Source organism: Pituophis catenifer, unplaced genomic scaffold (assembly GCF_029215685.1).
Source record: "Pituophis catenifer annectens isolate HBS135680 unplaced genomic scaffold, rPitCat1.0.hap2 SCAF_1, whole genome shotgun sequence".
NCBI lineage: Eukaryota > Metazoa > Chordata > Lepidosauria > Squamata > Colubridae > Pituophis > Pituophis catenifer.
In genome coordinates, this window is record NW_027256881.1 from 345,857,100 (window position 1) to 345,929,188 (window position 72,089).

Below are 72,089 nucleotides of genomic sequence, written 5' to 3' on the forward strand. Positions count from 1 at the left end.
CTCCCTGCAACCTCCTGGGAGCCAAAATGGGGAGCGTGGGGACTCCTGGAAGGGGCGGGGTGGGGCCAGCCAGCAATTTAATTACCGGTTCACCCAAACTGGCCCGAACCGGCTGAATCCCACCACTGATCCAACTGAACAGAAATGATCCATGATAATCATTGTTGCTTGCTCTAATTGCATCCTGGGTTTTAAAGCAGAGGGTCTTCTCAATCCACAACCCTTTGTAGATTGACACAAATCAGACCTCACATATGTTACATGCAAAGCAATTTTTTTCACCAAGTGCCTGCCATATTTTTGGACTCAAATCAATCGTTTTCCAAATTGGAAGGATGTTCTGCATTTCCAGGAGAGGATGAATCTTTCCCTGAACTTAACAAGATTTCCTTGCCACTCACCTTTGTGGCCCAGATGATTGCGTCTGAATTAATGGTGAAATCCTGTCCTTGGGAAGCCCCAGGATGTATTTGCCCAACTTTCGTGGAGACAAAAGAGTGATTGGGGAGGAAAATCCAGTTGAGAAGATCAAAGCGAGGAGAACCGAGTCCGTTTTCTGAGAAGGAGATTTCATCTCCAGCGCTGTTGTTAAATTGGACGTTCTTCAAATAGGGAAGAATCTGAAAAAAAAATACACCTTCAGAAATTGGAGCAATTGGCTGAGAGCCACAGATGAGACATCATGGCTTCTACCATTCTTTGTTGGCCATTATCTTAGGATATGGAGGTATGTCTGAGAAACTACCATATTTTTCAGAGTATAAGACACACTCACACCCCCAAAAGAGGGTGAAAATTTGGGTACATCTTATACACCCAAAGTAGCCTTGCCCATCTGCCAGCCCACCCGGAAAATGGGGTGCGCGGAGGCGGCAATAAGCTATGGCAATCCCTGCAGCCTGAAACAGGTGATCTTCGGGAGGCTGATCCAACCGACAATCAGCTGCTTGTGCTAATAAGGATGTGCTGAAGCTGAAGCTGAGGCTGAAGCTGAAACAGGCTGTTTGCTGCAAGGAGGCAAATTGCTGGTAGGCAGAGGCAGATTTTTTTTTCTTGTGCTAATCAGGCTGTGCTGAAAATGAAACTGAAACTGAAACAGGCTGTTTGCTGTTTGCTGCAAGGAGGCAAATTGCTGGGAGGCAGGCAGATTTTTTTTTCTTGTTTTCCTCCCCCAAAAAGGTACGTGCGTCTTATAGTCCGGAGCTTCTTATACTCCGAAAAATACTGTAGACAAGTTCCATTGATGGAATTTTGGTTAATCAGGAGTGACACCACATATTTCATTCTTTCCCCAGAACTACAAAGGTTTCTCTTTTTCATTGGGCGTTTGTATTTAGTTTTACCACAATTATCCTAGAAAGATTTTACTGCCAAACTCTAAATTTCATTATGTGCTTTTGCTCCTGTGATGATTGACCATGTGCATTTTTAAAAATGTTGCCTTTGGCTCCAAGTCTTGTAAATGAGAGACACATTTTCAGAATTGATTTAATAATTTCTATTACGATTATGTAAAATTCCACTGGCATTCTCTAGTTTATAGTCATGCGGAGAGAAGCACCTGTCCTGGTTTACATTTCATTGTCCAGAGAGGTCCAACATTAAGCCTTTCATGAAGAACAGTTTGAGGGACTGCCTCCAATTTCTAAGGGGCTGCCACAAAGAGGAGGGGATCAACCTATTATCTAAAGCCCCTGAAGGCAGAACAAGAAGCAATGGATGGAAACTAACCAAAGAGAGAAGCAACCTGGAACTAAGGAGAAATTTCCTGACGCTGAGGACAATTAAATCAGTGGAACAACTTGCCTCCAGAAGTTGTGGTTCACTGGAGGTTTTCAAGAAGGAATTGGACAGCCATTTGTCTATTGAGCAGGGGGTTGGACTAGAAAACCTCCAAGGTCCCTTCCAACTCTCTTTATGGAGATTCTCAGCCATCCAGGTCATGGTTGTCCCAAAAGTGTTTTTTTTTTTTTTTCCAAAAAGGCAACTGGACTTTCTGGTTTTTCCTTGAAGACATTTTGCTTCTCATCCAAGAAGCTTCTTCAGCTCTGACTGGATGGTGGGGAATGGAAGGATTTATACTCCTTGCAGACAGCTGGTCATTTGCATCCTTTTTAGAGAGTTTTAAGGCAATCTGATGACACAAATAAACCTCCAGGTGGCCTTAACAACTCTCTAAAAGGATGCAGATGACCAACTGCCTGCAAGGAGTATAAATCCTTCCGTTCCCCACCATCCACCACTTCAGACAAATGGTTATCCAAACTCTTCTTAAAAACCTCCAGTGTTGGAGCATTCACAACTTCTGGAGGCAAGTTGTTCCACTGATTGATTGTTCTCATTGTCAGGAAATTTCTCCTTAAGTTGCTTCTCTCCTTGATTAGTTTCTACCCGTTGCTTCTTATCCTGCCTTCAGGTGCTTTGGAGATTAGCTTGGCTCCCTCTTCTTTGTGGAAGCCCCTGAGATACTGGAAGACTACTATCCTGTCTCCCCTGGTCCTTCTTTTCATTAAACTAGACATACCCAGTTCCTGCAACCGTTTTTCATATATTTTTGCCTCCATCCCCTAATCTTCTTTGTTGCTCTTCTCTGCACTCTTTCTAGAGTCTCCACATCTTTTTTACATTGTGGTGACCAAAACTGGATGCCGTATTCCAAGTGTGGCCTTACCAAGGCATTATAAAGTGGTATCAACACTTCACGTGATCTTGATTCTATCCTCTGTTAATGAAGCCTAGAACTGTGTTGGCTTTTTTGTCACCTGCTGCACATGGCTGGCTCATATTTAAGTGATTGTCAACTAGGACTCCAAGATCCCTCTCACAGTTACAACTATTGAGCAAGGTACCATGTATTCTGTACCTGTGCATTTTGTTTTTCAAAACATATTTATATGATAGCATGCTGATATCCTCTATAAGGATCTTTGGACTGGATAAAAAGTCCCAGAGATTACCTGCCATGACTGGACATTTGAGATCCTCCTTCCAAGCCTCATCATTGTTGGTTGCACTCCTGATCCATACATTGCATGTAATGCATGTCCCAGAGCATAAATAGCATTGTAGATATTGTAACTTTCACCTGTCATGATTGTTTCAAAAAAATAAATTGGCAGATTATGTAAATTCTCTTTTCCTGTGCATTGTTTTTCATGCTTTGGAAGGATCTTGCCTGGTTTGTGAATCTTGCAGCCAAAGACCAATTCCCACCATGGAGGGAGAAAGACATCTCCTCGTGGGTTGAATGGGTCTAAAGACAGGATGAAATGGGTGAATTCTGAGATATCCCCGGTGTGGTCCCTAAAATGCAGAGACCCATGGAAGGGATTTATACCTTTCAATATGTCTTCAGATCCCATCATACTAACTTTCCAATGGGAAGTTAAGACCCAGACTTTACAAAATGATGTCTTTGTCAATTGTTTGTGAGTGTTCATTATCGCCATTACATTTGTAATACTACTGGAGTCTCCAAAGAGAACAATCACTTCAGCTTCAGACCAGGTTTTGAAAATATGAGGTAATGTCGACCTTGTCCTGTCAAGAAAATCCAATGTCATCATTTCAGTGAAGGCCAAGCAGATCTCCTTCTCCTTGAGCATTGGTATCAGAGATGAGATGAAACGCTCTCCATTGTCATCTTCAAGGGCCAGAAGACCCACCCAGTTCCACCAGAAATGCAGGAGGAGCTGGACTAAACCCACATACTGAGGAGATTCATTCTGATTAATTTGGAAGAAGGAAGGATAAACCGTTCTGTTTCCTTGAGAGACCTCAAAGCCAACACCAAACTGGAGAAAGTGAGATTCATCTTTCAAAGTCAAAGCAACATTTTGATGGCGACTTTAAGAGTCCCCACAGTGTTGTCTCCTGCCCCACCAGTCATGCTGACTCATTTTGAGTGGAAGGCTTAAACTTCTCCCCTTCTTAGGAAGAGCCGCCAGTTGCATATTTTGCCGTGTTGTGACACGTCAAAAACCCAGTGGACAAAGCCTCAATCTCATACAGACAATAAACGGTACCAAAACTCTGGATACATTTATATGAAGAATAAGTTAGGAAGGAATTTATCTCAGCAAGTGGAACATTTCAGAATTATGTCATTATTTACCTCTTTTGGGTTATTTGAGATATAAAATAATTGCATGCATTCTCTAAATCACACATTCCTGAGACTTCCGGTTGGCGCCGCAGGGACACAGACGGGGAAATGGCGAGCTCTGCTGAGCCCTGCCAAATCCCCTCCATTAAACTGCCGCCGATAGGTCTGCGGACCTCCCCTGTCTTGTAGGGACAGGGGGACAAGAAGGAACACCTTGGACGGCCGAGAGGAACGGGCGGGTTCCTCGGGGCCGGAGGCTTCTCCTTCATGCCGGCGGCAGCGGGACGGCAGCCATAGCGGCTGCCCTGAAACTGCGGCAATCGGGAACAAGGATTGGGCTGGAGGAAGAAGATGAAGAAAGAGCAAAAATCAAGAAGCCGGGTGAGTGACACCAACCCAGGCAAACGTACCTATTTGGAATTATTGGAAAATAAGACCCCAAAATTAAAAGCGGCTGTTGGACTGCGGGGCTTAAAGATTGAAAAGGAAAAAAAAATGGGTAAAAGACCCAAATTGAATTTTGTTGCAGTAAACTTAAACTGGATGATTTGGTATTAATAAATTTCTGAAATTTGACTGTGCCTTTAACTGGAGTGGAGAGGAGAAATGGATATTCCTGAGAATTAATGCCTCTAAAAGAAAATGAAGCTAATGAAGATAGAGATGGATAGCTACAAAATAGCCATGGAGTCTGCAGTGATTAAACAGAGAAGTGGATTAAAGAAATTTCCCTTTCTGGGTGGAAAAGAAACATGTTAATTGGCTTTTTACCTTGGATTACTTGAAATTAATATTGGATATAAGGATTTTGGAGATTCCTACTCTGTCCCAGATGATTTTAAGAAAGAAGAAAGAAGAAAGAAAGAACATTTTGGATTTTAACAATGGAGACTGACAAAACTAGGTGTGGTGTAGTTAACAAAGACAGGAAGCTGATGCACTACGCTTGGATCAGACATTTTAAAAGTTTTAAAGGGACATACAGAAATTCTTTACTTTGAACTGATGAACCTTGAAATAGAGCACTTTGGATAGAGAGGAAAAGGAAGAAAAGGAAGAATTAAAGTGGATAAATTTAAATGTGACTAACTGAAATGTAAAGTTTAAAAGCCTATGTATATATGATAAAGTTTAAAAGCCTAGGTATATATGATTTTTGGATAAAAACAGGAAAGGTTGTGAAATAATAAAAATAGAAAACAAGAGGTGGCTATTAAAATAGTGGATGATATCAAGGGGATAAAAATAATAAAGAAGAATATATTTTGAGGCAGGAAAATTTTAAGAAAATGTACTGTTTGATGTAATACGTTTTAATTTTAATTTGCAAACAAATGTTAAACTGATGAATAAGGATTGATTGAACAAAATACAAGATACACAGATGCTAGTGATTAGTCTTGAATTAAGGTAATACAAGTTGGAAATGATGACTATTATGACATATACTGAGATTTAAATTGAAAGAGCAGGATGGAAAAATGATATAAAACAGATAATTATATTACAGTTAAAATGTGTGGGATGGATACCAACTAGATAAGAGTTTGAGACTCGGTGGAAATACGTTGGAAATTAATTCAAAATGCTGGAAACAGCCAAACAAATAGGAGGAGAGTTGGAGGAGACCATGCTGGAAATCAGCCCATAAAATGCTGGAAACAGCCAAACAAATAGGAGGAGAGTTGGAGGAGACTATGCTGGAAATCAGCCAAACAATGGAGGGAGTTAAGGAGGAGACTATGCTGGAAATCAGCCCACAAAATGCTGGAAACAGTCAAACAAATAGGAGAGTTGGAGGAGATTGAGGAACTATTTTAAAATCAACTAAATAGTTGGTGTTTTGGAGGTATTAAGCTGAGAATTAATCAAATAGAACAAGCTGGAAGATAGTTAAATATTAGAGGGAGATATAGTGGAAAATATATTAGAAATTGGAGTAAATAAAATATGCCTTTGAGAGAAATCTGTGTAATATGTAAACTGGGAGAAAAAAAAAACCTAAGGTAAACTGATTTGGGGATAAGGGTCAAAGGATTAAAATTAGATAAAATGTTGTTTTATAAAATACAATAAAAATGGAGTGGTATTGAATTGAAACTAAGAATAAATGGTGATAAAATTGTAAGGTAAACACTTAACAAGAGGTTAGAATATTGTAAAAATTATTTTGATATGACTTGTATAAGATATAAGGTAAAGAAGAATAAAGATATGTTTAGAATTGTTATGCAGATGTAAAAATGAGTGAAGGTGAATTTGAAACTAATTTTGGATAGATATAATGGATTTATATAGATGAAAATGTGAAATTTGAGGTAAAATTGGTTTTTTCTTAAGTTTTGAATTTCTTTTTTATCTTCTTTTTTTTTCTTTTTTTTGTTTATTTATAAAAGATGTAATGGAAATTGTGAATTGAGCTTGTGAAAGGAATGTAAGCGTGGTAATCATCTATGACCGGATCGAGATTTTTGCTCTTGAAAGTTATGTTTTTATGTTTAAATTTGAAAAAATAAATAAAAAATATTTACCAAAATAAATAAATAAATAAATCACACATTTTGTTTTGTTTGTCTACTCCATAATTGCATCTGAAGGAGCTCCCTTACCTGTGGGACCTTGAAGATGCTGAAGATGGAGGCCATCTCCCTTGAGGATTTGGATTTGAGACCTCCAACAACAGAGAGCAGAGTGTCCTGCCCGTCACACTGATAACCTGGAACCATTTGGCCTTGTGTAGAGAGCAGGGAGAGGCTGATTAAGGAAATCTCCCTCTCAATCTGGTGATTGTCAAAGATGTGGAAGCCAAGGGTGATGTTGGGGAGGAGAACCACATCCTTGTTGACCTCTGTGACTGCAAAGACCAAGGCCAAGATCTGCTGGTATTTCTTGGGCATGACCCTATAGTGAGAAAACCATTGGAGAACATAACAGGAAAACTTTTATCTGCTGGTTGAGTTTGCTTTGTCTTTTTTGTTGTTGTTTGGAGCTGTAATTTCCAAATTTCGTTGGGTTTTTTCCCCCAAAGGTTACTCCTTGATTAAATTTGGATGGCTTTGTGAGAAAGGAGAAAAGCTTCTCCATCTCGTAAACCATTTTATTCTCCTCTATTGTCACGCCAATCTTCACTTTGCTCTTTGCCAGTTTCTCCTCTTTCTCCCTAATCAATCTGGTCCTCTCTTGGAGCATCTTCTTCAGATCTCCTAACCATTACTGAGCACAAGAATGCAGTGTGGGTCACAGCATCAATTTCCTGAAGGGCACACTATTCTTGAGCACTGTTAGAGGAAGATTTGGCTAGTCTAGAGAAAGATTTGGCTAGTCTAGAGAAAGGAAGGACTAGGGGTGACATGATAGCAGTATTCCAGTATTTGAGGGGCTGCCACAAAGATGAGGGGGGGGGTCAACTTATTCTCTAAAGCACCTGAAGGCACCATAAGAAACAATGGATGGAAACTGATCAAGGATAGAAGCAACGTGGAATTAACAGGGAGGACAATTAACCAGTGGAATGATTTGCCTCCAGAGGTTACCGGTGCTCCATCACTGGAAGTTGTCTCAAATTGTATACGGTCTCCTGCTTTAGCAGGGGATTGGACTACAGGACCTCCAAGGTCCCTTCCAGCTCTATTCTGATTGATTGATTGATTGAGTTGTGATGTTTCTACAGTTCCTCACCAGGTGGATTTCACATACTGAAGCTACTGTTTCGCCCAGCACTGGAATTGTGCACGCACACCATCCGCACATATGTGCAACATCAAACACGGCAAGTCGCTCACACGTGCCTACACACATGTGTGCGGTGTCAAAAACACAGCAATTATAGGATGGGATTGCTTCCGGGGTATTACCGGTTCGCCTGATCCGGTCTAAACCACTGAATATCACCTCTGTTCCCCACATTGGAAAAAGATTGAGTTTCTCTTTGAGTTTCCACATTGTACATCAATATCTTACGGAGGTCCGCGCAATTTCTCATGTGTTGTGCATCCTCACTTTTTAGGCTTCATCACTTTCCTTACTTTCATCAGGAAGAATTCGGGAAGATTAAGAATTCTAGCCTTTTCTCATATACTTACTACTAATTTGCATGAATAACCACTAGTCTAAGTTCACTCCTTGTTCTCATATACTCTAAGTATATGAGAGATATTTATTTATTTATTTATTTATTTATTTATTTATTTATTTATTTATTTATTTATTTATTAAATTTATATACCGCCCTATTCCTAAGGGACTCAGGGCGGTGAACAGCGAACGATAAAAATACACTAAAATATACTAAACATTCTGGTCCTAGATAATTCAAGACATCCCAGTTTAAAATAAAATCAAAAAGTAATATAAAGGGAAAGTTAGGCCAGGCCGGCCTGCTGAAACAGGAATGTTTTGAGGGCACGGCGGAAAGTGCGCAGATCCGGAATCTTCTGTATCTCTGGGGGGAGCTCGTTCCAGATGGTGGGTGCCCTCACAGAAAAGGCTCTCCCCCTGGGGGCCGCCAGTCGACAGATAGACAGAGACTCGGGATTAGCCGAGAGGTGCAGACTTTGGATAGGATTTTACTGGGGGTGGATGAAAAGGTGTTAACTAAGTGCTATAAATTCTTTATGGCTATGGAAGTAGCTGAGGAAGGTGCGAAGACTTTGGTTTATGCCTGGGAGAAAAATCTGGGTCATTCAACAGAGCCTGAGAGGTGGAATGAAATCTGGACTAAGAATATTAAACTAACCCGGTCAATAGCATACAAAGAAAACATATATAAAATGGCATATCGATGGCATTTTTCACCGGCCAGACTCGCTAAAATGTTCCTTGGAACACCCTCAGTTTGTTGGAAATGTGGCGTTAAAGAAGGCACATATTTCCACCAATGGTGGACCTGTCAAGAGGCAATGAAATTTTGGAAGAATATTCAGAAATGGCTTAATGAGGTGCTGGGGCAGCGTATACAACTGCGTCCTGAGGTATTTTTATTAGGGATAAGACCCAAAAATGTAAACAAAATGACATGGTACCTGTTGCTACATATAACAACAGCTGCAAGATTGGCATGGGCCCAATACTGGAAGATGGAGGTCAGCCCACCCGAACAAGTAGTAATTCAGAAAATAATGAATTGTGCGAAATCAAATCGGCTTACTATGATATTGAAAGGTCGAGGGGACACAGATTATTATATATCTTGGAGTCAATGGTACAATTGGATGTCAAATTGAGCTGCAAACTGATATATATGATAAACATAACACTTGATATGTAATAGATTTTTCTTGGCTATCCTATATATGTAATGGGACAATTTTACTTCCTTCTCGCGCTGTGATGTAGACCGCTATAGAGTTAATGTTTCTTTGATGTATAAGACAAAATAAATAAATAATAAAAAAAAGAATTCTAGCCTTTTCTATGAATTTGTTGTTTTTTTAATTGAAAAAAGCACAAAGATTTACACCAGGACAGTGGTTCTCAACCTGTGGTCCGTAGATCCTGGGGCAGCCGTGATACCACTACAGGGGATCTGCAAAGGTAAATCTTGGAGGGGGGATGTCGGTGGCCATAGTCCATGGCCACAAAAGATATTTAAAAGGATTGAGTGATAAAGAAAAGAATGAGAAAATCTACACTTGGACAATGCAAACCTCACAAGGACCAGTCTTTCTAAGAGAATCGCTGAATCCAAAAAACCCCAAATATTTATCTACATTTCCCCCCTCCAGCCAGGTAAAACTTACATAGTGTGTAAAATACGTCGGAACGGGTCTTTCTGAAAGCGTAGGATAATGAAGGATAAAACAATGGTTGCCAGGGGCAAATTCCCACCAATAATGAGATCTCCAGGCCTGTAATAGTCCTCCAGAATCTGCAGAGACCTTGTCAACACACATACACTTTGCATCCTCTTGGAAGAAGTTGGAGGCAGGAGCCAAAAGATCAGCAGCAGGAGGAGGAGGAGAGGCAACCCAGTCATTCTTCTCACCTTCCCTCCTAGATCAGAAATCTAGGTTTGTGCAGAAGGTAAACTGCAGGGAGCACTTGAAATCTCATCAGAGCTTTAGGACAACAGAGGCAGGTCGTTCCACCTGGATGGCTTTGTGGCAAAATTTATATCAACCATCCTTCTCCTTATAAGTGTTTGGGCTGTGACCGAAGACAAAGCTAAGGCCAGTTGAGTCTCATCCAACCCAGGAGTGAGCTCTTTGCAAGACGAGGTGAGGTGGCACATATCCTGCCACCCCACCTGGGGAACTCCAGGCATATTTTTTAAAAGCAGATTTTATCTGGGAAGATTTTTGTGAATAGAAACCCACAGGGAATAAAAATGGCAGTTCCATGGATAATTGCAAAGAAGAGCAATTGTCCTACCCAATTATTACTAGATTTGTTTAGCATACCAGAAAAGGAAAAACATGTTTGCGTCTCTTGTTCTAATCCACAGAGATGGACTTGAGAACGAAGGTGAAGTTGGATATTTGATTTAGCATGAAACTGAGGGGGGCTTGGGGCTCTCTGAGCTTGGTTGTTTTCTGGCAGACATTTCATGACCATACTAGGTGACATCATCCATGCTAGAAGGGAGTGGGGTTTGTGGAGAGGAGGAAGAGGATGATGATGATGATGATGAGCAGGAGGAAGGCAATGACAACTGTAGGGTCTTTAGTACTCTTTGAGCTTTGATGTTTACTTGCAGACTTTTCATTACCATATTAAGTGATATCATCAGTGCTAGAAAGGAGTGGGGTTTATGGAGAGGAGGAGGAGGAGGAGGAGGAGGAGGAGGAAGATAATGACGACTGTGGGGTCCTTGGTGTTCTCTGAGTTTGCTTGTTTTCTGGCAGACGTTTCATTACCAAACTAGGTGACATCATCAGTGTTGGAAGGGAGTGGAGTTTATGGAAAGGAGGAGTTTTTAAAAAAGGCTCCGACAATCACAGCTGTGGTACGTGATCGTCAGAGCCTTTTTTAAGCCAAATAGGTTGTAAAAAAATGCTTTTAAAAGTAAAAAAAAAGGCTCCGAAAATTGCGCACCACAGCTGGTCACCCACCCCCCGCGCTGTTCTACTTACCCCATGCCTCCTTTGGGCATGCTCACTGCACGCATGCAACACATATTTGGTGCGCAGGTGCAGCCAGCAAACCGGTAGTAAACCGGTCCAGATTTCACCACTGATGTCCTCCCTAGTCCTTCTTTTCCCTAGAGTGGCCATACCCAATTACTGCAACCGTTCTTTATATGTTTTTATCTCCAGGCCTTTAACCATCTTAGTTGCTCTTCTTTCCAATTTTTCCAAAGTCTCAACATCTTTTTTGCAATGTGGTGCAGTATTCCGGGTGTGGCCTTACTGAGGCTTTATAAAGTGATACTAATACTTCATGTGATTTTGATTCTATGCCTCTGATTATCCAACCAAGAATCGTATTGGTTTTGTTGGCGGCTGCTACACACGGCTAGCTCATATTTAATTGATCGTTCACTAGGACTCCAAGGTCCCTCTCACAGAAGAGGGCAGACCCAGCTCTCAAACATGTTGGAAGTGGGATTCACAATTTTTGAGCTGCACCTGGGATGACAGTAGATTTATATATAGATTTAGTGGAGAGTTTTGTGGAGAGTTTGATCCTGTTAGAAGAAAGTTCTGGGGGGAGAGAGGCGTTGGCGATCTCTGAGCCTGCTTGTTTTCTTGCAGATGTTTCATTATGTTGTGACCCAGGCCCAAGTAAGTAGTAGGAAAATCAGTCAGTGAAAAAACAAACAAACTTTATTCGAACAGCTGAGAATTACTTCATTCCCAGCGTCGTTCAACTAAATTAAAGCAAATTCCTTCCAACACAAATTCCTCAGTCCTATCGCAAACCTTGGTCCAATTAGGCAAACTGCCAAAGGCCTTTCTTGGCAAGCATTCAGAAGTCACAGATACAAAAATAAATGCAAGACGTAGATGAAGAAGAAGACGAAACTATCAATGTTGTTTTCTAGCAAAGCCCAAACGCTGGTCTGTTTTAAGCCTTATGGGAGGGGCCCTCTCTCTTGGCCCTACTCTCGAGTCGTCCTCTTTGCTTGAGCTACTCCTGCCTTCTGGCAGCTCTTCTCATACGTGCACTAGGAACAGGCTTCTCCTGTTCCTCTGCCTCACTACTATCAGTCCTGGAGGCTCTGGAGTCCGCATATCACTCCCCGATGGCCCTGGCCCCATCTCTGCCTCCGACGCAGAGCCCTCATCTGGGCCTTCCCCAGCCTTCAGGACTGGCTCATGTTCTTCCTCAGCCTCATCGCTGTCCGACTCTGCTGCCAGCTCGGCAGGCTGCTGGCGGACCACAACACATTACCCCAGGGGTAGGATTCAGCCAGTTCGGACCGGTTTGGACAAACTGGATATTAATTTTAATCTGGTTCATGGAACTGGTTGTTAGAAGGACTGGCTGATCCCACCCAGCCCTCCCCTCCCCTCCCAGGAGTCTCCATGTGGCCTGTTTTGGATGCCAGGTAAGTGTAGAGCCCGCATGGAGGCTCTGGGAGGGCGAAAAACGGGCCTACTGGAAGTATTGGAAGTCTGGAAATGGGCCCATTTCTGGCCTCTGGAGGGCCTCTGGAGCCCAGGGGAGGCTGTTTTCGCCCTCCTGGTGGCTTGAGAAAAGGCCACGCCCACCCAGCAACAAGGCAGCGCACTGGTTGCTGAAATTTTTAAATCCCACCCCTGCATTACCTTAACTAGGTAACATCATCAGTGCTAGTTTTGGGTTCAGAACTAAACCAGGTCAGACAAAGAACACACGGGGCAAGTCGCTTGGAAAAGAGGCATCGTTTATTTGAGAGCATAAGTACAGATTGCAATGAAAGCTACAGTTGTCAAGTATTTACCTTTATACCTTTCTTTTGCTCCTCCCAGGAACAGAGGGCCCCCTCTGGGAATTATTAGGAGCTGCAATTAGCTGGATGGCCAGAAGGAGGTGTTCATTGACTAAGTTTGTGGGATTTCCCCCCCCCCACTCATTTACTCTATCAACTAGCTTCCTGCATAATTAACATTAAGACTGGAAGTGGTGGTCAGAGGAAGGGATCTTTTGTTAATTAAGAGGTGGAATCTCTGAATCCTGAAAATAATCCTTTTCTGAATGACTGTCACTCTTGGCCAGTTTCATCTTCTTTGTGTGTGTAAAGGCTCTTTGTCTGGATCTTAACTCATAAGGCTTCTGTGTAGCCTCCAATGCAGTCATGCCTTCCATTTGTGAAGATCACCTAGGAGGAATTTGCTTTATAACATTAACATAAAAAAAAAAATCCTATTAGCAATAGCATTAAGACCTGTATACCGCTTTACAGTGCTTTACATCCCTCTCTAAGCAGTTTACAGAGTCAGCATATTTCCCCCAACAATTTTGGCTCCTCATTTTACCCACCTCGGAAGGATGGAAGGCTGAGTCAACCTTGAGCCTGGTGAGATTTGAACTGTGAAATTGCAGGCAGCTGGCAGTCAGCAGAAGTAGCCTGCAGTACTGCACTCTAACCACTGTGCCACCATTAAAAAGAATAATATCGGAAAATGTCCCTCTTGAAATAATAACATAGCTTCAACACCAAGCTTTACTTCCACACAGGGCACTGAGGACACTTTGAAGGCAAGATAAACAAACGGCGGAGTGATGGTTGCTGAAAACAGGTATATTGTGACCAATCGTAGCATTGATAAGGAATTATTGAAGTGACAAATTCATCTTTCATGTCAGTGGTGAAATTCAATTATTTTTCTACCGGTTCTGTGGACATGGCTTGGGGGGCGTGGTATGGCTTGGTGGGTGTGGCTTAGTGGGCGTGGCAGGGGAAGGATACTGAAAAATCCCCATTTCCACCCCACTCCTGGGGGAAGGATATTGCAAAATCTCCATTCCCACCCCACACTGGGGTCAGCCAGAGGTGGTATTTGCCAGTTCTGTGAACTACTCAAAATTTCTGCTACCGGTTCTCCAGAACCTGTCAGAACCTGCTGGATTTCACCCTTGCTTCATGTTTTCATCTTTTGGAAAATTTATAACATTCTAAACATACCTCAAATATAAATGCTGTCTGCTGCTGCTGTTGTTTGCATTATTTAGAAGTTCTTGTTTCGTATTATATTTCCTCTACAATTCAGCTCAGGTCTCAGTAGGATAATGTAGCATTTGGGAAAAAAGATACAAGCCAAGAGAGCAGCTCCAGAAGCCAAAATGGAGAAGATCTCCACAGCCACCATGGACTTTCCTTTGGTGCTCAGGTAGGTGGGGAGGAAGGAGAGCCAAACACTGCAAAAGACCAGCATGCTAAAAGTAATGAACTTGGCTTCGTTAAAGCTGTCAGGCAATTTCCTAGCCAAAAAGGCCACTGTGAAACTAATGACGGCTAGGAAACCCAGATAGGCAAGAACAGCATAAAACATTGAAGTTGAGCCTTCATTACATTCCAAGATGGCCTCTCCAATCAGTGACTGAAAATCCAAGTTAGGAAATGGGGGAGACGTTATCAGCCAGATGGCACAAAGAAGTGCTTGGATCAGGGGACCGGCTATGACAATGAAGTTGGTCAGTGGTTTTCCTAAGAGTTTCCTTGTCTTGTTCCCTGGCTTGGTGGCCATGAAGGCAAGAACTACCATGACAGTTTTTGCCAACACAGAGGAAACTGCAAGGGCAAAGAGAATGGCAAACGCAGATTGTCGGAAGAGACAGGTGATCTTCCCTGGTCGACCAATGAAGAGGAAGGAGCAGAGGAAGCAAAACAGCAGGGAGACTAGAAGGATGTAAGTGAGATCTCGGTTGTTGGCCTTGACGATCGGTGTGTCATGATGTTTAAGGAAAATCACCAGGACTGCAGAAGTGATCAGAGAGAGAAAAAGAGTGAGAGAAACTAAAGTGTATCCCAGGCTGTCTTGGTAAGCAAGGAAGTGGATCTTCTTGGCAATGCATTGGTCCTTGTCCTTGTTGGGATATTGGTCTTCTGGGCAGGGCTCACAGTGAGCTGCATCTGAAATCAAAAGTCTTTGTCTAAGGATTTCAAGGGTATCTGCATGAACATTATTCCTCCCTCAGGGGTGACATGACTTCCCTTTCTGCTGTGGCCAACCAACAACAGGAGTGATGAAATGACCCACTGTCCAATTTCTGGAACTCAAAAAAGGGCTAATCATCCTTTGTTCATGATGATCCTTGGGATAGGGAGGTGTTGTGGCCTGTTGGCCACCGGCCCCTCCAGCAGCTGAATCAGAGGAGGAGGAGGCATGGGAGTCAAGGTCAGCATCAAGGCAATGTGGGAGCTCCGAGGGAGAAGAGGGAATGGAGCTGGCAGAGAGAGAGAGACAGAGGCGGAGTCTGGGCCTTCTGTCAGCTCTCTGAGGGAGAGTCAACAGCTCCCAGGGCTGGAGGTGGCTGATGAGGAAGAGGAGGAACAGCTGGGTCCAGTGCCTGACACGTGGATGAGCAGAAGACAGAGGAGAGGAGAGCAGTGGAAATCTATGGGCCGGTCCTTGGGACAGAAGAACCGCCGCTGCTAGTGAAGCCCCATCCTAGCTCTGAGGATAAAAGGCAGGGGGCGGAGATGAATAGATGGGGCATCTTCTGGCCGGACGGACTTGTTAGCCTGTGTTGAGAGAGAAACTTTTTGCCGGGGCTGCTGGCGCTACTAAGAAAGGAATCTTTGAGTTAACTTCAGAGGGTTGGTCGTGTTTGGGGAGCTGGGTCAAAATAGTAGGGCTAGAGACAAGGATTCGTTCAGTTCCAGCTTTCTGGTCAGTTTGCTTGGGGGAAAAGTCCCTCTCCAATCATTGGGAACTTCCACGATTGCCGTGGCTTTTAATCTGAGACTACCAATTATTTTCCCCCTTACATTATACTGGAACCAGCAGAAAACTCCTAGATGTATTAATCAGGAATGTTGCAGTTTTGGTTATCACTGCTTTAAGCGCTCTGCTTTGTACAGGTAGTCCTCGACTTACGACCACAATTGAGCCCAAAATTTCTGTTGCTATTTCTGAAGTGAATTTTGCTCCATTTTACAACCTTTCTTACCATGGTCTTTAAATGAATCAGTGCAGTTGTTAAGATAGTAAGATGGTTGCTAATTGAATCTAGCTTCCGCATTGGCTTTGCTTGTCAGAAGTTCGCAAAAGGGAATCGCATGATCCCAGGACAGTGCAACTGTCATAAGTATGAATCAGTTGCTAAGCGTCTGTGAATGCATGTCAATCTTACCAAAAATGACAACAATAACAAAAACAATATATTTTGATCTACTGAATGCTTCCTTGATCCTGGAATATCTACGTTTGTTGTCTGCTCTACCTGTCTGATTAGAAATGGTCCCTTCTGGACAAGGGTCACACTGGTAGCAGCAAACCTTCTTGCCCTCTGGAACTCTTCTCCTCTCTCCTGCATGGCACCTCTTCCTTCCACACCTGGCAAAGGGCACCTTCTAAAAAAGAAAAGATAAAGACTTGGGAGGGCCTAAGCGATGGACATCATTCGTTAATTCATTTCATACTGCTATTTCCATTCCTCATTCCTATTTCTGTTTGAGTGGTGCAGTGGCCTAGAGGTGGAGCTCTCGCCTCACAATCAGGAGGCTGTGAGTTTGATCCTCGGTAGACGCAGATATTTCTCTCTCTGGGCACGATGAGAATATATCTGCTGAATATAACTCGGCATTGGCAACAGGAAGGGCATCCAGCCAGGAATTACTCAGCTCCATTCAGTTGCCCAGAATGCCCGTGAGGGATTATGGGCAGTGGTGAAATGTAAAATTTGTTACTACCAGTTTTGTGGGTGTGGCTTGGTGGGGGCGGGTAATGTGACTGGGTGGGCGTAGCCAATCTATTTTTTTTTTTTTTTACTTTTCAAAGCATTTTTTCTACAACCTCTTCATCCAAAGAGGTTGCAGAAAAAAATGCTTTTAAAAGTGTCTGACGATCAGGAAACTCAGCTGGGATCATCAGAGGTTTTTAAAATCATTTTTTTCTACAGCCTCTTTGGATGAAGAGGTTGCAGAAAAAAATGCTTTTAAAAGCCTCTGATGATCCCAGCTGAGCCGCGCAATCATCAGAAGCTTTTTTTTAATTTTTAAAGGCATTTTTTCGGCCAAAGAGGTTGTAGAAAAAATGCTTTGAAAAATAAAAAAACCCCTCTGATGATAGCACGGCTCAGCTGGGCATGGAGGGTGGGCCGCAGGGAGTTTTGCTACTGGTTCTCTGAACCACCCGCTGCCATCGCTAACGGATCGTGCGATCCGGTCCGAACTGGGAGCATTTCACCCCTGATGATGGGGTCATTAAAAGAAGATGATGATTCCTATTTCTATGTTAGGAACACCTTAAAAAATAATGGTTCACCCCTGTCTACCAGAAACAAGGAACAGTTCTTGGGAGATTCAGGCCAGTGGCAGTCCCAACCCATCAGTGGATGATGGAGAATGGAACTGGGATCTTGGCATGCAAAGGAAGGCTTGTGACATTGAGCTACAGCTTGTCTAAAACAAAGGATCCAACTGAACGGGAATGGTCCATGATGATCATTGTTGCCTGCTCTAATTGCATCCTGGGTTTTCAAGCAGAGGTTCTTCTCAATCCACAACCCTTTGTGGATTGACACAAATCAGACCTCACGTGTGTTACATGCAAAGCAATTTTTTTCACCAACTGACTGCTCTACTTTTGGACTCAAATCAATCAATTTCCAAATTGGAAGGATGCTCTGCATTTCCAGGAGAGAATGATTCTTTCCCTGAAGTTATGACATTTCCTTGCGTCTCACCTTTGTGGCCCAGATGATTGCGTCTGAATTAATGGTGAAATCCTGTCCTTGGGAAGCCCTGGGATGTATTTGCCCAACTTTCGTGGAGACAAAAGAGTGATTGGGGAGGAAAATCCAGTTGAGAAGATCAAAGCGAGGAGAACCGAGTCCGTTTTCTGAAAAGGAGATTTTATCTCCAGCGCTGTTGTTAAATTGGACGTTCTTCAAATAGTAAAGAATCTGAAAAAAAAATACACCTTCAGAAATTGGAGCAATTGGCTGAGAGCCATAGATGAGACATCATGGCTTCTACCACTCTTCGTTGGCCATTATCTTAGGAGGCATGGAGGTATGTCTGAGAAACTACCATATTTTTTAGAGTATAAAACACACTCACATCCCCAAAAGAGGGTGAAAATTTGGGTGTATTTTATACACCGAATGTAAGCCTTGCCCATCCGCCAGTCCCCCAGAAAATGGGATCCACGGAGGTGGCAATAAACTATGGCAATCCCTGCAGTCTGAAACAGGTGATCTTTGGGAGGCCAATCCAACCGACAATCAGCTGCTTGTGCTAATCAGGCTGTGCTGAAGCTGAAGCTGAAACGGGCTGTTTGCTGCAAGGAGGCAAATTGCTGGGAGGCAGAGGCAGATTTTTTTTTCTTGTGCTAATCAGACTGTGCTGAAAATGAAACTGAAACAGGCTGTTTGCTGTTTGCTGCAAGGAGGCAAATTGCTGGGAGGCAGAGGCAGATTTTTTTTTCTTGTTTTCCTCCCACAAAAAAGGTAGGTGCGTTTTATAATCCGGGCATTTTATACTCCGAAAAATACGGTAGACATGTTCCATTGATGGAGCTTTGGTTAATCAGGAGTGACACCACATATTTCACTTTCTCCAGGACTACAAAAGTTTCTCTTTTTCATTGGGGATTTACATTTAGTTTTACCACAATCATCCCAGAAATATTTTACTGCCAAACTCTAAATTTCATTATGTGCTTTTGTTCCTGTGATAAATTGACCCTGTGCATTTTTTTAAATGTTGCCTTTGGCTCCAAGTCTTGTAAATGGGAACTGCATTTTAGAATTGATTTAATCATTTCTAACAAAACTACCGGTATATAAAATTCCACCAACATTCTCTAGCTTGTAATCATGTGGTGTTGTGGCTCCGTTATCTGAGCCTGTGTCATCGGCAGGAGAGGACTCCGAGAGTGAAGGAGAGGAGTTGGCAAGGCCTCCCTCTCCAGGACCCTCCTCTTTGGCAATGCCTTCGGTGTCCACCGAAGAGCAAGAGATAGGGCCGGGGGCAAGCACCTCCACGCAGCCACAAGTGGACAGTGATGAGAGTAATGAGTCTTGGCTGGATCCACGCCAGTGTTGCAGAGATAAGCGCGTGCAACAGAAGAAAAGGCATGCCTGAGATTAGGCTGAATCACTGGACCACACCCCACAGGGTATAAAAGGGAGCGTGGTGGCCAGTCAAACCTTGTGACGAACAAAGCTGAAAGCTTCCACGCCATTCTGCATTGCCGGACTTTTGCTATAGGCTTTGCTGGATTATACTTGGACTTAAGTTACTCTGTAATTATTGAATATTTTACTTTGATGTACCAGAAGCGGAGAGAAGTTATCTCTTCCCTTCGTGAGTAATAAACTCTTGGCAGGCAGCCACTAGGTTGCTGCCAAGTTCCGTTATCATAAGGAAAAGGATTTTGTCGGCTGGTTTGGTTTTTAACTCTTGGATGTCTGTTGGTGTGTGTGCGTGTGGGATGGGGACAGAACATGTGGAAGGAAGACTGTGTTGTTTCTCTGTGTCATATAATATAAGTGCGTCAGTGGTGGGTTTCTACTGGTTTGCCCCAGTTTGAGCGAACTGGTAGTGTGCGGCGGTGGGAGGGTCTGCCCGCCCACCCGGACGTCATTACAGACACTCTGCGCATGCGCAGAAGCGCCCCACGCGAGCAAAGCAAGCGCGCACACAAGTGCTCACAATTCCGAACCAGTAACAAAGGAAAGTGGATCCCACTACTGATGTGGGTTTATGCATATTGATTGATTGATTGATTGATTGATTCATTCATTCATTCATTTATTTATTTGTATTTTTCTCATATTTATGTAATGTATATTTCAGGTGGTGGCCCTTTGAGAGCTGTATGCAACGAAATTTCATTTTAATGTGTGCCGATGAGTGTACATTTAGAGTGACAATGCAGTTATTCTAAGTCTATTCTAACCTGTCCTGTGTGGCTCTCAGCCAATTTCTCCAATTTCTGGAAGTGTATTTCCACATCCACTTTCCAAAGAGGTCCAACATTTAGCCTTCGATGCAGAACACTCTGAGGGGCTGCCTCCAATGTCTAAGGGGCTGCCCCAAAGAAGAGGGGATCAACCTATTCTCCAAAGCACCCAAAGGCAGGACAAGAAACAATGGATGGAAAGGAATCAAGGAGAGATCCAATCTAGAATTAAGGAAGAATTTCCTGACAGCGAGGACAATTAAATCAATGGAACGACTTGGTATATGGGAAGAATGTATATGGGAAGGATCTTTGGAGTTAGAGAAATTACCTGCCATGACTGGACATTTGAGATCCTCTTTCCAAGCCTCCTCATGGCTGGTCGCGCTCCTGATCCATACATTGCATGCAATGCGTGTGCCAGAGCATAAATGGCATTGTAGATATTGTAACTTTCACCTGTCATGCTTGTTTCAAAAACATAAGGTGGCAGATTCTGCAAATTCTCCTTTCCTGTACATTGTTTTTTCCCCCTTGGAAGGATCTTTCCTGATTTATGGATCTTGCAGCCAAAGACAAATTCCCACCATGGAGGGAGAAAGACATCTCCTTGGGGGTTCAAGGGGTCTAAGGACAAGAGGAAGTGGCTGAATTCAGAGACATCCCCGGTGTGGTCCCTAAAATGCAGAGACCCATGGAAGGGATTAATACCTTTCAATATGTCTTCAGATCCCATCATACTAACTTTCCAATGGGAAGTTAAGACCCAGACTTTACAAAATGATGTCTTTGTCAATTGTTTGTGAGCATTCATTATCGCCATTACATTTGTAATACTACTGGAGTCGCCAAAGAGAATAATCACTTCAGCTTCAGACCAGGTTTTGAAAATATGAAGTAATTTCGATGTTGTAGTGACAAGAAAATCAGATTTCATCATTCCAGTGAAGGCCAGGCAGATCTCCTTCTCCTGGAGCATTGGTGTCAGAATTGAGACGAAACGTTCTCCATTGTCATCTTCAAGGGCCAGAAGACCCACCCAGTTCCACCGGAAATGCAGGAGGAGCTGGACTAAACCCACATACTGAGGAGATTCCTTGGGATTAATCCGGAAGAAGGAAGGATAAACTCTTCTCTCTCCTTGAGAGAACTCAAAGCCAACACCGAGCTGGAGAAAGTGAAATTCATCTTTCAAAGTCAAAGCAAATTTTACGGTGACTGTAGGGATCCCAATTGTGTGGTTGACTCCCCCTCCAATCAGATTAACTCATTGTGAGTGGCAAGCTTAAACGTCTTCTCTTCTTTGGAAGAGCCACCGTTTAACATATTCTGCATGTTAAACATGTCAGAAGACAAGACAACAAACCATCAATCTGATAGAGAGAATAAACTGCACCAGAAAGGTGGAAACATTTTTTGAAGAATAAGTCAGGAAGGAATTTCTTTTAGTGAATACAGCATGTCAGAATTATCTTACTATATATCTCATTGGGGTTATTTGACACATAAAATATAGCTGTCAGCATCCAGCTCGAGCATCCGAATAAAACTCCTTGATAGTACAAGGGTTTAGTGCACCCTGTTATTAACACAGCTGCCTGCAATTTCTGCTGGTTCGAATCTCTCCAAGGCTCAAGGTTGACTCAGCCTTCCATCCTTTCTAAGGTAGGTGAAATGAGGACCCAGTTTGTGGGGGCAATAAGCTGACTTTGTATAAAATATACAAAAGAATGAAGGCTATTGCTTAAAGCATTGTAAGCCGCCCTGAGTCTCCGGAGAAGGGCGGCATATAAATCAAATTAAAAAAAAAAAACAAAAAAAAAACTCCAGGATCATTTCATTTCCATAAAGCTTACTGTTTATTGAATACATATGCATGGTAATGTCAAGGCAAAACCAACTCTACCAAAACCAGGACACCATAGTACTAAACAATGATTTTCCCAGCCAAACTCCCAGGCTCTCATGTAATCCATGTAAACAAGTTGTCTTTGTTATGGGAATCATCTGCTTCAATGTTACACCTGTTAGGATGTCCTTGAAAAGTTTCCAGGCTCTCACAGTCTTCAGTGGAACCGTAGAAGTTCCATTTCTCCAGCTAACCCATTCGAAAGCAACACCTCTCCCTTCCCTTACTCTAATGGCAAGTTGAAACGAAGAGGCATGTAGCTGCCAAAGTTTCACCCTTGACAATCGCATTCGTTTTCTAAATCACCTTCTCCTTGTATGTCCCCCCAAAACACATTTGGTTTCATTGTTGGATTCTATGTGTGTTTGTGTTGTTTGTCTATTCCATAACTGCATCTGAAGGAGCTCCCTTACCTGTGGGACCTTGAAGATGCTGAAGATGGAGGTCATTTGCCTTGAGGATTTGGAGTTGAGACCTCCAACGACAGAGAGCAGGGTGTCCTGCCTGTCACATTGATAACTTGGAACCATTTGGCCTCGTGTGGAGAGCAGGGAGAGGCTGATTGAGGAAATCTCCCTCTCAATCTGGTGATTGTCATAGATGTGGAAGCCAAGGGTGATGTTGGGGAGGAGAACCACATCCTTGTTGACCTCTGTGACTGCAAACACCAAGGCCAAGATCTGTTGGTATTTCTTGGGCATGACTCTATAGTGAGAAAAACATTGGAGAACATTACAGGAAAACTTATATGTGCTGGTTGAGTTTGCTTTGTCTTTTTTGGTGTTCTTTGGAGCTGTAATTTCCAAATTTCATTGTTTTCTTTTTCAAAGGTTGTTCCTTGATTAAATTTGGATGGCTTTGTGAGAAAGGAGAAAAGCCTCTCCATCTTGTAGACCATTTTATTCCCCTCTATTGTTACTCCAATCTTCACTTTGCTCTTTGCCTCTTTCTTCCTAATCAATCTGGTCCTCTCTTGGAGCATCTTCTTCAGATCTCCTAACCATTACTGAGCACAAGAATGCAGTGTATAATTTTTATTATAAAAATGTACACAAATGATGAAATAGATATAATTATTAATCAAATAAGAAATTGAAATGAGAAATGAGAATAGAGATAATTAGGAAATCGGGGCTGCTTGAATACCATTCTAGATTGAACTGAAAAGGGAAACCACAGAGAGAGGGGAAGGAGTAGAGAGAGAGAGGAAGGGAGAAGAGAGGAGAGGGAGAGAGAGAAGAAAGGGAAAAGGAGAGGAAGAAAAGGGAGGGGAAAGAGGAGTAGGAGAGAAGGTTAGAAAGGGGGAAGAAGAGAGGAGTGGGGGAAGGAAAGGGGAAGTAGGAAAGAGAAGGAGAGGAAGAACGAAGAAAGTAGGAGGAGACAGACGAAGGAAGAGAAGGGGAGGAGAAGAAGAAAGGTTGTGGCAAAATAAAGAAGGGTAAATGGTAAAAGAGCAGCCCCGAATAATTAAAAATTAAAAATGAAAGTTAAAAGATAAGATGAATGAAAAATGGTGTACATGTAAATATATTTATGAGAAATATAAATAAAAACTTTTTCGGAAAAAGAAGAAGAAGAAAAGAATGCAGTGTGGGACACAGCATCGATTTCCTGAAGGACAAACTGTTGTTGAGCACTGCTAATAAACAGTTGCAAGAACTGAGTATAGAGAATAGAAAGACTAGGGCGGACATGAGAGCAATATTCCTGTATTTGAGGGGCTGCCACAAAGAAGAGGAGATCAACTTATTTTTCAAAGCACCTGAAGGCAGAACAAGAAGCAACGGATGAAAACTAATCAAGGAGAGAGGCAACCTGGAATTAACAGGGAGGCCAATTAACCAGTGGAATGATTTGCCTCCAGAAGTTATGGGTGCTCCATCACTGGAAGTTGTCTCAAATTGTATACGGTCTCCTGCTTGAGCAGGGGATTGGACTAGAAGATCTCCAAGATCCCTTCCAGCTCTATTCCGATTGATTGATTGACTGAGTTGTGGTGTTTCTACAGTTCTCCACAGTGGAAAATGATTGAGCTTCTCTTTGAGTGTCCACATTGTACGTCAACATCTTAAGGAGGCGAGCACTATTTTTAACGTGTCTGTCAGATGTAAATGCCTTATTCTCTATTGTGTAAATAATGTATATATGGGACATCAGGGGTTAACTTATTCTTTGGATTTTAATGTATTCATAATTTACCACTCCCATTCCTGGCTCCACCCCTTGTATATATAAGGAGCCACCCTCACCATTTTCTTTGCTTCTATCTTGAATATTCAGCGAATATAGAATGCCTATTATTATTAAAGAGAAATATATTTAAATCTCTAATTCTTATTATCTTTATTGAGTCTGATCCTGAAAATATTGCAACAAGCTGGTAGCAGAGGATGGTTAATTGACTCAATAAATAATTAAAAATGTCTAAGAAAGATAGGCCCAACACCAGGGCCTACAGCAAGGAAATAGAAACTGAACAAGAGATGATCAACGAATCCACTAACGCGATTTCGAGAGAATCCGAAGAATACACCACTGAAGAAGAAGAACTGATAAATGAAAATAATGACCAGGAAGAAACCGAAATAGAAAATAACGAACTCAGGTCAGAGATATTGAAGATACTAAAAAGCCAGAAGAACGATGAAAGCCTCATCGCGAACCTCCAAGAAATGCTGAAGAACAACGGAGCAGCGAGAGAGAAAAACGTCGTTAAAGAAAAACCCAAAGATCAAAAAACTGTGAGTGAAATGAATACTGAGAAAGTCGTTGTAAAAAAGAAAAGATGTGATCCCGCGCGAAATTTTGAATGGCAGCCATCTTGGTTTCAACGAACTTCAAAAGAGAATGGAGCAGAGCCAATCAAAACGCTCAGTTCAAAATTTCTGGCGCGAAAAACGCTATCAGACGACGAAAGTGAAAAAGAAGACTCAAACTCTTCAGAAGAACCAGAATCAGAAAGTGAAGACGATTTAACAAAGTCTCAAGTAAAGTCAGCAATGAAAACGCTTTTTGCTGCTTTTGGGCCAAGATTGAAAATTTCCAAGGCACCAACGAAGAAGCAAGAGATCAAACCGACAACTCGAGACCTGCACGCTCCCATCCTGACTTCGAAGGCGACGACACCTGAGCCCAGAGAGCCATGCCGATTCCGTCCTACACCGCAGACCGGATCAAGTGCCAATGCACACGAAAGAAAGAGAAGAGCTGTCGCCACCACCAGAACCCTTAAAACCGAACCAGAGACCGACTCATCTGAAGAGGAGCGGAACGAGAGAGCTGAAATGGAGAGAACCTTCCACGACGACGCCAAGGAAGAAATGAGCAACGCGCATGTGCAAAGCTACGTAGACGGCCCCGAAAGACTTGAACTGGCCAGAGAACCGCGCAGACTCGTTGCGAGCATCCCCATGCCGTTCTGTAATTTCCTGCACTTGCGAGACCACGGACTGCCTCAGGTTGTAAGTAATGGACAAAATAATGTGGGGAACTTACCCAGTGACTTCCCAAAACTTAGAATTGATGGCATTAATTTACAAGAGTGGTATCAACAGCTTCAGGTTGTCTTTATGAAAGAAAATTTACTATTCTTTATAACTAGTCCTCCAAGAAGACCTTGGACTTTAAAAATAGATTGTTTACATCATAGAGCATTTTTCATAATAATATCTAGCGTATCTCCTGCAATGTATCATAGCATCAAATCAAACCTAACTGTGTCAGAAATAATTCAATGCATGTTTAATCTATTTCACAGCGATAGCGTAGCTACAACTACAAGAATGTCTAAGGATTTCTTTTCTTCTAGAGTGAAACCAGGGGTTTCTATAAGTGAGCATTTGATATCTCTAAACAAAATAAGAGCTGAGCTGCAATTGAGGGGGGAAGTGATTTCAGATCAAACAATGAAAAGTGTTATTATCAATTCACTTGATCCATCATGGGATAGCTTTATGTCACACTTAGATACTATTAATTTAGGATATTTAACCATAGAAAGTCTATCTAACAAATTGATAGCAGAAGACAATTCAAGAAAAAATCGTTCCAGTAATCAAACAGAACACAAATCTTTTAGGAAAGTAGCTTTCCAAGAAAAATATAATGAAGCCTTTAGATGCCACAATTGTGGGTCCAGGGAACACAGTAGAAGAGACTGTCCCAAAGTCTCAAGGGAGAGACATAGGCCAGAATATAGGAGCAAATACAATTATAGACAGTCTTCCACAGATAGACACAAATATAGAAGCCCACCAAATTACAGAGAAAGTAGAGGGGGTAGAGAAAATTCAAAAGAGAGAAAATCTGGGTCACTAAATGGACTAAACAAACAAGAAAACACCAAAACACAACAAAATGAGAACAATAATTGGCTTATTGATTCTGGTGCAACCAATCACACCACTAACAACAAAAGTATATTATCTTCATTTACAGAAGATAAGTTTGTGATAAAGGTAGCTAATCAAGAAAAGGTTCAAGTATTAGGCAGAGGAAATGTGACCTTGCCTGGTTTAGGTAAAATAGAGGGGGTATTATTAATCCCAGAAATACCTCATAACATACTAAGTGCTATAAAACTAAGCAGAGATTCTGACATCAATATAGTTTTCTCAAAGGGGAAAGCAACTTTAGAGAAGGACAAAACAAATATAGGCACTGTGATGATAAAAGGAGGTCTACCCTATCTGATAACGAAAGAAAGATGGTTACATAACATTGATTCAAATATGGAAGATTGTATTGAAGCAGATGATGAAAATGTTAGTAACAGTGACAATGATGAATGTAAAATACCTCATGATCACAAAAATACACACAATGAGAAGAAACCAAAAATAGGTAAACCAATTCATGATGAGTGTGCTCACATCTTACATAGGAAGTTAGGACATGCAAGCTTTCCTGTAGTTCAAAAAATGACTGAACACGCAGAAGGTGTCAAAATAAAAAATTGTGAAAATTATTTGGAATGCTCAGTATGTAAATCCACCAAACTAAAAACCAGTCCCAGACCAAAAAAATCTAACAGATCAACTAACAATATTTTTGACTTAGTACATATGGATTTAGTTGGTCCATTAACTCCATCAATTACCTATAGAAAACGTTACTTTCTAACAATAGTGGATGATTATAGTCGCTATGGTTTTGTTTACACATTAAAGCACAAGGATGAAACCTTTCAGAAATTTAAGGAATTCTACAAACGCATAGAAACACAACATAATATCAGAATAAAACAAATTATGACAGACAGGGGATGTGAATTCATGTCTAAAGAATTCTCCCAATGGTTAAAGGATAGGGGAATGCTACATTTCACGTCCAATCCATTTTCTGCGTTTCAAAACGGGATTGTAGAGAGAAAGAATTCCACACTACAAACCATGATTAGATGCACATTAGAGGATGCTGGTTTAGGCAAACAATTCTGGTCAGAAGCCCTACATTATTCAAATTACACTCAAAATAGAACCTGGTCCAGTATTGTGAATAAGACACCGTATGAGGTGATGTACAATAGGAAACCTAAATTAGCACACATGCACATATTTGGAGTCACTGCAGATGTGCACATACCTAAGCAGTTGAGGAGAAAGGGAGAAAACGTATCCAGAAGATTAAGATTTATGGGATATGAAACTGGAACCAAAGGGTACAGATTCATTGATAATAATAACAAATTTATAGTCTCCAGAACAGCTGTGTTTCATGAGCAGGCCAATTGGTCTAAACTGCACCTTAATGAAATATTTCCAAATAAATGCAAAGATGCGATATCTTGCGAGGAAGGGACAATAGAAAATCAAAACATTAACAAAAATAAGAACAAAACCAAAACTTGGACAAATAGTCAGCATAAAATAAAGACAGACACATTAACAAAAAAGGAAGCTAGATATTTGCACGACAACCATAGCAAACCTGAAAGAGCTATTAGAAACAATAGAAATCAAATACCAAGTAAATACAAAGATTACATAATGCATATGAATGGAGAACAAATAACACCTAATACATATGAGGAAGTATTAAAACTCCCTCGTGAAGAAAGAGAAAAATGGGAACTAGCTATGAAAAAAGAGATGGAAAGTTTGCAAGGATTAAATGTATTCACTCCTACGATCGCACCTAAGGATAAAACAATTATAGGTACCAGGTGGATTTATAAAATTAAGAACCTAGAAGGAGGCAATACTTTATACAAGGCTAGACTAGTTGCACAAGGTTATGCACAAAAATATCCAGAAGATTATACTGACACATACTCCCCCACGGTGAGGACAGAGAGTGTTAAAACAGCTCTAGTAGTAGCATCTGCACTCAATCTGGACGTATTTCAATATGACATACAGACTGCGTATTTACACGCAAAACTAGATAAGGAAATATATGTAAGAGCACCACATAGTCAATACACTAATAAGAATGAAATTTGGTTATTAAACAAGAGTCTATACGGATTAAAGCAATCTGGCAAGAGATGGTACGATTGCTTGGTAAAAGTACTAAAGACCATGGATTTCAACGCTACCACTGCTGATAACTGTTTCTTTGTAAAAAAGAGTGATGATCACGTTGAATTTGTATTAATTTATGTGGATGATATTTTATATATAGGAAAACACAAAGAGAGCAGAGAAATCTTTGTAAATAAGTTAAACGAACATTTCTCGTTGAAATCTCTAGGTAAAGTGAATAAATACCTTGGTGTACAAATTAACAAAACTAGAAGGGGATTCAAACTTACTCAGAAAGATAAGATCATTGAACTTCTAAACAAATGTAATTTAAACAATGCCAAAACCTGTGACACTCCTATGCAAACTGATTTCCTTAGAAACACTGATGAGTCTTCCCCTGAATTTAAAGATAATACATTTTACAGATCAGTTATAGGCTCACTCCTTTATATATCTAATTGGACCAGACCAGATATTGCATTACCTCTCAATTTATTGTCAAGATATGTTAGCAAACCAACCATGTATCATTGGGAAGCTGTCAAAAGAATTCTAAGATATTTGAAAAGTACATTAGATTTTTGTTTAGTATTAGAACCTAATAATGACAAAGAACCAAAAATTACCTGTTATGCGGATGCAGATTGGGCTGGTGATACATCATGCAGAAAGAGTACTTCTGGTTATATTTTTCTATTGAATGATTGTCCAGTTTACTGGTACACTGGTAAACAAGAACTGGTAGCCACTTCAACCACAGAAGCGGAATATGTTTGTTTATCCAAAGCTGCAAATAACCTTGTATGGTTCAATGACTTGATCTCAGATGTTTGGAAAAAACCTGCATTACCTTTTGTTGTGCATGAAGATAATAAAGCAGCCATTGAAATATCCAGATCCGATGCCATTGGACAAAGGTCCAGGCATATTGATATAAAATTTAAGCACGTGAGACAATTATCTCAAGATGGATTCATCAAAGCAATACATTGTGATACTTCTGAACAATTAGCTGACATATTAACGAAGCCTTTACCTTCTAAACAGCACAAATATTTAACTTCTAAATTGTATGTATTATATTGTCCTGAATCTGAATGTAATTGGTGTTGTATAGCGAACCGGCATTTAGAGGGGGATTTGTCAGATGTAAATGCCTTATTCTCTATTGTGTAAATAATGTATATATGGGACATCAGGGGTTAACTTATTCTTTGGATTTTAATGTATTCATAATTTACCACTCCCATTCCTGGCTCCACCCCTTGTATATATAAGGAGCCACCCTCACCATTTTCTTTGCTTCTATCTTGAATATTCAGCGAATATAGAATGCCTATTATTATTAAAGAGAAATATATTTAAATCTCTAATTCTTATTATCTTTATTGAGTCTGATCCTGAAAATATTGCAACAGTGTCGTCCCTCCTCACTTTTTATGCTTCCTCACTTTCCTTATTTTCATCAGGAAGAATAAGAATTCAAGCCTTTTTCTATGAGCTTGGTTTTTTTTTTTAAATTGAAAAGGGCACAAAGATTTACACTAGGACAGTGGTTTTCAACATAGACGCCGCGGGAGCTTGGGGGGGTCCATGGCCACAAAATGTATTTAAGGGAATTAAGTGGTAAAGAAAAGAATGAGAAATCTGCACTAGGACATTGCAAACCTCACAAGGACCAGTCTTTCTAAAAGGGTCCCTGAATCCAAAAAACCCCAAGTATTTATCTACATTTTCCCCCTCCAGGTAAAACTTACATAGTTCTCAAAGGACATTGGAATGGGTCTTCCTGAAAGCGTAGGTTGTTGGGGGAAAAAGCAGGGGTTGCCAGGGGCAAATTCCCACCAATAATGAGATCTCCAGACCTGCAATAGTCCTCTGGAATCTCCAAAGACCTTGTCAACACACAAACACTTTGCATCCTCTTGGAAGAAGTTGGAGGCAGGAGCCAAAAGAGCAGCAGCAGGAGGAGGAGAGGCAACCCAATCATTCTTCTCACCTTCCCTCCTAGATCAGAAATCTAGGTTTGTGCAGAAGGTAAACTGCAGGTAGCACTTGAAATCTCAACAGAGCTTTAGCACAACAGAGGCAGGTCGTTCCACCTGGATGGCTTTGTGGCAAAATTTATATCAACCATCCTTCTCCTTATAAGTGTTTGGGCTGTGACCGAAGACAAAGCTAAGGCCAGCTAAGTCTCATCCAACCCAGGAGTGAGCTCTTTGCAAGACAAGGTGAGGTGGCACATATCCTGCCACCCCACCTGGGGAACTCCAGGCATATTTTTTAAAAGCAGATTTTATCTGGGAAGATTTTTGTGAATAGAAACCCACAGGGAATAAGAATGGCAGTTCCACGGATAATTGCAAAGAAGAGCAATTGTCCTACCTAATTATTACTAGATTTGTTTAGCATACCAGAAAAGGAAAAACATGTTTCTGTCTCTTGTTCTAATCCACAGAGATGGACTTGAGAACGAAGGTGAAGTTGGATATTTGATTTAGCATGGAACTGAGGGGGGTTTGGGGCTCTCTGAGCTTGGTTGTTTTCTGGCAGACATTTCATGACCATTCTAGGTGACATCATCCGTGCTAGAAGGGAGTGGGGTTTGTGGACAGGAGGAAGAGGATGATGATGATGAGGAGGAGGAGGAAGGCAATGACAACTGTGGGGTCCTTAGTACTCTTTGAGCTTTGATGTTTACTTGTAGACCTTTCATTACCGTACTAGGTGACATAATCAGTGCTAGAAGGGAGTGGGGTTTATGGACAGGAGGAAGAGGATGATGATGATGATGATGATGAGGAGGAGGAAGGCAATGACAACTGTGGGGTCCTTAGTACTCTTTGAGTTTTGATGTTTACTTGTAGACCTTTCATTACCGTACTAGGTGACATAATCAGTGCTAGAAGGGAGTGGGCTTTATGGAGAGGAGGAAGAGGATGATGATGATGATGAGGAGGAGGAGGAGGAGGAGGAGGAAGACAATGACGACTGTGGGGTCCTTAGTACTCTTTGAGCTTTGATGTTTACTTGTAGACATTTCATTACCGTACTAGGTGACATAATCAGTGCTAGAAGGGAGTGGGGTTTGCTCTCAACTTGCCTTGTCAGTGCTGGTGGGAGTGGTCTTGGTATTTCCTTAGTCAGGTTGTTTATTGTTAATCTGTTTGAAGTATTGTTTGCTTCTTCTTTTTTTATTTTTTTATTTTTAATATTTTATTATAACACAATATGACCTCTTTTTAACCAGTGTTTCTTGGTGGTCTTCTTTCCGTTTTGTACCTTTCCCCTGTATCTCTCTTACTGTTTCATTTTCTTCATTGTCCCTTTTTCTTTGGTTACACTGTATTTTCTAACACTGATAACCTTAATTTTATACATTTCTATATATTTGTTACTAGCTGTACCCGGCCACGTGTTGCTGTGGCTCAGTCTTGTGGGTATACAATATTTTTTGACCGAGTGCCAATAATTTCCCTCTGTAGCTTAGGTAACTCCTACTTTGCCTCTGTCCCCCCAGTCTTTTCACTCAGTTGATTGGATTCAGACCTGGGTTGCCTTTCTGTACGTTTCTTTTTGGACTTTAACGTCACTTAATGAATTGCTTTCTTGGACTTTTACTATTTGGTGTTTGTATTGGGAGAGCTGCACGTCTTGAGATTGGCGGAGGCCTCCGCCCGGGCTGCCGTCAGTGAGTTTGTGTTCCTGGGGCTCCGGGATGCTGGCTGCCGACAAATAATTTGAATCCAGCAGCCATCCGGAGGTTTGTCTTCGGACGCCTCCAAGGATACTTTGCCGTGGGCGTAAGAGCTGGTTTCCTGGCTTGCCGGTATAACCGCCTTCACCTTCACAGCTCTCCGCACCACAGGCAGCATTGGGGTCCCTGCCAAAGGTACGGCATACTCCGTTAGTCAGGAGGACACTTCACAGCGGTTGACATTTCCCGCCATTTTGCTTGTGGGCTTGGTGGCGGCGGCACTGAGGGGGAAAAGACCAGGCTCGCGCCTGCCATTGTGATGCTGCAATGTTAAAGTCCAAAAAGAAACATAGAGAAAGGCAACTCAGTTCTGAATCCAATTGACTGAGTGAAAAGACTGGTGAGATGGAGGTAAAGTAGGCCTGACCTGAGCTACAGAGGGATACAACACAGCTCAATTCCAACGCAATGTTGCACAAAATAATTAAATTAAATCAAAATGAAAATAAATCAAAATCTATGAAAATTCAATTTAACAATGCAATCGGAAACATTGAAATAGAATCATAAAATTGGAAATTTGGAAATCGTAAATGGATCATAAATCGGAAACATTGAAATGGAATGATAAAATATTTAGTATAGCGTTGCTTTTACGTCCAACAAATGGCGCTATTTTTCAAAAAAGCATGTTTTTACCATTTTTACCTGTCACAGGTGTGACATCTATATAATATAGGTATATAGAAACACGCGCGTATTCGAATGCAACATTGTGTCAAAATTTCAAAGCAATCGGTGAAGAACTTTCAGAGATTTAAGATTTTGAACAAACGAACATTTACATTTTTATTTATATAGATATACATATTTTACATTCTTAAATTCTCCCCTGTATTTATTGTTCTTTATTTCTAGTCCCAAGCCATTCATACCATTTGTTCCAAATTTTTCTTTAATTTCTTTTGTTAATTTGTCCATCTCTGCACATTCTAAAACTTTTTCTTTCACTTCTTCATCTTTTGGTGTCTTTTCCTGTTTCCAATTTTGTGCATATGTTATTCGTGCAGCTGTTATGATATGCAGAATCAGATTTTTATTTCTTTGGTGTATGTTCTCGTGAATATTCCTAATAAGAATGTTTCTGGCTTTCTTTCAATTGGTTGTTCTATTATTTTTTCTAGCCATTTCTTTATATTTGTCCAAATTTTTTTTTGCCGCCGGGTACGTCCACCATAGATGGTAATATGTTCCATGAGTTTTCTTACACTTCCAACACGTTGAGGTATTATTTGGGAATATCTTTGCAAGTCTTGGTGGAAGATGCCATCTATAAAACATCTTCAGCTGATTTTCCTTGTATGCCACAGATAATGTTAGTTTTGAATTTACTTGCCACATTGTTTCCCATCTCTCCAAATCTATTGTATAATTAAAGTTCTGTGCCCATTTAATCATTGTGTCTTTCACTATCTCCTCTTCCATTTTGTATTGCAATAAAAATTTATACATCTTACTAATTAGCTTCTCATCTGTCATAATTCTCATCTTCTCATAATTTTATCTAATTCATGTTGTTCTCTTTGTATTACATATGTTTTTGTATCTTCTTTATATTTAGATTGGATTTGTGTGTATGTCCACCAGTCAATATCTCTGTTACCAAACTAGGTGACTTCATCAGTGCTAGAAGGGAGTGGGGTTTGCTCTCAGTTTATATACTAGTGACTTGCCCTGTCAGTGTTGATGAGAGTCTTGGTATTTCCTTGATTGGGTGTTTATTCTTAGTCTGTTTGAAGTATTGTTTGCTTCTTGATTGCACGTCTAATGTTAATCTTGGTGTTAACTGCTGCTTATCTGGGTGTTGATTGCTGGTGAGGAGGTGTTTGGTCTTTTTTAATTTAATTTAATTTCCAATTTATATACCACCCTTCTCCCTGAGGACTCAGGGCGGTGTACAGCCAAGATAAAAAACATAGAATACAAATATTAAAACATTTAAAAATATATATAAATTTTGGCCCGAAAGTTAAGAATCACAAACTAATTAAAAGAATTTAAAAATTTCTTCTAAGCCAACCCGGCTTGCTGAAAAAGATAGGTTTTCAGGGAACGACGGAAGGCATTGAGGTCATGGATTCTTCTTATCTCCGGGGGCAACTGATTCCAGAGGGTGGGAGCCCCCACAGAGAAGGCCCTCCCCCTGGGGGCCACCAGCCTACATTGTTTGGCTGATGGCACCCTGAGGAGGCCCTCTCTGTGGGAGCACACGGGTCGATGGGAGGTCGTCGGTAGCAGCAGGCGGTCTCGGAGATAGCTAGGCCCTATGCCATGGAGCGCTTTAAAGGTGATAACCAACACCTTGAAGCGCACCCGGAAGACCACCGGGAGCCAGTGCAGCTCGCGCAGGAGCGATGTTACATGGGAGCGCCATGTTGCTCCCATCACTACCCGCGCTGCTGCATTCTGGACCAGCTGGAGGCTCCGGGTGCTCTTCAAGGGGAGCCCCATGTAGAGAGCGTTGCAGTAGTCAAGGCGAGAGGTGACGAGGGCGTGAGTGACTGTGCACAAGGAATCCCGATCCTTGTGATCCTTTGTTCCCTTTTTGGCTTGTTGATTATCTCTTTTGAATGGTGTGTAGATGTTGTTTATGTCTATGTACCTGCTGATGGCCAATTCTTCTGACCGCCAGTTGGTGTCCATGGATGTGCTCTGCTAGTTGTTTGCCTCTTTGTCCACTCTGACAAATTGGCTGTCTACAGAAATACAAGAGCAGCTAGACTAAACTAGATTTACTCCAATTTTTGAGCTGCACCTGGCATAACAGTAGAGTTTAGATTTAGTTTTATGGAGAGTTTGATCCTGTTAGAAAAAAATTCTGGATTCAGAACTAAACCAGGTCAGACAAAGAACACACAGGGCAAGTCGCTTGGAAAAGAGGCATCGTTTATTTGAGATCTTAAGTACAGATTGCAATGAAACAGTTGTCAAATATTTACCTTTATACCTTTCTTTTGTTCCTCCCAGGAACAGAGCCCACCCTCTGGGAATTATTAGGAGCTGCAATTAGCTGGATGGCCAGAAGGGGGCGTTCATTGGCTAAACTTGTGGGATTTTTTTCTACTTATTTACCCTATCAACTAGCTTCCTGCATAATTAAGGCTGGAGGTGGCAGTCAGAGAAAGGGATCTTTTGTTAATTAAGAGGTGGAATCTCTGAATCCTGAAAGGAATCCTTATCTGAATGACTATCACCCTTGGCCAGTTTCAACCTCTTTCTATGTGTAAAGGCTCTTTGTCTGGATCTTAACTCATAAGGGCTTCTGTGTAGCCTCCAATGCAGTGGCACCTTGCATTTGTGGACATCACCCAGGGAGAATTTTCTTTATAACCTTAACATTTAAAAATTTCCATTAAATGACAAATTCATCCTTCATTTTATCATCTTTTAGAAAATTTATCACATTCTAAACATGCCTCAAATATAAATGCTGTCTATCCTTGCATTATTGAGAGGTTCTTGTTTCTGATTATATTTCCTCTACAATTCAGATCAGGCCTCAGTAGAATAATGTAGCATTTGGGGAAAAAGATACAAGCCAAGAGAGCAGCTCCAGAGGCCAAAATGGAGAAGATCTCCACAGCCACCATGGACTTCCCTTTGGTGCTCAGGTAGGTAGGGAGGAAGGAGATCCAAACACTGCAAAAGACCAGCATGCTGAAAGTAATGAACTTGGCTTCATTAAAACTATCAGGCAATTTCCTAGCCAGAAAGGCCACTGAGAAACTGATGAGGGCCAAAAAACCCAGATAGGCAAGGACAGCGTAAAACATTGAAGTTGAGCCTTCATTACATTCCAAGATGGCCTCTCCAATCAGTGACTGAAAATCCAAGCTAGGAAATGGGGGAGAAGTTATCAGCCAGGTGGCACAAAGAACTACTTGGACCAGGGGACAGGCTAAGACAATGGAGTTGGTCAGTGGTTTTCCTAAGAGTTTCCTTGTCCTGTTTCCTGGTTTGGTGGCCATGAAGGCCAGAACCACCATGACAGTTTTTGCCAACACAGAGGAAACTGCAAGGGCAAAAAGAATGGCAAAGGCAGCTTGTCGTATTAGACAGGTGACCTTCCCTGGTTGATCAATGAAGAGGAAGGAGCAGAGGAAGCAGAGCATGAGGGAGACCAGCAGGATGTAGGTGAGATCTCGGTTGTTGGCCTTGATAATCGGTGTATCATGATGTTTAAGGAAAATAACCAGGACTGCAGATGTGGTCACAAAGAGAAAAAGAGCGAGAGAAACTAAAGTGTATCCCAGGGTCTCTTGATAGGCAAGGAAGTGGATCTTCTTGGCAATGCATTGGTCCTTGTCCTTGTTGGGAAATTGGTCTTCTGGGCAGGGTTCACAATGCACGGCATCTGAAATCAAGAGTCTTTGTCTAAGGATTTCTGGGCCATGTGCCATGAACATTATTTGTCCCTGGGGAGTGTCCTCTTTCTGCTGTAACCAACCAACAAAGAATGATGAAAGGACTCAGCTGTCAACTCACTGGGCCCTTCAATGCCCTCTATGGCTTTCAGTATGAAATTGCCACTTATTTCCCCCCCCCCCTACTTTATACTGGACCCCATAGAAGACTGATAGATCTGTTAGCCAACAATGCTGCTGTTTTGTTTTTGAGTACATTGGTTATCCCTCCCTTAAGGTCTCTGCCCTGTACTTCAAATCTGATCATTCAGACTTTATTTGCTCTCTTATGCTCTATTTAACAGACATAGATAGCAATAGCAATAGCACTTAGACTTATATACCGCTTCATAGTGCTTTTACAGCCTTCTCTAAGTAGTTTACAGAGTCAGCCTCTTGCCCCCAACAATCTGGGTCCTCATTTTACCGACCTCGGAAGGACGGAAAGCTGAGTCAACTTTGAGCCTGGTGAGAATCGAACTGCCAAACTACTGGCAACCGGTGATCAGCAGAAGTAGCCTGCATTACTGCACTCTGAACACTGCGCCAACATGGCTTGTATAGATAGATGGATCTATTCTTTCTCTGGCAGGTTTATTTTCTCAGAGATTGATAGAGCTGACAGAAGAAGCATATTCTGAATAATAAAAATGAAAGCTTGAATCACATCAGCCCACCTCTTCAGGAAAAGTTTGGATGTTCGTTTTCCCAACTGGATGTTACAGTAGGAGTCAATATGCAAGTTGGGGATTCATAAATTTTACCCTTAAATTATCCTGCATGAAATTGCTGAGGACCAGGAAAGGTGGTCTATGGAGTTTAGATCTGTAAATTGAAGGGTTCTGCTGAAAAGTATGAATGCATCTCTATCTTACCAAAAATGACAAATATAAAAAACCATTGGAATTCATTATTGGAATGTATTTTTATGCAACAACTACTGCCAGTAGATGGCAGTGTTTACAAGTTTGGATCTATGGCTCTTTTGTTTTAAGTAGAGTTTCCTGGTTCCTGTTACAGTTAAAACAATTGGGCAGTAAAATACATGGTGTCTGTACTCTTTGTTTGGTCTGTGGAGCTACATAAACAGAATTCCTAACACGAACAGATATTTTGATCTACTGAATGGCTTCCTTGATCCTGGAAGGTCTACATTTAAAGTGTGCTCTACCTGTCTGATTAGAAAAGGTCCCTTCTGGACAAGCATCACACTGGTAGCAGCAAACCTGCTTTCCCTCTGGAACTCTTCTCCTCTCTCCTGCATGGCACCTCTTCATGCCACACCTGGCAAAGGGTCTCTTCTGCAAGAGAAAAAAGAAATTCTTGAGATGAAATAAGCGGTGATTATTCTTCATTATTTCATTTCCACATTTCTATTTCTATTTCCATTCCATATTTCTATTTCTATGCTCAGTATATCTTCAAAGGAAGTGGTGCTCTACTGTTTATCAAAAACCAGGAATATCCTGGGGGATTCAGGCCAGTGGCACTCCCAACTCACCAGTGGATGCTGGGACGGCAACCTGCAAAAGAAGGCTTGTGACATTGAGCTACAGCATTTCAAAAATAAAGAATCATGAGGATCCAACTGAATGGAATTGGTCCATGGAAGTCATTGCCGCATCTTCATACTTCATCCTGGACTTCAAACAGAAGTTCTTCCCAATCCCAACTATTTATGGATTGATACAAATTGTCAGACCTGGCCTGGAAGCCATCTTTTCACCTTTGAGCCTTCAGGCCTGCCACAAATTCTACTGTGGGAAAATGGGAGGGTGGATTATATGGAGTGAAGATGATATGTAGTCAAAATAGCATTCTTTCTAGAAAGTCAAGGCCATTGTGCCCTGCAGCTGTGCTGAGAAGAATGAGGAGGTATCTTCTGTTCCGGAGGGTACCTGATTGGTTCGTGTGATGGACATGTTGGTGAAGGGCAAGGACTTGAACTTTCTTTTGGGTGAGGAAAACCCGGAAGCTCTCAGATTTGGGTTTTCCCAGATGTGCCAATATGACATGTCTAATTAAAATTAGCTTTGAGGAAACTCAAGCCTCGGAGTTTGATTTCATTGGGAGTGTTACTTGGAACCCTGACACAAATCAGACCTCAAGTGTGTTACATGTAGAGCAGGTTTTTCACCAAATGACTGCCATATGAGAGAATGAATTTTCTCCCTGAATTTATATTTTCTTCCGGCTCACCTTAGTTGCCCAGACAATTGCATCAGCGTTAATGGTGAAATCATGGCCTGGGAGAGCCCTGGTTTCTATTTGCCCAACTTTCACGGGCACAAAAGATTTATTGAGGAGGAAAACCCAGTTGAGAAGATCAAAACAAGAAGATCCTGGTCCATTTCCTGAGAACGACATTTCCTCTCCAGCACTGTTGTTAAATTGGACATTCCACAAATAGTAAAGAACCTGAAACAAAATGCACCTCCAGTAATTGGGGACATTGGCTGATGATCACACAAAGTTATCATGGTTTCTGTCCTTCTTTGTTGACCATCATTTTAGGTCATGGAGGTATGTTTGAGAAACTAGAGGAATTCCGTTGATGGAGATCTGGTCAATCAGGGATATCATCAAATATTTGGGCTCTTTCCCCACCACTACAAAAGTTTTACTTTACCATTCGACTCTTCAACTCCAGTTTTTACAGAATACTGCCGGAAAAGAAAAAGAAGAGATCCCAGAAGAAACAAGCATGGTTACATAAAGGATTCTCTGATAAATTGAAAGATAAAAAGGACAAGTATAAAAAGTGGAAAGAAGGACACATAACTGAAGCAGAATACCAGCATATAGCCCGAATCTGCAAAGATGACATCAGAAAAGTTAAGGCTCAGAATGAACTAAGACTTAACAACTTCCCTGTTTATGACCCTGTACAGGGGTACAGTTGGGTTGACTGGATGGAGCTGAGTGTTTACTGGCCGGATGCCCTTCTTGACACCTACGGGGAGTTCACAACAGATATTTTTTCTTTGCACCCTAGGAGAGAAATATCTGCCACTACCTAGGATTGAACTCTCAAACTTCCGAATGGGAAGTGAGCGACTTCACTTCCGGTTCCACTGGAAGTTGGCAAATGGGCCATTTCTGGCCTCTGGAGAGCCTCCGAAGGGGGTGGGGAATTTTTGCCCTCCCCAGACTCCTAGAAAGGCTCTGGAGCCAGGTGAGAGAGAAAAATGAGCCTACCAGCCCATCGTGTGCCAGGAGCTGGGGGAGCGGGTGTGTGTGTGTATGTGTGTGATGCATTCATGCACGGGGGCGGGGTGCATAGAATTATGGATGTGGGCACAGACGTGGACAACCCCCCTGCCCCCCCCTCCTGGCACGTGATGGCAAAACGGTTAGCCATCACTATTCTAGTCTATCTCCCTGCTCAAGAAAAAGACCTTTTACCACTTCAGACACTTTTCTCCCTTCTAGCCCTTTCCAACATTATGCTGAATTCATATTATAGTCCCTATGTGTTTGTTGTTTTGATCTGTACTGAGATGTATTTACATGGCAGCATGCAGACCTTTAATCAGTAATTGAAGAAATGCATATGGGAAGATTCCTCTCTAAGAATCTGTGGACTGAGTCAAAAGCCACAGAAATTACCTTCCATGACTGGACATTTAAGATGCTCTTTCCAAGCCTCATCAGGGTTGGTCGCACTCCTGATCCATCCATTGCATGTAAAGCGTGTGCCAGAGCATAAACAGCATTGTAGATGTTGTAACTTTCTCCTGCCATGCTTGTTTCAAAAATGTAAATTGGCAGCCTCTGCAAATTCTCCTTTCCTGTACATGTTTTTTTCCAGCCTGGAGCAATTTCACCTGGTTTGTAGATCTTGCATTCAAAGACCGTTTCCCACCATGGAGGGAGAAAGACGTCTCCTTGTGGGTTGAAAGGGTCTAAAGACAGGAGGAAATGGCTGAATTCTGAGATATCCCCGGTGTGGTCCCTAAAATGCAAAGCCCCATGGAAGGGATTTAGACCTTTCCATATGTCTTGGGATTCCCCCATACTAACTTTCCAATGGGAAGTTAAGATCCAAACTTTGCAAAATGAGGTCTTTGTCCATTCTTCATGAACTTTCATTGTCATCACTACATTTATAATACTACCGGAGTCCCCAAACAGAATAATCACCTCAGCTTTGGACCAGGTTTTGGAACTATGAAATACGTTCCACATTGGAGAAGCAAAAAAATCCGATTTCAACCTTTCAGTGAAGGCCAGGCAGATCTCCTTCTCCTTGAGCATTGGCAACAGAGTTGAGATGAAATGTTCTCCATTGTCACTTTCGGGGGCCAGAAGCCCAACCCAGTTCCACTGGAAATGCAGGAGGAGCTGGACTAAACCCACATACTGAGGAAATTCTTTGGGATTAATCCGGAAGAAGGAAGGATAAATTGTTTTGTCTCCTTGAGAGAACTCAAAGCCAACACCGAGCTGGAGAAAGCGAGAATCTTTGTTTTCAAAGACAAAGTTTTATGGTGACTTTAAGGGTTCCCATTGTGTTGTTTCCTGCCCCACCAGTCATGCTGACTTATTCTGAGTGGCAGGCTTAAACTTCTCTCCTTTTTAGGAAGAGCAACCAGTTGCATATTGTGACATGTTGTGACATGTCAAAAAGCAAGTGAACAAACCATCAACCTCATACACAGAATAAGGTAAAGGTTCCCCTTGCACATATGTGCTAGTCGATCCTGACTCTATGGGGCGGTGCTCATCTCTGTTTCAAAGCCGAAGAGCCAGCACTGTCCGAAGACATCTCCGTGGTCATGTGGCCGGCATGACTCAACTCCAAAGGCGCAGGGAATGCTGTTACCTTCCCACCAAAGGTGGTCTCTATTTTTCTACTTGCATTTTTTACGTGCTTTCAAACTCCTAGGTTGGCAGAAGCTGGGACAAGTAACGGGAACTCACCCCATTACGCGGCACTAGGGATTTGAACCGCTGAACTGCCGATCTTTTGATCGACAAGCTCAGTGTCTTAGTTACTGAGCGACCGCCTCCCCACAGAAAATAAAGTGAACCAAAAATCTGGATACATTTGTTTGAAGAATAAATTAGGAAGGAATTTATCTCAGCAAGTGGAATATTTCAGAATTATGTCATTATCTATCTCTTTTGGGTTATTTGACACATAAAATATTGCATGCATTCTCTAAATCACACATTCCTCTTATGTCCCCCCCAAAGCATACTTAGTTTCATCTTGGTTTCTATATGTTGTTTGTCTACTCCATACCTGTATCTGAAGGAACCTCCTTACCTGTGGGACCTTGAAGATGCTGAAGATGGAGGCCATCTGCCTTGAGGATTTGGAGTTGAGACCTCCAACAACAGAGAGCAGAGAGTCCTGTCTGTCACATTTGTAACCTGGAACCATTTGATCTTGTGTGGAGAGCAGGGAGAGGCTGATGAAGGAAATCTCTCTCTCAATCTGGCGATTGTCATAGATGTGGAAGCCAAGAGTGATGTTTGGGAGGAGAACCAGATCCTTGTTGATCACTCTGACGGCAAACACCAAGGCCAGGACCTGCTGGTAATTCTTGGCTATGGGATTATAGTGAGAAAAAACATTGGGGAATATTATAGGAAAGTGTGAGGGAGGTGTTTGCCTTGCTTTGTGGTGGGGAATTTTGGTGCAGGAAGTCCCAAATTTCATTGGGTTGGTGCTTTTTTTTAAAAAAAGATCTTTGGTTAAACATGGATGGTTTGTGAGAGAAATGTTTTCCCAGCCCCATTATGGACTGTTTTACACCCTTCTATCATCCCTTCTTCCTTCAATTTCTTCTAGGGGCTATAATCCTTCCAGTTGCTCTTGTAGCACCCAAATCAATTTGGATCTCCTCTTTAAGCAGCTTCTTCAGGCATGGTCACCATTGGCCAACACAGGACACCAGTGGGGGATGTCACAATATCGGTATACCGAGAGCTTGGCAGTTTAATGAGAAAAGCACACAACATTTGAAGTTCAGGAAGCCACCAGACTGGTGTCTGTGTGTGGACAGCTGGACTCCCTCCCCTCTGTGGCAGCCCCTCAAATATTGGAAGACTGCTATCCTATCTCCCCTGGTTCTTCTCTTTACTAGACTAGCCATGCCCTGTTCCTGCAACCGTTCGTCGTATGTTTTAGCCTCCAGTCCCCTCATCATCTTGGTTGCTCTTCTCTGCACTCTTTCTATGGTCTCAATATCTATTTTATAGTGTGGTGATCAAAATTGGATGCAGTACTCTAGGTGTGGTCTTACTAAGGCTTTATAGAGGGGTATTTGTACCTCCCTTGATCTTGATTGTATCCCCCTCTTAATGGAATTTAGGATTACATTGGCTTTTTTTTGGCTGCCACTGCACACGGCTGGCTCATATTTAGCTGGTTGTCCACTGAGACTCCAAGATCCCTCTCACAGTCACTGCTATTAAACCTGGTTTCACCCAGTCTATAGGACCCAGTTATTTACGAGACCACCTTCTGCCTCCGATAACCTCCCACCGGCCAACACGCTCCCACAGAGAGGGTCTCCTCAGGGTGCCGTCTGTCAGGCAATGTCGGCTGGCGACCCCCCGGGGAAGAGCCTTCTCTGTGGGGGCACCCGCCCTCTGGAATGAGCTGCCCCCAGGGATACGACTAATCCCGGATCTCCGGACCTTCCGCCGGGCCCTGAAGACGTTTTTATTTCAGCAAGCCGGGCTGGGTTAAAAAATTTTTAATTGGTGAATTTTATGGGTAATGGGGTTTTAAATTGGAGAAGCCTAAGATAATTTAATTCTGTTTTAATGTATTTTAATATTTGTATTGTGTGTTTTTAACTTTGGCTGTTCACCGCCCCGAGTCCTTCGGGAGAGGGGGCGGTATAAAAATTTAATAAATAAATAAAAAAATAAATAAAAATGTGTACTTTGGGTTTGTCTTGCCTAAGTGTAAGACTTTACATTTCTCTACATTGAATTTCAATTTTGTTAGATAGGGCTCAGGTTTCAAGTCCGTCAAGATCCATCTGGATCTTGAGCCTATCTTCTAGGGTATTCCTGCTAGCTTAGTATCATCCACAAATTTGGTAAGTTTCCCTTCTATTCCCTCATCTAAGTCATTTATTAAAACACTGGAGGTTTTCAAAAAAATAGACTGGGATGATATGAGGCTCCTGCCTTGAGCAGAGGGCTGGACTAGAAGGCTTTTTCCAGCCCTATGATTCAATGGGAAATGATCTACTTATTTCCCGTCAAGGTGGAACTTACAAAGTTGGTATAGAAAGCACCAATGGGTCATTTTGAAAGCGTGGAACTTCGGAGAGAAGCAAGGTTTCCAGAGGCAAATTCCCACCAATAATGAGATCACCAGGGCTATAGTAGCTTCTTGGTGATTTTAAATAATTCCTTAACACACATATGGTTTGCAGCCTCTTCGCAGTAGGTGGCGGCAGGAGCCAGAATAGTAGCAGCAGCAACAGGTGAGGTAGCCCAGTCATTTTGGTCACCTTCCTTCCTAGACCAGAAATCAAAGTTTGTGCAGAAGCTGAATGGCAGGCAGCGCTTGAAATCTTATCACAGCTTTAGCACAATAGATGTCACCCATGCTATCTGGAGGTCTCCCAGGACAAATTGATATCGACAATGCTTTTTTTTTTTTCTTTCCAAAGGCAAGACAAGAAACAATGGATGGAAACTAATCAAGGAGAGAAGCAACTTGGAATTAGCTTCCTAACAGTGAGGACAATTAACCAGTGGAACAGCTTGCCACCAGAAGTTGTGGGTGCTTCATCATGGGGCGGGGGGTTGTTTAAGAAGAGGCTGGACAACCACCTATCTGAAATTGTATAGCAACAACACTTAGACATATGCCACTTCTCAGTGCTTTATAACCCTCTCCAAGTGGTTTAAAGAGTCAGCCTCTTGCCCCCAACAATCTGGGTCCTCATTTTACTGAGCTCAGAAGGATGGAAGGCTGAGTCCACCTTGAGCCGGTGAGGACCGAACCCCTGGCAGTCAGCAGAATTAGCCTGCAATACTGCATTCTAACCACTGTACCACCACGGCTCCTGGTGTCTCCTTCTTGCATAGGGTCTCCTGTTTGAGCAGGGGGTTGGATTAGAAGACCTCCAAAGTCCCTTCCAGCTCTATTCAGACGGATTCTTACCTGTCTTTGGGCTAACCCAGGAGTTAACTCTGTGCAAGACCAGCTATGTTGACATGTCCTGCTCCCCACTCAGATATTTTTTTAAAGCAGATTTTATCTTGGAAGAATGTTGTGTCTAGAAATCCACAGGGGATAGTTTAAGAATTAATTCTTCTTCTGATAATTGCAAGGAACAGGCATTCTCCTACCCACTTAACAACAGCTTCTCTTCCTACACCAGCATGGGAAACATGTTTGTGTCTCTTCTTGTAATGCACGGAGCAGATGGATTTGAGAGTCACGGTGAAGTTGTGTATTTGACCTACATGAAACTGAGCCCCTGCACACAAGATGGATTTTGGCCTGTGCCATAGTTTGCTCATATAGTGTGAGTGTTAGTGGGTGCAGTGGCACACAATAATCTGTTGTACTCTGAGCAATCATGTCAATAATTGGAATGGAATAGCTAGTTTATTTATACCTACATGGCAAGCAGGGGTGAAATGTAAAATTTGTTACTACCGGTTTTGTGGGCTTGGCTTGGTGGGGTGGTGGTAATGTGACTGGGTGGGCGTGGCCAACATTTTTTTTTTTAATTTTAACTTTTCAAAGCATTTTTTCTGCAAATGCAAAAAAAAATGCGTTGAAAAGCCTCTGCCGATCAGGAACACAGCTGGGATCGTCAGAGCCTTTTCAAAGCATTTTTTAAACCACCTCTTCCACTTAAGAGGTTGCAGAAAAAAATGCTTTAAAAGTCTCTCTGATGATCCCAGCTGAGTTGCCTGATCGTTTTAAAAAATGCTTTGAAAAGTCTCTCTGACGATCAGGCAACTCAGCTGGGATCGTCAGAGAGACTTTTAGAGCAAAAAAAAAAAAAAAATGCTTTGAAAAGTCTCTGACGATCAGGCAACTCAGCTGGGATCGTCAGAGAGACTTTTAGAGCAAAAAAAAAATGCTTTGAAAAGTCTCTGACGATCAGGCAACTCAGCTGGGATCGTCAGAGAGACTTTTAGAGCAAAAAAAAAAAATGCTTTGAAAAGTCTCTCTGACGATCAGGCAACTCAGCTGGGATCGTCAGAGAGACTTTTAGAGCAAAAAAAAAAAATGCTTTGAAAAGCCTCTGAGATCCCAGCTGAGTCGTGCAATCATCAGAGGCTTTTTTTTTTTAACTTTTAAAAGCATTTTTTCAGCGGAAGGAAAAAATGCTTTTAAAAGTTAAAAAAAAAAAAAGCCTCCGATGATTGTGCGGCTCAGGTGGGCATGGTTGGGGGGGGGGGGGCAGGGATTTTTGCTACCAGTTCTCCGAACCACCCGCCGCCATTGCTACCGGATCGGGCAATCCGGTCCGAACCGGGAGCATTTCACCTCTGACGGCAAGGGATGAGATTAGAAACTGGGGTAATAAGAGTGGGAACATATTGTTATGTGGTTCGTTCCTTTGTCTGAAGCTGGTTGATTGGAGGGGAGAGATTGAGCCCAACCCCCGATTTTCAGGGAGCATCAATGAGGCTTTCTCAGTCTGAAGTGTGTTATCATCTGTACCAGGGGTGGGTTCTACTTACCTTTACTACTAGTTTGCAATGCGATCGCGCGCACTCTCTCTCTTCGCTCGTGCATGTACCTTGCTTCTGTGCATGTGCAGATTGCTTCTGATGATGTCAGGGTCAGTGGGCAGAGCCTCCCGTCAGTTTTACTACTGGTTCTATAGAACCGGTCCGAACCAGGGGCAACCCACTACTGATCTATACGCTGATGATATTCCATTGTGCAACTATTGACTGACAAGCCATGCTGTCACAGTTTTGCCCTCGTGCATAAAGGCTGTTGGATGGGAAAGAATATTCTCAGTTTGAATTTTTTTTAAAACCATAATTGTTTTATTTTATTCAGAAAATTTAAATACAAAACCCAAAGAGGAGGAATTCAACAAGACAAAACAAAACTAGACAAAAATATTAAAAAAAGATGTGAGTTAAAAGGACAAAAAATGAAACTCATATTATTCCCACTGGTTGAGCATTAAAAAAAAATTTGCAACAATAATAGCTTTCCCTCTTGCAAAATAGGTCCAAGATTTATAAAGGTCTACATCTGTTTTGTTGGACTTCATTTTTGGAATGTATTTATGCAACAACTACAGTAGTATTCAGGCAGTAGATGGCAGTGTTTACAAGTTTGGATCTATGGTATATTCTCTATGCCCGTGATAGTGAACCTATGGCATACGTGCCACAGGTGGCACACAGGCCCTCTCTGTGGGCATGTGAACCGTCGCCTAAGTTCAGTTCTGCCACGCATGCACGCGTGTGCCTCCCGCTGGCCAGTTGGTGGTCATGTCTCTGCCACGCATGCATGGGGGGCGTGCAGGTGGCCATGTGCATGCAGGGTGGGTGGGGTACATGCGGGGGCACGTGTGCATATGCAGGGGGGTGGGGCGCATATGCGGGGCTGTACATGCATTGCGTTTTGGGGGTTCGGGCGCATGCATGCACATTTTGGCACTTGGTCTGGAAAAGGTTAGCCGTCACTGCTGTATGCTCTTTTGTAGAGTTTCCTGTTTTCTGTTACAGGAAACTTTCCTGTTACAGTTAAACAGTTAAGTAGTAAAAGCACATGGTGACTGTTCTCTTTGTTTGCTCTGTGCTATATATGGACATAATTTCTAACATATTTGACCTGTCATACATTATATTTATGAAGAAATAATAGTTAACCAGATAATCAACAGCAAAGTTAAATTTCAAAACCCCCTGTAACCGATCTATTATTGTATTTAATACATAAAAAATCCAAAACAGCTTCTTATGTGTCACCAATAACCACATAATTACCTCTGATATGTCTAAGATGAAATCTCTTGTTTGGCTCTTAATAAAAAACAACAACCTTTCCTTAGGATTTTAATTGGGAACTTTCCCATCAATTGCATCTCATTTCCCAAGTTCATAAGTCTCTATTGTCAATCTCTCTGCAGCATGCATTGTTCCAAAAGCCTCTTTAAAAACACAGCATTAATTTCACCAAGGAAGTCCAGCCCATCGTTCATCTATTCCATTATCTCAGAATTTCTTGCAAATCTCTAATTTTCAGATCAGATTCTTTCTTCTTCACACTTTGCAGCAACAGATCGGATTCCAGTTCCACGATGTGCAAAATCAACTGTTATTTTCTGCTTTGGGGTATTATCAGGGGTGAAATCCAGCAGGTTCTGACAGGTTCTGGAGAACCGGTAGCGGAAATTTTGAGCAATTTGGAGAACCGATAGCAGAAATTTTGAGTAGTTCGTAGAACCAGCAAATACCACCTCTGGCTGGTCCCAGAGTGGGATGGGAATGGAGATTTTGCAATACCCTTCCCATGCCATGCCCACCAAGCCACACCCACCAAGCCACACCCACAGAAAAAAGTTTGGATTTCACCACTGGCTATTATCCTGGGTTTGGCTCAAAGCCGTTATTAATGTATCAAATTTTAAATTTATATTTTAAAAAGACCCTGTAAATTGGAGGACGTTCTCTCGAGGGCCAGGAAGCAGAGCCCAGGATGACTCAGGACATGGAGGAGCCTTGAGATCTCTTGGGCAGGTGGGCCCAAGGACCGACCCATGCCTTAGGCACCCCATGCTCCATTTATTTTTTGTTTATTTATTTATTTACATTTTTGAACTCCCCATCTTCCTCAAAGATGGAGACTTAAGTACCTGTGAGTCATTTAACAACCACCTCAAGGACAACAGGGGTTATTAACACCTTTAAAGCACTACATATCACAGGACTGGGTGATTTTCAGGTGCCTCCTGACTTTAACTAGGAAGCTGGGTTGACAGTCGTACCCTGGGAACATATACTCATAAAAGGAAATTTGATTGTGATGTTGGTTCTGGATTGAATTATACCCACCTGGCCCTTCCCCTGATCCCTCCTTACCTTAGCTCTGCCTCCCAGGTATATAAGGCGTGGTCCAGGGATCCAGATCCACTTCCAGACATTCACCTGTAATAGAAATAACTGATTAATAAAGAACTCTGATTCAAGAACATTTCGTGTTGGAGTTATTGGGTAAGATCCTTGGAAACACGCAACATTGAATTGTGCCCGGAGACCGATAGGGAGCCAGTGCAGCTTACGGAGAATTGGTGTAATGTGGGTGTATCTAGGTGCACCCACAATAGCTCGTGTGGCTGCATTCTGGACCAATTGTAGTCTCAGAACACTTTTCAAGGGTAGCCCCATGTAGAGCGTGTTGCAATAATCCAACCGTGAGGTGACAGTTCTAAGGTTTGGTGCCTGTTTGGTGGCCCTTTGCATTCGGTTCCCATGCCTCTGTCCTTGGATCGTTCAGTCATTGTCTCTAGTTGCCTCTTCTGTTTCCTGTCATTCCCCCCCTTCCCTATTTCCCCCCTCTCATCCTTTATGGCAGATCTGACATAGAGCCTCTTACTGTCTGCAACCCACATGGCCCCGATCTCTCTTTGCTGAGAGTGATTCTCATGTGGGGGGCAATGAAAAAAATGGGGAATGGGCCCCAATACCAGGAGTCAATAGAGGAAGAGGAGGTTGGTGCAGTGGGAAGGACCTTCTGAGAATGGTTTTTTTCTGGGAACAGTTGAGACACACAGGGCTAATTGTCCCACATTGCAAATCTGCCAGAGCAATTTGTACTACAATGTATCACCCAGGGTGAGTTAGTGGGCGAGGGTGGCTGGGAGGGGTGGCTGGGGAGAATCAGTTGGGGGGGGGGCTGATAGGGAGGGGATAGCAGGGAGGGACTGATGGGGAGGGGTGGCCATGGTGGGTTAGCTGAAATGGGGAGGCTGGGGTGAGGTGGCTGGGGCAAGGCGACTGCAGCCAATTGTCCCATTCCCATCAGTGTGTTGGGTTGCAAAGTTACTATTTCATCATTGTTGCTAAATAAGGACTATCTCTCATGTTTATGCAGCTATTACAACTGCTTAAGCCTTCAGGCTCCAAATGCAGGACCAAAAATCAATAATCAATTCTCACAGCAGTACTGCTTGTTAAGAGTGTGCCCAGGATAAATTTTCTCCAGAGAGTAGTGGGAGGAACTCTTGAAGACCAAAGAATGGACTCATATTTATACATTTGAGAAAGGAGGAGAAAATAATATATGCATAAGGAATACATGATGTAAGCATACCTATTCATAATTTTGAATATCAATTATTTCCCCATCCTTCCATCATTATTTTCCCACCCTTCTACTGTTCCTTTCAAAAAAGAAGTATTCTTTTAATAAAAAAAAACAAACACAAATCAGTTAAGTTGCCATAGAAATGTTGATAAAGCTGATTGAACATGAGAGTATTCAAGTTTGCTATTGTATGGGGCAATTAGCACAAATTCCTTCTGTTTCTTCTTCTCGCACCAGAGGCCATTGGATGGAAAGGGAGATGTTATCAAAAATCACTGAATACTGATAGGGAACTCCATAAAGCCTCAGATATCGAAAGAAACAACCTCATATGCTTTTAACATTGATACAAAACTCAATACCTTTAAAACACTATTTTGAAAGAATAACTAAATGAAAAAGAATAAAATGAGAAAAAAAAACCCAACTCCTTGAAATAATGAATACTTCTTTAAAAACTAGGTTTCCATCCACATAGGATACTTTGATAACACGATAAAGAGAAGACATGATAAACAAAATGCAGGGTGTTTGTTGTTGAAAACAGGTATATTGTAACCAGTTGCAGCACTTGATAAGGAATTCTTTTATGGGCAAATTTCTCCTTTATGCCATCATTTCTTAGAACTTTTATCACATTCAAAGACAAATATAAATGAGGCCAATCTTTGCATTAGTTAGAAATTTTTGTTTCTTACTATATTTTCTCTACAATTAAGATGGGGCCTCAGCAGAATAATGTAGCATTTGGGAGAAAAGATACAAGCCAAGAGAGCAGCTCCAGTGGCTAAAATGGAGAAGATCTCCACAGCCACCATGGACTTCCCTTTGGTGCTCAGGTAGGTAGGAAGGAAGGAGATCCAAACACTGCAAAAGACCAGCATGCTAAAAGTAATGAACTTGGCTTCATTAAAACTATCAGGCAATTTCCTAGCTAGAAAGGCCACTGTGAAACTGATGAAAGCCAAAAAAACTTAGGTAGGCAAGGACAATGTAAAACATTAAAGCTGAGCCTTCCTTGCATTCCAAGATGGTCTCTCCAAACAAGGAGTGAAAGTCCCAGCTAGGAAACGCAGTTGAGATTCCCAGCCAGGTGGCACAAAGAAGTACTTGGAGCAGGGGACAGGTTATGGCAATGGAGTTGGTCAGTGGTTTTCCTAAGAGTTTCCTTGACCTGTTTCCAGGCTTGGTGGCCATGAAGGCCAGAACCACCATGACAGTTTTTGCCAACACAGAGGAAACTGCCAGGGAAAAGAGAATGGCAAAGGCAGATTGTTGGAAGAGACAGGTGAGCTTCCCTGGTTGACCAATGAAACGGAAAGAGCAGAGGAAGCAGAGCAGGAGGGAGACCAGGAGAATATAAGTGAGATCTCGGTTGTTGGCCTTGACAATTGGTGTGTCATGATGTTTAAGGAAAATTACCAGGACTGCAGAAGTGATCAGAGAGAGAAAAAGAGTGAGAGAAACTAAAGTGTATCCCAGGGTCTCTTGATAGGAAAGGAAGTGGATCTTCTTGGCAATGCATTGGTCCTTGTCCTTGTTGGGATATTGGTCTTCTGGGCAGGGTTCACAGTGAGCTGCATCTGAAATCAAGAGTGTTTGGCTAAGAATTTCAGGGGGATCTGCCATATGCATTATCCCTCCTACAGAGGTGATATGACTTCCGCTTTCTGCTGTTGGCCTGTCCACAAAGGGAATGATGAAAGGACTCCCTGTACAATTTATGGGGCATCAAAAAGGGCAAATCATCCTCCATTTATGATGATCCTGAGTAGAGATTAGCCAGAGACAAGGATTTGTTCAGTTCCAGCTATTCATTCACTGTGCACTTCCATGACTGATGAGGCTTTCAATTTGATGTTGCTGCCTGTTTTTTCTCCTATTTTATAATGGAACCCCCAGAAGAATGACATATCTGTTATCCAGGAATGCTGCTCTTTTGTTTTTGAGTACATTATCCCTGCCTCGACCTCTCTGCTTCGAATCTCAAATCTGTTCATTCAGACGTTTTTTGCTCTTTCCTGCTCTATCAAAGAGACGTAGATAGATGAATGTCTTCTTTCCCTGGCAGATCTATTTCATCAGAGGTTGATAGTGCTGAAGGAAGGAGCATATTCTGAATAATAAAAAATAAAGCTTGAACTGCACACCACACTTCTTCAGGAAAGATTGGAAGGCAGTTTTTGCATTTGGGGATTAGAATAGGAGTGGAAATCCTAGTTGGAGATTCATAAATTCTGCCCAAAAGCAATCCTGCATGGAACTGCTGAGGATCAGGAAAGATGCCTCTGTGGCCGGGGCAGTTTATATCTGCGAACCGAAAGGTTTTGTTGAAAGATATGATTTTATATCAATCTTATGAAAAATGACACAATAACAAAAAATGACTTAATGAATGTCTTCTTTGATCCTGAAAGATTAACATTTGAAGTCTTGTCTACGTGTCTGATTAGAAAAGGTCCCTTCTGGACAAGCAGCTCACCTTTGTGGCCCAGACGATTCCATCAGATTTAATGGTGAAATCTTGGCCTGGGGGAGCCTCAGGATTTACTTGCCCCACCTTCACGGGGACAAAATATTTATTGGGGAGGAAAACCCAGTTGAGAAGATCGTAACGAGCAGATCCCAGTCCATCTTCTGAGAAGGAGACTTCATCTCCAGCACTGTTGTTGAACTGCATATTCCTCAAATAGGGAAGAATCTGAAAAAAGGAGAGCTTCAGAAATTGGAGTATTTGGACTAGAGCTACCAATGAGACCTCGTGGCTTCTATCATCACATAACGGCCATCCTGACAAGATGGGTTTATATTTGAGAAGCTAGTTCTGTATCTTGGTGGCCATCTGAGGAATCGGGTGTATTTAACACTGAAACGAAAAGTTCTCCCTTTATCCCTGGGCGCGCTTTCCACCTCCGATTGGATCAAAACCCAAGAATTTTAGTTCCAGAGTCTAAATTTAATTTTAGGATTTTCTCTGCACTTTCAAACAGTTCCTTTGTCTCACGGCCTTTTTAACTGATGGATGAATGTTTGAAATAAAGAAAGGATTGCTATCGGAACCATGGGAAATTCCACTGGTTTTCTCTGGCTCATTGTCAAAGGCAGCAGAATGCAAGAACCAGGTCTGATCTGCTGGGCCATGTGGAAGGAAGCATCTGACCTGGTTGGTCATTTTAGATACCCTAGAAGAGGGCAGGAGTTGAAACAGGTGATGTCCAGGATGCGAGGGGCCTGTTCATATTTTCACAGCCAGCCCTCCTTCTTTTTGACTCGGGCAGTATACAGGGCCTCAAGGGAAGGCAGGTTGGTAGCCCTTCATTGTTTTTTCTGCCCTTCTAATGATCCTCTGACGTCTGGGTCTGTCTTGGAGGGTTGCAGAACCCAACCAGACAGTTCTGCAGCTGCAGATGGGACAGACTCCATCATTCCTCTGTAGAACTGGATCAGCAGCTCCTTGGGCAGTTGGAGCTTTCTGAGCACATTCTTCCTTGCGCTTTTTTGATGTTAGCTGTCCATCTTGCGATCTTGCGATACGGTAGAGCCTAGACATTTGAAGGTCTCTCCAGTTGATCCTGCGTTTAGCCTTTGATGCGGAAAATGCTGATGAAGTTCAGACCAGGAACCCATTAGGACCACTTTGAATCTTGCTCTGTGCTGTGGTTGTCATAGAAACAGGACCCCAGTATGTTATGTATAAATGCCCACCATTCACCATCCCAGGTATGATAAGGGTTAACTCTACATCCACCTAGATCCTCCCCTGACCCCTCCTTACCTTAGCTCCGCCTCCCAGGTACTTAAGACATGGTCCAGGAGTCCAGGAGCCACTTCCAGCTAAATACCTGTAATAGAAACATTGATCAATAAAGAGCATTGGTTCACTGCATCCTGTGTTTGGAGTTATTGGGTAAGATCCTAGAAATCAGTAACAGGTTGGTAGCAGAGGACGGTTTACCCACAACTCACAGAGATGGCAGAATCAAGAACCCAGACAGAGGCAGAGAAAAGAATGGCCACCAGAGCCTACATCAAACAGATGAAAGAACTGCAGGCTCTTGAAGGTGCCACAGCAAGGACCACCACAACTGAAGGTGATGGAGACTACAACCTGAGTCCACAACCCAGGGACGAAGGGCCAAGAGAAGGAATCCACTACTGAGAAAGGGCAGAGCAACCAAGCAACGAAGAATTCCGATCCACCATCCTGGGGATGATGGAAGTGACTGCCAGCAAAGAGGAGCTCATCGCGAAACTCCAAAGCCTACTCAAAAGCAATGGAGCAGCGATGAGCACCCAGCAACAGAGAGAAGAAATCCTCAGCCCGGCAAGAGGAAGGTATCCCCAAACTGAAGCTCCGGACGTAGAGGATTTCATTTCCGCGCCATGCTCTCGGCGGCCATCTTGGAATGGCCAACAGCCAATGGGAGGCCGAGATTTAAATCAAATGGCGGGAAACAGCGAGAACCCCAACTTCGCTGGGGAAGACCCCCAAAACACCACCCAAGCAAGATCACAAGCCTGTGGGGGCTCACCCATCGAGTCCGAAGCAGACAAAACGATAGAAAACCTGGCTGCAGCACTCGGCTCAGCACTCAAGCCCCCAGGAGCCAGGAAGAAACAAACCGACGCTCAGCACCCCCAAAAGAGCAGCAGGGTAGCCACCGGAACCCTTGCAGCGCACCAGCAGACACCATGCGGGACAACGCACCCCAAAAACTACACCCAAGACCTGGCCGCCTGCAGGACTGAATACCTGCAGGATTCGCACTCGCCACCCACCGCACCAACTTCCCTAGGCCGCGGAATGAGGAGAAGAATCAACGACTCACCAACCATGCGGCCTCCACCAGGCTTCCTGGCCCATCCGGAGGTCCTCCAGTGTTGCCCAGGACACACCGCTGCTGCCGCGCCGCCGAATCTGGGAGATCCTCGACTTACGACTGCCGTTGCTGCCGCCATCTCCAGGGATCCTCGACCTGCGACCGCCTCACCTCCTCGCCTTCTTCCAGCCTTTGCCCAAGATGCAGGGGCCCAGCCATGGCATCCGACGGCCAGGGAGGGCTACGGGCCCGCCAGGAGCGAGCCCAGCCCCCCACCAGCAGGCCTAGGCCTAGGCCTGAGAGCAGCAACAAGGAGCTCCTCACCAGACGACCTCCGGCGCGAAATGAGCCTCGCACATGCCCAGTCACCACCTACAGGAAGAGAGAGAAACATAGAGATAAGTACAAGGAACATAGAGATAAGTACAAGGAACATAGAGATAAGTCAGTTCAGACTGGCAACAAGCATTCCCCCAGCATATTGCGAGTTCACTCACATAAAGAACCATGGACAGCACCAGACTGTAAGTAACATAACTTTTACTGCTGACAATTACAAATTGAAATTAGATGGGGCCAATCTTTTGGAGTGGTACCACCAACTACAGATTGCTTTTCTGAAAGAAAATATGTTGTACCTATTTGATGACCCACCCAAGAAGCCATGGACTTTGGAGATTGACTGTTTGCACCACAGGGCTTACTATCTGTTAATGTCTAGCTTGTCACCCAGCATTTACCCCAGTCTTGGCCGCCACTTAACCGTGGCAGAGATACTACAAAAAATACTTAATTTATTTTATAGTAAGAGTGCAGCCACTACAACCAAAATATCCAGGGAATTTTACTCAGCCAGGCATAAGGCAGGGACACCCATGGGGGAGCACATACTCAAGCTAAACACCACCAGGGCAGAACTCATACAAAGGGGGGAAACCATTTCTGATAATATCATGGAAAGCATCATCATAAACATCCTGGCCAGCCCACACTGGGAAACATGCCATGGCCAGCTCATCCTGGCCAGCCCACCCTGGGAAACATACCATGGCCAGCTCATCCTGGCCAGCCCACCCTGGGCAACATACCATGGCCAGCTCATCCTGGCCAGCCCACCCTGGGCAACATACCATGGCCAGCTCATCCTGGCCAGCCCACACTGGGCAACATACTATGGCCAGCTCATCCTGGCCAGCCCACACTGGGCAACATACCATGGCCAGCTCATCCTGGCCAGCCCACACTGGGCAACATACCATGGCCAGATCACCCTGGCCAGCCCACACTGGGCAACATACCATGGCCAGATCACCCTGGCCAGCCCACACTGTGAAACATGTCATGGCCAGCTCATCCTGGCCAGCCCACACTGTGGAACATGCCATGGCCAGCTCATCCTGGCCAGCCCACACTGGGAAACATCTAATGGCCAGTTCATCCTGGCCAGCCCAGACTGGGAAACATACCATGGCCAGTTCACCCTGGCAAGCCCAGACTGGGAAACATACCATGGCCAGCTCATCCTGGCCAGCCCACACTGGGCAACATACCATGGCCAGCTCATCCTGGCCAGCCCACACTGGGAAACATACCATGGCCAGCTCATCCTGGCCAGCCCACACTGGGAAACATGCCATGGCCAGCTCATCCTGGCCAGCCCACACTGGGAAACATCTAATGGCCAGTTCATCCTGGCCAGCCCAGACTGGGAAACATACCATGGCCAGTTCACCCTGGCAAGCCCAGACTGGGAAACATGCCATGGACAGATCACCCTGGCCAGCCCACACTGTGAAACATACCATGGCCAGCTCATCCTGGCCAGCCCACACTGGGCAACATACCATGGCCAGCTCATCCTGGCCAGCCCACACTGGGAAACATACCATGGCCAGTTCACCCTGGCAAGCCCAGACTGTGAAACATACCATGGCCAGCTCATCCTGGCCAGCCCACACTGTGAAACATACCATGGCCAGCTCATCCTGGCCAGCCCACACTGGGAAACATACTATGACCAGCTCATCCTGGCCAGCCCACACTGGGCAACATACCATGGCCAGCTCATCCTGGCCAGCCCACACTGGGAAACATACCATGGCCAGCTCATCCTGGCCAGCCCACACTGGGCAACATACCATGGCCAACTCATCCTGGCCAGCCCACACTGGGAAACATACCATGGCCAGCTCATCCTGGCCAGCCCACACTGGGAAACATACCATGGCCAGCTCATCCTGGCCAGCCCACACTGGGCAACATACCATGGCCAGCTCATCCTGGCCAGCCCACACTGGGAAACATACCATGGCCAGTTCACCCTGGCAAGCCCACACTGTGAAACATGCCATGGACAGATCACCCTGGCCAGCCCACACTGTGAAACATGCCATGGCCAGCTCATCCTGGCCAGCCCACACTGGGAAACATACCATGGCCAGTTCACCCTGGCAAGCCCAGACTGGGAAACATACCATGGCCAACTCATCCTGGCCAGCCCACACTGGGCAACATACCATGGCCAGCTCATCCTGGCCAGCCCACACTGTGAAACATACCATGGCCAGCTCATCCTGGCCAGCCCACACTGGGCAACATACCATGGCCAGCTCATTCTGGCCAGCCCACACTGGGCAACATACCATGGCCAGTTCACCCTGGCAAGCCCAGACTGTGAAACATACCATGGCCAGCTCATCCTGGCCAGCCCACACTGGGAAAATACCATGGCCAGCTCATCCTGGCCAGCCCACACTGGGAAACATGCCATGACCAGCTCATCCTGGCCAGCCCACACTGTGAAACATGCCATGGCCAGCTCATCCTGGCCAGCCCACACTGTGAAACATGCCATGGCTAGCTCATCCTGGCCAGCCCACACTGGGCAACATACCATGGCCAGTTCACCCTGGCAAGCCCAGACTGGGAAACATACCATGGCCAACTCATCCTGGCCAGCCCACATTGGGAAACATGCCATGGCCAGCTCATCCTGGCCAGCCCCCACTGTGAAACATGCCATGGCCAGCTCATCCTGGCCAGCCCACACTGTGAAACATACCATGGCCAGCTCATCCTGGCCAGTCCACACTGGGCAACATACCATGGCCAGCTCCTTCTGGCCAGCCCACACTGGGCAACATACCATGGCCAGTTCACCCTGGCCAGCCCACACTGTGAAACATACCATGGCCAACTCATCCTGGCCAGCCCACATTGGGAAACATGCCATGGCCAGCTCATCCTGGCCAGCCCCCACTGTGAAACATGCCATGGCCAGCTCATCCTGGCCAGCCCACACTGTGAAACATACCATGGCCAGCTCATCCTGGCCAGTCCACACTGGGCAACATACCATGGCCAGTTCACCCTGGCAAGCCCAGACTGGGAAACATACCATGGCCAGCTCATCCTGGCCAGCCCACACTGGGCAACATACCATGGCCAGTTCACCCTGGCCAGCCCACACTGTGAAACATACCATGGCCAGCTCATCCTGGCCAGCCCACACTGGGCAACATACCATGGCGAGCTCATCCTGGCCAGCCCACACTGTGAAACATACCATGGCCAGCTCATCCTGGCCAGCCCACACTGTGAAACATACCATGGCCAGCTCATCCTGGCCAGCCCACACTGTGAAACATACCATGGCCAGCTCATCCTGGCCAGCCCACACTGTGAAACATACCATGGCCAGCTCATCCTGGCCAGCCCACACTGTGAAACATACCATGGCCAGCTCATTCTGGCCAGCCCACACTGTGAAACATACCATGGCCAGCTCATCCTGGCCAGCCCACACTGTGAAACATACCATGGCCAGCTCATCCTGGCCAGCCCACACTGGGCAACATACCATGGCGAGCTCATCCTGGCCAGCCCACACTGTGAAACATACCATGGCCAGCTCATCCTGGCCAGCCCACACTGTGAAACATACCATGGCCAGCTCATCCTGGCCAGTCCACACTGGGCAACATACCATGGCCAGCTCATTCTGGCCAGCCCACACTGGGCAACATACCATGGCCAGTTCACCCTGGCAAGCCCAGACTGTGAAACATACCATGGCCAGCTCATCCTGGCCAGCCCACACTGGGAAACATGCCATGGGCAGCTCATCCTGGCCAGCCCACACTGGGAAACATGCCATGGCCAGCTCATCCTGGCCAGCCCACACTGTGAAACATGCCATGGCCAGCTCATCCTGGCCAGCCCACACTGGGCAACATACCATGGCCAGCTCATCCTGGCCAGCCCACACTGGGCAACATACCATGGCCAGCTCATCCTGGCCAGCCCACACTGTGAAACATGCCATGGCCAGCTCATCCTGGCCAGCCCACACTGGGCAACATACCATGGCCAGCTCATCCTGGCCAGCCCACACTGGGCAACATACCATGGCCAGCTCATCCTGGCCAGCCCACACTGGGCAACATACCATGGCCAGATCATCCTGGCAAGCCCACACTGGGAAACATGTCATGGCCATCTCATCCTGGCCAGCCCACACTGGGCAACATACCATGGCCAGCTCATCCTGGCAAGCCCACACTGGGCAACATACCATGGCCAGCTCATCCTAGCCAGCCCACACTGGGAAACATACCATGGCCAGTTCACCCTGGCCAGCCCAGACTGGGAAACATGCCATGGCCAGCTCATCCTGGCCAGCCCACACTGGGAAACATGCCATGACCAGCTCATCCTGGCCAGCCCAGACTGGGAAACATGCCATGGCCAGCTCATCCTGGCCAGCCCACACTGGGCAACATACCATGGCGAGCTCATCCTTGTTACAATTGAAAATACCTAACTTGTTCTCTGTAAATATGTGTATTTGTATATATGTCATTATGTGATGTCATTATGTCCCTTGCCATTGGTTCCTACTTACCTTTTGCCCCGCCTCCTCTGTATATAAGTCTTTGCTCCTGTCAGAACTCTGGCTCTCCAAAAGTGTTCCTGAAGAAGACAAGAAATAAATACCTTTGATATAAGAAAGTCTTCAGTCTATTATATTGGGCCTGACCAGAATAATCAAACTAGCAACAAATTGGTAGCAAGAGGATGGTTTGGTAGGCCCAACCAAACATAAAGATGCAAGAATCACAAAAAGACAAAAGAAGACCTGCCACCAGATATATAACAAAAAGAATGGCAGCTCAGCTGACTCCTGACAAACATACACCAATTGAAAACATGAAGAAACAAACGCAATTACAAGAAAATGAACTGCTAACACAATACAAACAACCACTAGCTGGAGCAGAAGAAACCTTTTTTTTTTTTTTAATACAATTTTTATTGATTTTTTTTTTTTACACAGATAAAATATAGTAACAATTCTGTTTAACATTGGATTCGCAGTGTTTATACATATGTACATGAATAAGTATCTGGTGTCATTTATACTATACATTTCTAATTAATTTCTACACCTTTTACTCCTTCCTTAATTCTATCATTTATCCATTCGTACCATCTTCCCCACACAGTATCATAATCAGAATTTTCATCATCATTTATCTCGTGTGCTAATTTACTTATCTCTGCACACTCTAATATTTTGTTAATTATAAGGTCATCTGGTGGTAGGTCTTTCTTTTTCCAGTATTGAGCATATGCCAGTCTGGCAGCTGTAGTTATGTGTATTAGGAGGTGGACCTTTTCCTTTCCATACCCTTTCTTTACCATTCCCAGGAGAAATACTTCTGGATTCAAATCAATTTCTTCTTTAAGTATGTCTTTCAACCATCTCCGAATTTTACTCCAGTATCTTTTTGCTTTGGGGCATGTCCACCACATATGAAAGAAGGTGCCATGACCATGGCCACATTTCCAACAATTTGGATGCGCGTTGGGGAACATCTTTGCTAGTCTTGCAGGTGCTAAATGCCACCTATGAAGCATTTTGTAATGGTTTTCCTTATACGTGGCTGCTCTAGTTAATTTATAATTTTTATTCCACGCTTCTTCCCATTCATTAAAGTTCAAACTATGTCCAATATTTCTCTCCCATGCTCTCAGTTGGTTTCTGATTGTGTCCTCATCTCTGTCTTCGTCTAGTAAATAATTATACAGCTTGGCCAACGCTTTTTTCCCTGGTCCCATCAAAATTTTATCTAATCCATTATATCCTAATTCTAAGCCATACTCATCTTTATCTTTCTGGTATCTTGATTTTATTTGCAGATAAGTCCACCAATCTAGAGTTATACCTTGGTCTCTCAGAGCTTCATTTGATTTAATGTTTTCCCCTCCATCGACGATGTCTTTGTATCTGCACAATTTCTCCATTCCCCACCTGTTGGGGTAAATCATTGCCTCTACCATGGAGAGCCAGTTTGGGACTTTTGAATAGTATCTCTGCCTAATCCCCACCCATGTTTGTTTTAGGGAGTCCCTGATTTTATGCCTGTGGAAATAGGTTTTCTTTTTGTTGTCTTTGTCCCATAGATACGCATGCCACCCTTTCTGTAGGTCGTGGCCTTCTAACACTAAGATTCTCTTATTTTCCAAGGTGATCCAATCCCTTATCCATATCAACTTTGCTGCTCTGTAATACATTTCCCAATTTGGGAGTCCAAATCCTCCCACATTCCTTTTTTCCTGTAGAATTTTGAGTGAGATCCTTGATTTTTTCCCCTCCCAGACAAATTCCCTAACGGTCTTGTTTAATTCTGAAAAAAAATTTTTCTCTAAAATCACTGGTAGATTTTGATATAAAAATAAGATCTTGGGGAGGATGTTCATCTTAATTGCCGCAATTTTGCCTATAAGTGATAATTTAATCTTTTTCCATCTATCCAAATCTTGTTTTAATTTATTAATTAATGGAGTATAATTATCTTCTTTTAGGGATGAGCACCTTTTGGTTAGCCAAATTCCTAAGTATTTTATTTTTGGGACAACTTGTAGGCCCAAAGCTTCTTCTATCTCTTTCTTCTGCGTCTCAGTTACATTCTTAGTAAGTATTTTGGTTTTAGATTTGTTCAATTTAAAGCCAGCCACCTCTCCATATTTACCCAATTCCTCTAATACTTTTTGTCCAGATATTAATGGATCTTCTAATATTAGCGCCACATCATCCGCAAAGGCTTGCGTTTTATAAGTCTCTTTTCTAATTCTTAGGCCTTTGATTTCCTCGTTGTTTCTAATGTTACGTAGCAAAACTTCCAGAGCCAAAATGAATAATAGTGGTGACAGGGGGCAGCCTTGCCTTATTCCTTTCTTGATTTGAAAAATTCTTGTCCTATCTCCATTTACTAGAATGGAAATGCATTCTAGAAGAAACCTTTTCAACCTCAAACAAAGAAGGTGAAGTAAAAAGAAAAATACTAGAACTAATAGAAACAACTACAGTTGAATCAAATCTGCTTGTGAAAATCCGCAGCATGATAAACGACCACGGAACAGCAGCAGATAACAAAAATAACAAACAAGAAAATTCCAAGGTAAGAAACTCAACCCCTGACTTTAAAAACGACACTGAAGATGGCGATAGCTTCCTGCCTTTTTCATGGTGGCCATCTTACCTACCTAATACTCCCAAAATGGCCGACCAATCACTAAAAGAATCCCAAACCTCAAACTACAAAGCGGGAAACAAAACCTACCAAGAAGATGCCTACCCGAGTTCAGAAATAAATAAAAAACAACTACTTAAACAATACAACTCCCAACCTACTGAATTTGAAATAGATAATGCTATACAGGTGTTAACTGCAGCATTCGGGACTAAACTAATAATACCAAATAAACAATCAGAAAATGAAAAAGAAAATTCTAAACTAACACCTACCAAAAGTCAAAAAGAAACAAACTGCCTAAAAGAAGAACTAATCACCCGAGAAAAGACGCACTGGCAATCATACTTACCTACCGAAGAACACCTTGCTGAGCGACCCGGCTTCACCGCCAATGGCGGCCCGCTTTGAGCTCCGCTTCCCGACCTCTTTGAAGAAAATGGCCGACAAGCCTCCGGTGGCTTCTTCTTTGATCGCCACGACTTCGGAGACTCCCCGACGAATAGGACAGCATCCCGGGCATTCTTCAGTCACCAGAGGCCCTCCGGAATCAAAGCCGAAGAACAGAAGGCCGACTGGGACTTCATCCCGGGAGCTGCAAGCACAGGATCCTCCCTTGTCGACTGCTGGAGAAGAATGAGGACTGAGCATGCGCAGAACGAACCTGCAAAGAAAAAAGAAGAAAACGTAAATACAAGTCAGCACAGATCCAGCCAGAACATAGAGATAAGTAAATACAGACATGCTTCCACCATACCTAAGCCTTATTGCGAGTATACTAAGGTCTTAAACTATGGACAGCTCCTAAACACAAATAACTTCTCACAACACTCAGGGACACTATCTTCAGACTTTATAAAATTAAAATTAGATGGAAGCAACTTAATGGAATGGAGCCAGTGTTTACAAATTACATATTTGAAAGAAAATGTTTTATTTTTTATTGATAATCCACCAGACAAACCTTGGACTTATGAAATAGACTGCCTCCATCATAAAGCCTATTATATATTAATTGCTTCTATTTCCCCAAGTATACTTCCTAGTATTGAGCATAATCTAACTGTATCTGAAACGTACCAAAAATTATTCAATTTGTTCTATAGCAAAAGTGTAGCCACAACCACTAAAATTTCAAGAGATTTTTATTCTGCCAGACTAAAACATGATACCTCTATGAGTGAACATATCCTGAATCTGAACGCAATCAGGGCAGATCTTATCCAAAGGGGGAAAATTATTTCTGATAACACTATGAAAAGCATTATAATCAATTCATTAGACCACAGCTGGGATAACTATATTACCTTAATCGATAACTTAAGTCTAGAACAAATTACCTTAGAAAACCTTACCAATAAACTTATTACTGAAGATAGACTTAGAAAGGAACGATATGCACAACAAAGGGAAGGTAGAAATCAAAGAAGGACAGATTTTAGAGTCAGAGACAGATACCCACAGGAATGTTCAATATGTGGATCTGAAAGGCATCAAAAAAGAGACTGCCCCAAGAACACAGGATACAGTGACACATATCACCACAAAGATAGGAGAATACATTTCTTAGACAGAACTTCCCCTGACTACAGATATAAACGCAGAACCACATTCTAGAGAAAGACAAATGTACAGAAATAACCCTAGGGAAAACAAGAAAGGATCACTATATGGAATAAGAAACAGTGATACATTAACACCAGATTCACTCAACACTTGGCTCATCGATTCTGGGGCCACATGTCACACAACTCACAATAGAAAAATATTAAACAACTTCACTGAAAAGGAATATTACATAAAAGTAGCAAACCAAAATGAAGTCCTAGTAAGAGGAATAGGTGACACGCATATAAAAGGTATAGGAAAAATAGAGGGGGTGATATTTGTACCCGAAATTCCAAGTAATATATTGGCAACTCTAAAATTAAGCATAGAAAATGAAGTAGAGACCACATTCAAAGGTGGAAAAGTATTTATGACTAAAAACAACAGAAACATTGGCAAACTATTCACAAATGACGGACTAACATATCTACTACCACAAAGTAATGAATTAATCTACGCAAACTATCAATTAAAAAACAAAGAGGCAAAGCCAGATAGTCATAAAGAGGGTAATAATAATATACCAACTGCTAATATTAATATATCTGAAAATTTACACAATGGAAAACCTATACACGACAACTGTAGCCATTTACTCCACAGAAAGCTAGGACACGCAAGTTTTCCTGTCATACGAAAGATGTTAGAATGTTCCGAAGATTTAAAAATAAAAAATTGTAAAAATTATTTGGAATGCTCCGTGTGCAATTCAGCCAAACTCAAAAATAAACCTAAGCCCAAGAAAGCCACTCGCACCACACACTCAATTTTCCAGCTAGTTCATATGGATGTAGTAGGCCCAATGAAACCTTCAATTAAATATAGAAAAAGATACTTTCTAACCATAGTCGATGACTATAGTAGATTTGGTTTTGTATACACCCTTAATCATAAAAGTGAAGTTTTCAAAAAAATTAAGGAGTTCTTTAAAATGGTAGAAACCCAACACAATGTTAAAATTAAACAAATAATGACCGACAGGGGGTCGGAATTTCTATCCAACGAATTTTCAAATTGGCTAAAATTACAAGGAATATTGCACTTTAAATCTTGTCCCTTCTCCCCTTTTCAAAATGGAGTATCTGAAAGGAAAAACGGTTTGCTACAAACCATGGTTAAATGTGTGTTAGACGATGCTGGTTTAAGCCAATCATTCTGGGCTGAGGCCCTTACTTATTCCAATTATACTCTAAACCGCTTATGGTCAAGTACACTCAACAAAACTCCATATGAGCTCATGTATGGAAGAAAACCAAAAATTGGACATTTACACGTATTTGGTGTAACTGCTGATGTATATGTCCCCACACAATTGAGGCGCAAAGGAGAGAAAGTATCCAAGAGACTAATATTTATGGGGTACGAATCAGGAACCAAGGGATATCGCTTCATTGATAAAAATAACCATTTCGTTGTATCCAGATCTGCCGTGTTTCATGAACACGCGAACTGGTCAAAAATACATCTCAACGAGATATATCCAGAATCAAAAAACACTACACACACACACACAGAACATTATCCAACAGATACCAACCCCAAAATTATAACAACAAACAAAATCAAATACCCAAAAATAATTAATGATGAATGGAAGAAAGGACATCCCACATTGAAAGTAGACCAATTAACTGAAAAAGAAACTAAATATATGCACAGCAATGAACAACCCCAGAATAGGCCCATTAGATCTAATAGAGGCACGATTCCTAAAAGATTAGATGATTACGTACTGTCTATCCAAGCTAAATACCTGACTCCCAATACATATGATGACATACTCAAGTTACCTCTAGAAGAAAAAAATAAGTGGGAGGAAGCAATGAAAAAAGAGATGGACAGTTTGAAAGAACTAAATGTATACTCACCAACAGATCTACCCACAGAAAAGTCCCCCATTGGCACTAAATGGATCTATAAAATCAAAGAGCTAGAGGATGGTAAATTCCTATATAAAGCTAGGTTAGTGGCTCAAGGTTTTGCCCAAAGATTTCCAGATGACTATGAGGACACATACTCTCCAACCGTTAGATCAGAAAGTGTGAAGACAGCATTGGTATTAGCTTCCATCTTAAGTTTAGACGTATATCAGTTTGATGTACAGACTGCTTATCTCCATGCTGATCTTGATAAAGAAATTTATGTAAAAGCGCCCCCAGGAAAGGATACAAAAAAGGGAGAGATTTGGCTATTGAATAAGAGTCTTTATGGATTAAAACAGTCTGGCAAACGGTGGTATGAATGTTTATCAAAAATTCTTAATGATATGGGTTTTATTGCCACTTCATCTGATTTATGTTTTTTCACAAAAAGAAATAATAATTCTATTGAATATGTTTTTATTTATGTTGATGACATATTATATTTTGGACGTGACAAGATTAAATGTGATGATTTTGCTGAACAATTGGGCAAACATTTCAACTTAAAAATATTAGGAAAGGTAAACAAATATTTAGGAGTCCAAACTGATAAAACGGATAAGGGTTTCAAATTGTCCCAGAAAGATAAAATTATAGAACTCATACAAAAGTGCAATATGATTAACTCAAAAATTTGTGAAACTCCCATGTCAACCGATTTTCATAGAAATGTGCACAATGAGCACGAGCCTTTCAAAGATAATACTTTATATCGATCAATTATTGGGTCCTTATTATACATATCTAATTGGACTAGACCTGATATCACCCTTGCCGTTAATTTGTTGTCAAGACATGTAAGCAATCCTAACTTATACCATTGGGAAGGAATCAAGAGAATTTTGAGATATCTGAAATCTAGCATTGATGTATGTCTATACTTAGAACCATTCATTTCTGAAAAGCCAACGTTGACCTGCTACGCTGATGCAGACTGGGCTGGTGATCCAAAAAGCCGAAAAAGCACCTCTGGATATGTTTTTCTTATAAATGGTTGTACGGTGCATGGTACACTGGCAAACAAAATTTAATTGCCACCTCTACAGCAGAAGCTGAGTACGTTTGCCTATCCAAAGCAGTCAATAATCTAACCTGGTTCGATGATTTGTTATCTAATATATGGGATGAACCTATTTATCCAATTATCATCAATGAAGACAATAAGGCAGCAATAGATATATCAGCTTCCGAAGCAATAGGCCAAAGATCTCGACATATCGATATCAAATACAAACATGTGAGGCAATTATCAAGTATAGGATTTATTAAAGCTGTTCATTGCGATACTAATGAACAAATTGCTGACATTCTCACTAAGCCATTAGCAACCAAACAACATATATATTTGACTTCTAAACTTAATGTACATATATAATATTAATAATTCACTATTGGTTAGGTATTTTAGAGAGGGATTTGTTACAACTGAAAATACCTAACTTGTTCTCTGTAAATATGTGTATTTGTATATATGTCATTATGTGATGTCATTATGTCCCTTGCCATTGGTTCCTACTTACCTTTTGCCCCGCCTCCTCTGTATATAAGTCTTTGTTCCTGTCAGAACTCTGGCTCTCCAAAAGTGTTCCTGAAGAAGACAAGAAATAAATACCTTTGATATAAGAAAGTCTTCAGTCTATTATATTGGGCCTGACCAGAATAATCAAACTAGCAACAATCCTGGCCAGCCCACACTGGGAAACATGCCATGGCCAGCTCATCCTGGCCAGCCCACACTGGGAAACATAACATGGCCAGTTCACCCTGGCCAGCCCACACTGGGAAACCTACCATGGCCAGAACACCCTGCCCAGCCCACACTGGGAAACATACCATGGCAATCTCACTTTGGCCAGCCCACACTCGGAAACATACCATGGCCAGCTCATCCTGGAGAGCCCACACTGGGAAACATACCATGGCCAGATCACCCTGGCCAGCCCACACTGGGAAACATGCCATGGTCAGCTCATCCTGGCCAGCCCACACTGGGCAACATACCATGGCCAGCTCATCCTGGCCAGCCCACACTGGGCAACATACCATGGCCAGCAAACACTGGGAAACATGTCATGGCCAGCTCATCCTGCCCAGCCCACACTGGGAAAGATACCATGGCCAGCTCATCCTGGCCAGCCCACACTGGGCAACATACCATGGCCAGCCCACACTGGGAAACATACCATGGCCACCTCACCCTAGCCAACACACCATGGCCATCTCACCATGGCCAACACACCATGGCCATCTCACCGTGGCCAACTCACCATGGCCAACTCACCATGGCTAATTCACCATGGCCAATTCACCATCGCCATCTCACCATAGCCAACTCACCATGGCCGTCTCACCATGGCCATCTCACCATGGCCATCTCACCATGGTCAACTCACCATAACCATGTCACCATGGCCAACTCTCCATGGCCAGTTCACCACGGCCATCTCACCATGGCCATCTCACTATGTCCAATTCACCATGGCCATCTGACCATGGCCAACACACCATGGCTATCTCACCATGGCCATCTCACCATGGCCAACACACCATGGCCAAGTCACCATGGCCATCTCACCATGGCCAACACACCATGGCCATCTCACCTTGGCCAATTCACCATAGCCATCTCACCATGGCCATTTCACCATGGCGAACACACCATGGCCAAATCACCGTGGCCATCTCACCATGGCCAACTCACCATGGCCATCTCACCATGGCCATCTCACCATAGCCAACTCATCATGGCCAACTCACCATGGCCATCTCACCATGGCCATCTCACCATGGCCATCTCACCATGGCCAACTCACCATTTCCAAACTCACTATGGCCAGCTCATCCTGGCCAGCTCATCCTGGCCAGCCCACACTGGGAAACATACCATGGCCAGCTCACCTTGGCCAGCCCAAACTGAGAAACATACCTTGGCCAGCTCACCTTGGCCAGCCCACCCCGGGCAACATACCATTTCCAACTGACCAGGCCAGCCCACACTGGGCAACATACCATGGCCAGATCAACCTGGCCAGCCCATACACAGCAACATACCATGGCCAGATCACCCTGGCCAGCCCACACTGTGAAACATGCCATTGTGCGATCACCCTGGTCAGACCACACTGAGAAACATACCATGGCCAGATCATCCTGGCCAGCCCACAGTTGGAAACATATCATGGCCAGTTCATCCTGGCCAGCCCACACTGGGCAACATACCATGGCCAGCTCATCCTGGCCAGCCCACACTGGGCAACATACCATGGCCAGCCCACACTGGGAAACACACCATGGCCAGCTCACCCTAGCCAACACAACATGGCCATCTCACCATGGCCAACACACCATGGCCATCTCACCGTGGCCAACTCACCATGGACAACTCACCATGGCTAATTCACCATGGCCATCTCACCATGGCCAACTCACCATGGCCATCTCACCATGGCCAACTCACCATGGCCATCTCACTATAGCCAACTCACCATGGCCATCTCACCGTGGCCAACTCACCATGGCCAACTCACCATGGCCATCTCACCATGGCCAACTCACCATGGCCAATTCTTTTAGTTTTTCAATATTTCATGGAACAACAAGTGCTGGAAATTAGTTTTCGAAAAAGCTCTGATACAATCTGCCTTGTGATAATCTGGAGTCCCTTCCTTCTTCCATATTGTAACATGTTTCCTACCGTAATAAAGAAGTAAATACATATTTATTTATTCGTTTATTGGTTGGTTGGTTGGTTTGATTCATTCAATGTCGGAGAGGCTTCCTTAAAATGTAGAGGGTTTCCTTTGCCGGTCGTAGGTGTCGTATGCTCTCTTTGGCACACATGTTAGGTAGTGAGTGGGGTACAGCCCTGGACCAGAGACTCATCCCCCATGGAAATGACAACATCGCCGTTGGTGTAGGTATTGGTGTTGTCGTTGGCGGTAGGCGGTTGGTATTGGTGTAGTCGTTAAGTGTTACTGCCTAAGTGTCTGGCAGCCACGACAGGCGTCGGCTCTAATAGGCGCCCGGACGAGGCCACGCCGACCCTGCGATTCCCTCGGGTTCAAATGGCAGCCGCTCACGGGAGCTGTGAAGCGGTGTGAGGAGCGAAGCAGCGTCTGGAAGCAAGTGAGATTCCCAGCCACCCAGGTCAGGGTCGTCCCAAAGGTGCTTTTTTCTTTTCCTTGTGAGAGTCCTTCAACTGGGTTTTCCTGCTTTTCCTGGAAGATGTTGGGCTTCTCATCCCAGAAGTCACCCCAGGAACATGGGGGGTTCAGTGAATCTGGCTTCCGCTTTGACTCGGCTCCTAGGAAGGTCACAGAAGGGCATTCCGTAAGCCCAGGGCCCTGCAACCGTCATGAAGAACCGTAGTTAGCCACCAGTCGGCTCTGGGCATGGAGACGTGTGGGATTCCCGAGAATTCAACATGGGAGAGGCTTCCTTAAAATGGAGAGGGTTTCCTTTGCGGGTCCCAGGTGTCCTATGCTCTCTTTGGCATACAGGTTAGGTTGTGAGTGGGGTATAGTCCAACACCAGAGACTAATTCCCCATGAAAATTACAAAATCGCCATTGGTGTTGGCATTGGTGTTGGCGTTGGGGGTAGGGGTTGGGGTTGGGGTTGAGGCTAGTTTTAGTTTTAGGGTTAGTTTTAGGGATAGGGGTAGGGGTATGGTTAGGGTTAGAGTTAGGGTTGGCGTTGGCATTGGCGTTAGAGTGAGATTTAGAGTTAGGGGTAGGGGCAGGGGCAGGGGTATGGTTAGGGTTAGGGTTGGCGTTGGCATTGGCATTGGCGTTAGAGTGAGATTTAGAGTTAGGGGTAGGGGCAGGGGCAGGGGTATGGTTAGGGTTGGCGTTGGCATTAGAGTTAAAGTTAGATTTAGAATTCGGGTTAAGATGGCCCTGAGTCTTGAGGGGGGCCTCCTTCCCTCCTCTGGCGCTGCATGTCCGCCTGCCGACGCACCGTTTGGCATGTCTTCTTCTTCTTCTTCTTCTTAAGTGTTCCTGCCTAAGTGACGGCCAGCCAGGAAAGGCACCGGCTCTAAGAGGCGTCCAGAAGAGGCTCCGCCGACCCTGCGATTCCTCACGTTCAATGACAGCCGCCCACGGGAGCTCAGAAGCGATGTGTGGAGAGAAGCGGAGTCTGGCAGCAAATGACAGCCAGGCAGGAAAGGCACCGGCTCTAATAGGCGCCCAGAAGAGGCTCCGCCGACCCTGCGATTCCTCACGTTCAATGACAGCCGCCCACGGGAGCTCAGAAGCGATGTGTGGAGAGAAGCGGAGTCTGGCAGCAAATGACGGCCAGCCAGGAAAGGCACCGGCTCTAATAGGCGCCCAGAAGAGGCTCCGCCGACCCTGCGATTCCTCACGTTCAATGACAGCCGCCCACGGGAGCTCAGAAGCGATGTGTGGAGAGAAGCGGAGTCTGGCAGCAAATGACGGCCAGCCAGGAAAGGCACCGGCTCTAAGAGGCGCCCAGAAGAGGCTTCGCCGACCCTGCGATTCCTCACGTTCAATGACAGCCGCCCACGGGAGCTCAGAAGCGGTGTGTGGAGAGAAGCGGAGTCTGGCAGCAAATGACGGCCAGCCAGGAAATGCACCGGCTCTAAGAGGCGCCCAGAAGAGGCTCCGCCGAGCCTGCGATTCCTCACGTTCAATGACAGCCGCCCACGGGAGCTCAGAAGCGGTGTGTGGAGAGAAGCGGAGTCTGGCAGCAAATGACAGCCAGCCAGGAAAGGCACCGGCTCTAAGAGGTGCCCAGAAGAGGCTCCGACGACCCTGCGATTCCTCACGTTCAATGACAGCCGCCCACGGGAGCTCAGAAGCGGTGTGTGGAGAGAAGCGGAGTCTGGCAGCAAATGACAGCCAGCCAGGAAAGGCACCGGCTCTAAGAGGTGCCCAGAAGAGGCTCCGCCGACCCTGCGATTCCTCACGTTCAATGACAGCCGCCCACGGGAGCTCAGAAGCGATGTGTGGAGAGAAGCGGAGTCTGGCAGCAAATGACGGCCAGCCAGGAAAGGCACCGGCTCTAAGAGGCGCCCGGAAGGGGCTCCGCCGACCCTGCGATTCCTCACGTTCAATGACAGCCGCCCACGGGAGCTCAGAAGCGGTGTGTGGAGAGAAGCGGAGTCTGGAAGCAAATGACGGCCAGCCAGGAAAGGCACCGGCTCTAATAGGCGCCCAGAAGAGGCTCCGCCGAGCCTGCGATTCCTCACGTTCAATGACAGCCGCCCACGGGAGCTCAGAAGCGATGTGTGGAGAGAAGCGGAGTCTGGCAGCAAATGACAGCCAGGCAGGAAAGGC

General features: G+C 43.6%; 2 protein-coding genes across 2 annotated transcripts in view; both read right to left on the minus strand.

The window, feature by feature from the left end:
- Nucleotides 1-11,195, minus strand: part of LOC139312175 (vomeronasal type-2 receptor 26-like) — a 14,948-nt gene extending 3,753 nt beyond the window's left edge. Inside the window, exons 1-5 of the mRNA XM_070936754.1 lie at nucleotides 11,176-11,195; nucleotides 6,715-7,006; nucleotides 4,180-4,443; nucleotides 2,958-3,725; nucleotides 402-620 (exon numbers count right to left, since the gene is read on the minus strand). Of these exons, the coding sequence (XP_070792855.1) occupies nucleotides 402-620; nucleotides 2,958-3,725; nucleotides 4,180-4,443; nucleotides 6,715-7,006; nucleotides 11,176-11,195 (1,563 nt within the window). The remainder of the gene's footprint in view (nucleotides 1-401; nucleotides 621-2,957; nucleotides 3,726-4,179; nucleotides 4,444-6,714; nucleotides 7,007-11,175) is intronic.
- Nucleotides 11,196-14,196: 3,001 nt separating this feature from the next.
- LOC139312183 (vomeronasal type-2 receptor 26-like) lies at nucleotides 14,197-46,372 on the minus strand. The gene is made up of 11 exons (XM_070936767.1): nucleotides 46,318-46,372; nucleotides 41,909-42,192; nucleotides 40,853-41,082; nucleotides 40,246-40,591; nucleotides 39,266-39,299; nucleotides 32,128-32,359; nucleotides 22,423-22,714; nucleotides 20,432-21,268; nucleotides 17,879-18,097; nucleotides 16,415-16,544; nucleotides 14,197-15,101 (listed from the first exon to the last, which is right to left on the minus strand). Exons 1-11 carry the CDS (start codon nucleotides 46,370-46,372, stop codon nucleotides 14,197-14,199), a joined length of 3,564 nt encoding a protein of 1,187 aa, XP_070792868.1.
- Between the last annotated feature and the right edge of the window lie 25,717 nt (nucleotides 46,373-72,089).

What these genes read in the sequence shown, in the direction of transcription:
- LOC139312183 (XM_070936767.1), bottom strand. Translation starts at nt 46,372, where the DNA reads ATGCACGAGCGAAGAGAGAGAGTGCGCGCGATCGCATTGCAAACTAGT. An exon ending in ATTGCAAACTAGTAGTAAAG is followed by an intron (nt 42,193 to 46,317) that starts GTAAGTAGAACC and finishes ATAATCCCATAG; the next exon opens with CCAAGAATTACCAGCAGGTC. An exon ending in TGCCTGGCCTTCACTGAAAG is followed by an intron (nt 40,592 to 40,852) that starts GTTGAAATCGGA and finishes TTTGCATTTTAG; the next exon opens with GGACCACACCGGGGATATCT.